A 72,089-nucleotide genomic window follows, 5' to 3' on the forward strand; every position below is an offset into this window, starting at 1 on the left:
TTAAAAAGAGGTTCATGACTGTGGCACGACACCAATGGCAAAGCCATAGCCATGGCTGTAGCTCGAACACTTTAATGTTGATATCTTCAAGCAAAGAAAAGCATAAAATAACAAGTCCTTGGATACCGCATCACCAGTTTGTAGTTTAGATCAATCTGGGGCACAATGCACAGCAATGGAAGGAAGTGAAATCCAATGAGTGAGACATGCAGTGATGTGTTTGCTGAGGAAAAGGGAGAGCTGCTCTTCTTCTGCTCTTGCCTGCTCTTCTAAATATTTTTTCCAAAGGATGGATTTTCTCTTTATCTAACTTGGCTTTTTTCCCTGCTGTGAAATGTTTTGGGTCAGATGATATTTTGCTGGGCTTTAGAAAACTGCTAAAAATTAATTAATCTGTAATTAAATTGATGGGGAAAAGACATACAGAAATGTTAATAGAATTATATCCTCAAAAGGAACAAAAATAAGGCAGTTTCCTTTAATTTCTCTCTTTTTTTACAGTTTGCAGCCTGACAGATTTCTGACCAAGCTTGAGTTTAGACAAAGTGCATGTGGCAAAAGTTGGAAGTGTTGTAATGCTGCCTACTGTGATTTGTATAAACATTTAGGATCCCCTGGAGAGGAATGTAATCCAGGGTTCCCTACTTACACAAAAATGCTCAGAACAATTTGATATTTGAAAGAAAAGAAACATTTTTAATTGGATTTGTGCTGACTATTTTTGAAATACAAAGAAGACACTTTATCCAGTAAGCTGCAGATTTTGTTTGCAGTCACAGGGAATCGGGAGGCCTCAAATTAGCTGCAGGACAGGCCTCACTGTTGTTCTGTGAGACCAACAAAATGCAGAGGTTTGAAAGAAAAATGCTAATGATAAGAAAAGACTATAAAATTCAAGCCTCATACTTCTTTAAGTTTATGTGAGTTAGGCTAAGCGGATCATGTGATTTCCTTGTGCATTCCTCAAATGACAAAAAAACTGAAGGGGAAAAATTGTTGCTTTGTCTTCCTTCTGACTAGAGACTTGCACCAGGATGGGGCAGTTGCTGGCGTGTTGCTCTGCATTGATCACCTCAGGAGGTGCTGCCAAAGGGTCACCTTGGCTTATTCCCCAAGACCTGCCACCTGACTCTGAACCCCTTCTGCCTTTGGGATGACCTTCCCCGCTCTTAGCTCACATTCCCCTGTAGCTAGGAGGAGAGGAGCATCTTGAGGCACTGCTCATGGCTTCGTGCCATGCTGTCTACCCTTCTCGTTTGTGTTGAAGGCCCAAAGAGGAGAGTGCTATGGTTTGATTAATTTCAAGCAGAATCAGCAGCAACAAAGAAAATTGCACTGCAAAGAGTATATCCAGATTTGCCACATCCCTTGTTTTTTGTATTAATAGAGGGATATTAGAAGCTTTTGGTAAAGGTATAAAGCCTGGCCTTATTTTGCTTTTCCTTCCCATCATTACATTTTTTCCTTCTTTGCACTGATGATTGCTGAGATTCATCTGTAATGTCAACAGGCCTAATGTTGTCAGGTGCTGCAATCTCCTTAACATCAATAGCAACTGAAAAGTCACCAAACCTAAGGTGAGAATAGGCTTCAGAAGAAGTAACCGAAGTAACTACAATTCTGTGCCTCTGTAGTTGCTTGTATTTATTACCTCCAAGTATTAAAAAAAATCTGAGTGTTAAGATGTATTCCTGTTGAAGGAAAACATATCAGATCAGGTTTATCTTGTGTATCTTTTGGCACTTAATGGACAACCCAAATAAGGAATATTGCCACTCAGGCCTCCTTTCATGTAACTAGTGAAAGAAATGGGTATCTTCACGGGGCAATTAAAACTGCAAGATCCGAGAGCTCCTCTGGAGGGAACTGTTGCTTCTTTGACTCACCTAACTTAGATGACAACTAACTTAGATGTCTCATCCAAGTACTTGTGGTTAGGAGGCATGAGTCTATCCTATATTCACTGTGATAAGTGGGACTTGGGACAGTACAATTTGTACATGTTAAGATCCCATAATTACTGTTCAAGGAAGGTGCACAGTTGCGTGGTTCCAGTACTAATTGGCAGAGCTGTAAGCATATTAAGTTGGGATTAATGTAGCTAACTAGGTAGGAATGATTCTTTTGGAGGGACTTGAATAAGGAGGGCTCCTAGAGAATGTGATTTAAGGTGGGACAAGAATAAATAGGATGGGAAAAAAGGACTAAGAGTAAGGGCTTGGAAGTAGGGACAAGCAAGTTAAGCTGAATACACCTAAGTAACAGGTAAATGCTCATGCTCCTATCACCTTGCATTAAGGACTCCAAAGAAAATTTCTTAAAGAGGAAGAAAATAACCTCTCTTGTCCATGGATGATGGTACCCTCCTTTCCAGGAGGGTGACAGTGACAACAAGGAGAAACTAAGATGGGGAGGAATACAAGGGGGGATGATTCTGCCAGACAGCTTTGAGGGGTCATCCTGGTCTCATTATGTAGATCTCATGCCTGAACTAGTTGTCCTGAGCTTCCTTTTCAGTCAAAGGAGAGCAACTGCTGCTTTTATGGTGCAGTTTAGTTGAGCATTTTAGATGTCTGCTTAAGAAGTATGATGACTCCTACCTTGCCCTTCTGCTGATAAGAAAGGAGTTGAGGGAAGTCAACTTAGACGGGAAGTTTATGATTATCTGATACTATTAAGTGATCTGTAAACCTGCATTCACCTTCTAACAGCTAACAAACTGTCAAACATCTATTCTTTCTGGACAAGTCTTACTATTGCACCTCTCCTCATTGGCTCTTCTATCACTTGGAGAAGGAAGTTATCATAATGTATTCCTCCTGCATTGTTTCTGCCCTGCTGTGTTGTCCTCCAACAGATACTGGGGTGGTTGGAGTTCCCCATGAGGACCAGGGCTTGTCAACATGAGGCTGCTCCTGTCTGTCTATGGAGGGCCTCATCTGCTTGTTCTTCCTGGTGAGGTGGCCTTGCAGCAGACACCTACCATGATGTCCTGTTAATCCTGACACATTAGCTCTCCTTTGGCTCCTCATCCACCCCCAGGTGGAGCTCCATGCACTCCAGATCGTCACTGACATAGAGGGCAACACCCCCTCCTTATCTCCCTGGCCTGCACTTCCTAAAGAACCTGTACCCTTCCATTCCAACATTCCAGCTGTAGGAGCCGTCCCACCACACCTCCTCAATGCCAGTATTTAAGAAAAGGCTAAACGAGATATTTTTGGTAAATTGCATTTCCTTGTTAGTCATCACTTCCTTTTTCATTCTGAGAAACTGCCCTCTTCAGACATGCTCATTTTATTTGGCAGAAGTGCAGATAACTCCAGATGTTGCTGATTCTTTTGCCTTAGGAAACTGCAGTTGCACCTGAGAGAAAATAGAAGCCAACCTGGAAGAAAAAGAAAAGAGATAAATAATAGCCTGGCTAGAGGAAAAGGAAAATCAGATTAATTTATATGCTCTGGATGATCCCTAATTGTTTCCTTTAAAGATGAATGAAAAGCCTTTTTATTCACAAAATGCTGAGTTCAGGGCCTTGTACCTCTCCTATTAGAGTTGAAAACATCACTGATAAAGAGTTGCATTTTCCAGCTTCCCTTAAGGGTCTACTATTGGAGTGGAAAACAAAGCACCAAATGTAGCAATTGACAGGTAAGTACAAATTATAATAAGCTTTGTTACTGAGGAGCAATATCCTTGGCTGATATAAGTAGGTGTCATCTTCTGACTTCAGCAGAGAGGTGCTTTTTTACCTGAGCTGAAGATGTGGCTCTTGGATTCTTAGCTATGGACTACTGTAATTTTAAATTCTGAAATATAATGTGTTACCTACCATGGCTTTCACAATTTTGAAGCTTGGTGGAGCATATTCTTGCTGTTCTAATCTACTAAGGATAAGCCTGAGAAAACACTGAGCATTGAGTTTTTTCATTCTTTGGGATATGTTTCTTTGCTTACGCTCTCTGTTATGTCAACAGAGGGTGACGAGGTTAATGACATACAGACCTATTCTCCTCCAGAGCAGCAGTTCATCTCTAGTTCACACTGCTAGCTACTGAAAGTCATTTCACCTAATGAAAAAAAAGATCTCATCCAGTTCATGGCAGGTAAGAATTCACAAGCCTAAGACCACTGAGATGGAGCTTTATCCATCACTAAGCAGAGTGAGCAGTCACGGGGCCTGAATCTCATGCCAAAATGCTTCTCCATGACACCTCTGCAAAGCTCAGCAGACTTTTCTGTACAGGGCTGGAAGACACTGAGATTTCCAGGCTATTATCTTTCACAGGAATAACATTCAGTCAAGGAAAAACAGTGAAAGTACTTTCAAATAAATAAGCAAAGGAGTGGTATTCTTTGGAAACCAGTCCAGTGTCATTCCTGATAGAAAACAGCAGCTGTGATGAAGAGTAGACACCTCAGTCACAGGGTGATGTGAAGCATGCTGATGCAAACTGGAAACGAAGCCACAGAACCGCAGCTGAAGGCTGAATCACTGGTGTATCTAATTAGGCACATCAGTTAAGATATGCAAACTTCCAACTGCCTGAGAAGGGCTGAGATTGCTAATATCAATCTGTTGTTGTCCTCACTGCTAAGAAGAGGTGATGGTTGATAAGATTAAATATTTTTGTATTAGAGGGGTCAATAGGTTTCCGGTTGCTTATCGGGGGTAAAGTGGGGCAGGCAGCTAAGTGATGTTACATCATTTTCTGATTTGACTCTCTGAATAATGTCAAGGTAAAGAAATAAATTGCTCATATTTAAAGTGTTGGTGAATAACAGCATCCCCTTGGTTTTCTAATGCAGTATCATTTGAATTGTATATGTTATTGAATCAAACAAAATATGTATTTATGCATTAGGTTTCTTCAAGATTCCTGGTATGTTTTTTAACAAGATGCAGGAAAAATAAACTGAAATGCCGATCTTTTATTCCTAGGTTGTTTGTGACAGAGTGTCAGCAATGCCCTGTGCTGAACATGATTCATGTAAGGCGCAGGCAGCGGATACTGAGTTTGAAAGGGGCCTAATCAACAATTGTAGGAATAAAGAAGTATCTTAACTCAAAAAAGTTGATGCACGAATGAACGTGACTCTCTGTGCACTGAGTTACTGTTTAGGGGCACTTGTACTGTAGCAACCACACTGAATCAGTTCGGTGCCATTCACAAGCTAATTAAGTTGTAGAATCTCACCATATGTGTATGTGTGTGTCTAAATATCTGTAGAGAAATTATTGATTTATTTTCTACTTAGCTTAAATTTTTCCTGTTCCAGTGTACTCAGCTCATCCCCAAAGTCACTGTATTGAGGTTAACAATGGAGTATCAATGAGGTATATTCGTCCTCTACTAAATTTTCAGGATAAAGCTTTCTAGGACAAGAGCACACACAGCTGACAGGAGAGCTGTCTGATCCAGGCAGGGGATTGATGGGGACGTGGAGGAAGGTCTGCTCCTCTGACCAGGGGGACAGCACAAGTCCAAGCTGGGCAGCGTGCGATAGAGCAGGGCAGCAATGCAGAAATGCTAAATAAGGTGTCTGTCCTGCCTCTAGACTTTTAGGGACGATCTGACGGAGCATGGTGGGAGCTGCCCAAGGCTGGTATGGCTTGTAAAGGTAATGGAGAGCAGTGGGGAGACAGGAATGGTGCAGGGGAGGTCAGAGGACTATGGCAGCTGATGTCATTGATGGCTGATTGGACAAGGAGTCTTTGTGTGCCATTTCTTTTAGGAATTTTATACTTGAAGATGAGGCATAAGGGGAAACTGAAGAAGGAGCCTGATCAAATTGCTCTCACTGTGAAGACTACTCTGTGGCTCTGTAATCTAAGTGGTGTTGAGTAGCCTCTTTGTTGTGTTGAGAATTAGGGTGCGTCTCCATGTTATGGATCCTTCATTGCTGGGTCCAAAGTATCCTCTCCCACCCCTTTCTGCCCCCACTCAAGGAGCTGCTGCCTCTGCTGCCATGCCTGTTCCACTGATGATGCGTCCAGGACTGGTGAAAATGAGGTGGCTAAGAAAAACTAAATTGTAGCAGGAACTCCATTGAAAAGTAGGTGGATAAGAGGAAGAAAGTGCTTCTTTAGAAGCAGCTAACTGGTGCAAAGGATAGGGGTAAGCAACCCGTCTTGGGAATAGAAGGTGGCAGGGATGTGCAGGGACGGTGGGAGCAGGGATGAAAACTTCTTAACCAATGCTGCTGCCAAAGGATTGGAAACATCATAATCCACTCTTAATAAGTAACGTGCTAACGTGCTAATATCTAATGTTGCTAAAAAACAGGTGTGCATGTGGACACTGGTTGTGTTTGTAGAGCGAGAGCCCTATCCTGTCCAATAAATCAGCTCCTTACAGCTGAGCTGCTCTTTCTGTTCTCTGTGAGGGAGCCCAGATGCCCAGCCAACCCAAATGCCTAACTCATAGATGGCTAAAGTGAGCTCAGATGAGCTCTACCCTTACCCTTCAAATAGTTTAAGTATTATTCAGTTTTACACGTAAGTCCATTAATGAGTTTGATTATAAACAGATTCTGTAAGCACCTAATGTTGGACCTACTTTAAGGATGGAAAAAACCTCTTGTCTGTAGGTTACATTGTTAAAGAAATATGATCATCTTACATTTTGTGTCATTATTTGCCAAATATAATTTCTTGCCAATGCTGAAAAATCATGTTCTGCTGGAGAAAATTCCTTAAAGACTTGCCATCTCTCAACATCGCTTCCTTCCTCTATTGTTTCTAGGAGGAATAAAACTCCAGAGTGCTTTAAGCAAAAACAACCACTGCTTCTCTTTGTCATTTGAGCATGGCTTAACCTCTTCTCTAAGGACAGTCTGCCTTCACCCTCCAGTTGGGGATAAACTGAAGACATGATATTGGAAATCTGGAAGACCTTGCCCAAAGAGTCACTTTATCTAATCTGGCATCATAATTGCTACAGAGACTTTGTCATAATTTTATGTTTCCTGAATATAATAACCATATGCAATGAATGTGCTACATGGTGTAATGCATACAGTAAAACCACGGCAGAATTAAGGTTATTTAGATATCCATTTGAATATATTTTGAAACTATTTATTTGGTTTAGCATACTTGGTTTGGAGATAATTAAACCACCATGTAAGAGACATTGTAAAAGATAAATAAAGACACTGTAAAAGATAAATATGTATTTAGTCATACAGCTATCTTGCTAGAGTTTTTGTCTGATAATTTTTACAGTACTGTAATACCATAACTCAGCATTAAGGTATGTAATATATTATTATTACCTGGCCATTGATCAGATGAACTGTTGGCTGCTTCTCCAAGACAGCTGAAGCTTGTCTTGGTTTCCAAGCAAAATCAATGCAATAAGTCCCCAACTGGCCAGAAGAGCTGTGTTTGATTTATCGTAATTACAATAAGATTGTAGGTTCATAACTAGGGGATTGCTTCTACTTTTCTTTATATCCTGTTTATAAACTAGATTAATTTAATTGCCATTTTCTTACCTGGAACAACTACAGATGACTTTATTGAACCCATAGTTGTTGCCTAGCTCTTTTAATAACCCAGCCACAGAGTTTGTGATCTCCTGCAGGTAGGGAGCAGAGCTATCTATTTAAAATAAGTCTGTATCATTTGTATGCCATCATGTGAAATGTTTTGGAAGGATTTGATGTCCAGAAAGTGCAGATGACTCTCTAGAGAGGTGTGCCGCTTACTGGGGACTCATATCAGGGATGTCACTGAGAGACTACCAAGCCTGGTACAGTCCACTGACTTATCTGCTGCTGTTGTTTCATGTGGGCACCAGTGATAAAGCCAAGAGCAGCCTGAGGAGTATCAGAGTAGCCAAGAGTAGCCTGAGGAGTACAGAGCCCTGGGAGCAGCAGTAAGGGGCTCTGGAGCACAGGTAGTTTTTTCACAAATCCTACTTGTCAGAAGGAAGGGGTTTGAAAAGGCCAGTTGAATCTGGTGGATCAACAAAAGTTTACAGGATGGGTGCCACAGCCAGGCCACTTAGACCAAGGGACTTGGTTTGAGAAAATTGGTCTACTGGGGGCTAATGGGAGAAGTAGAGGAGCATCTTCGGTTGTAGGCTTGCCAAGCTGATGAAAAGACTTCAAAGTTGCTGAGGGAGGAAAATCTCAATCCATCCCACTCCTACCAGTTTGATGCCAGTGCCAGCAATGTTTGTTGGCAACATGGACAGTAGGATTGAGTGCACCCTCAGCAAGTTTGCTGACAACACCAGGCTGTGTGGTGCAGTCAACATGCTGGAGGGAAGGGGTGCCATCCAGAGGGACCCTGACAGGCTTGAGAGGTGGACTTGTGCAAACCTCATGAAGTTCAACAGGGCCAAGTGCGAGGTCCTGCACATGGGCTGGGGTAATCCCAGGCACAAATACAGCCTGGGCAGAGAATGCATTGAGAGCAGCCCCTAGGAGAAGGGCTTAGGGGTGAGCTGGCAATGTGTAGAAGGCCAGCTGTATCCTGGGCTGCATCAAAAGGAATGTGATCAGCAGGTCGAGGGAGGTAATTCTCTTGGCCTACTTTGCTCTTGTGAGACCCCACCTGGAGTACTGCATCCAGTTCTGGGGGCCCCAACATAAGAAGTATGTCGACCTGTTAGAATGAGTCCAGAGGACAGCCACAAAAGTGATCAGAGGACTGGAGCACTTCTATGAAGGCAGGCTGAGAGCATTGGAGTTTTCAGCCTGGAGAAAAGAAAGGCTCCAGGGAGACCTTATTGGGGCATTCCAGTACTTAAAGAGGGCCTACAAGAAAGCTGGAGAGGGACTGTTTAGAAGGGTACGTAGTGATAGTACAAGGAGCTATGGCTTTAAACTGAATGAGGGTAGATTTCGATTAGCTATAAGGAAGAAATTTTCACCATGAGGGTGGTGAGGAACTGGAACAGGCTGCCTAGAGAAGCTGTTGATGCCCTATTCCTGGGAGTGTTCAAGACCAGGTTGGATGGGGTTTTGAGCAACCTGGTTGAGTGGAAGGTGTTCCTGCTCATGGCAGCAGTGTTGGAACTAGATGATCTGTATGGTTCCTTCCAACCCAAACCGTTCTATGATTCTGTGATCACCGGCTTTTTGATGAGCAGGCTTGTCAAAGTGTCCCAAGGTGAATGTTTAAATCTCATATGTTATGTTTGAAAACAAAAATCAGTCTGAGATTACTGAGATTAATATTTCTGTGATTCTTTTTTTTTTTTTTTCCCTTACATTGTGCAGAATAAAAGGCAGAAACTAACCAGTTCGCATATGCCCTTTTTGTAGTTTGAAACTTCTGGGTTTTTTTCCTTTCCCACCCTAGCATCAGCATAAGCTGTGCTATGCAGGTTCCCCCTCTTTCTTTCCCATTAGTCGCTCTATTAAATATGTTAATTGTAGTGTCCCAGATTACTGGGAGCTCCTTAAATCAAAGCCATGAGTCTTGGTAGCAAGGCGCTTAGCTATGAGCTTTGCTGATGATAACTGCATCATATGAGTATTCATACAGAACTGATTGAGCCCCTGAGGCCAGATGCTAGAGCTGTTTTGTGCTGTTCTGGCACCATAAAGCAAACTTCGACAGAGTTTACAGGTCTGCTTGAAACCCATTTCCAAATGAGGAAATCCTGCCATAATGGCTTTGATGCTGTCTAGAGGCTGGCCTCTTGCAAAACCCAGCCTTCACTGGTAGGAGGGAAATGAGGCTGAAAGATGCAGCCCAAATGATCTGGCCAGGAGAGTCAATCCCACTGTTCATTCACTGAGCTGAGGGGAGCTTGGATGGTTTCAGTGGCCAGTATTGTTTGTAAAGTCACAGACTTGGAGAGGCCTATGAGATGTTCTCATAATGTAACAACAACAATAACTAAACATAAAGAAATTATTATTACTACACAGTCAGAATCAACATCTCATGGTGCTTGGTACTGTACAAGCATATTGTGTCTGAAGAAACTTTCACTGGCAGCTTTAAAATTTCCCTCACTGTACATCTCCAATCCAGCTTTTGGCCTTTCCCAAGGTACATTTGCTGAGATGGGCTGGTACATGCTATGCCTTAAAGCAGTTACAAAGGAGCTTTATCTTTACTGCCTGTCATTTCAAGCTGGGAGAATTCAGTATCTATCTCACTGCCTTTGCCATATGCAGTTGGGTTTTCTCCTTCCCCTCTGTAATTCTTCTGGGGACACTGCATAATAAAAGTCTCAACTTAATCAAGAAAAATTCAACATGTGGCATTGCAAGAGAGTATTGGGATACAAAAGCAGAAAGCAAACAAACAAGCAGACCCTTGTGATGTCAGACTAATAACACATTTGCTGCTGTGCTCTCTGGCTTTCTGGTGTGTGTACTGTTTCTCCTGTACAACATTATTCTGGGCTTTGTTTCCTTTGGATGTTCAGCCCGAGAGGGTTCACTACTATCAGGGGGGCTGCTGGGACACCAGCAGGTGTCTGAACAATTGGAATGAAGATTCTTTTAGAAAGAAGCAGTTTATGGAAAAGAAAACCCTGTTCTTAAGTTAAAAACGTGGGAAAAACCAAATTTTCCAAGGCCATTAGCAGCATCAAACCTTTCTTTCTCTTACTTAGAGATAAAATTAAGACACACATGAAGGAGCAGTTGTTCCAAATTGGAGCAGGCTCAGTATAACGCATGATGTGGAGAGCCGTGTTCTGTGAGCCTACGGGAAGTGGAGGCTGTTCATGGCGTAGGGACCAGTATTCGACTCCTGAGCTGGCACCACAAAACAAGGCTGTGATTTGTCACACCTGGCAGCACTAGTGTGTGGAAAGCCAGCATGGTACTGGTGGCAATCCCTGCCCCCATTCCAGGCACAGTTTCTAAACCCCTGTTTCCTACACTCTTTTAAACAGCAAAGATTGACAGTTACATCAGAAACCCACTGGTTGGGCACAGATGGATGTGGGTGTCTTTTGCTGCTTGGGCACCCGATAATACTGAGTAGTCCAAAAGGACATTGATGCTGCAGGCCAATGTAGCAACCAGGGACAGATGCCCTGGCTGGTGGGGATCTCTCCCTTCAGAGTTGTTGAGCATCTCCAGCACCTTCTCCTGGGTCCAGGCTGCCTTGCTCTGCTGCAGCTGCTGTGCTTGCCTTCGCGGCTGGATTTACCTGGCCATGCAGAGTGAGGAGGACTCTTTCCACTTGGTGTAAAATGGTTATGGAGCTGGATGTGGGATGGTGGATGTGAGGGCTGTCTGTGGCCCAAGTTGTCTCACCAGCTCCCTCGAAGGCTTCTGGAAGGCTGGGCTGAGAGTGCTGAGCTTGCAGATGTGGAAGTGGGCTAAAACAGTCAAGGAGCAGCTGCTTGTAGGGACTTTTGCTGCTGGGCCCAGAGGAAATACCTGGACCCTTTTAAGGCATCCCTATAAATTATGTAGCAGGTCAGGCAGGAGTGTGCAGCTGTCTCTTGGGAGACCAACTGTGCTGGAAATGGGTGCTTGTGCCTCAGCCCTGAGAAAGGGCAGCCTGTCCTGTGCAGCAGGAAGTAAGGTGGAAGTGTGGTGAGAGGGCTCAGACCAGGCTTGGGAGGTGTCCTTAGGCTGATGGGGGGAGTGGACTGTAGTGTTAGCATCCCAGGGACCTTGCAGAGGCGTAAGAGCTGCGCCCAGCATTTCTGCAAGGTTCCTTGGGTGCTGACTCTTTGCACTTCAACCCCAGGGACAAATTCAGTCTCTCTTAAATGTGATTTCTCCTTCAAGGCCATCTCAGAGGTCTGCACAATGTGTAAAATACCAGGATTCCCACCCCTATAAAAAGAGAGGTAACAGGATGAGAAATGGTTAAAAAAAAATCCATGTGGAGGGGTAGCAAGAAGGCTGGATCCTTGCATTTGCAATGGGATGGGGAGAAAAAAAGGGCTTAGTGGTTGAGCGTGTAAGAGCCCCATAGCTTCTCAGATCATTTTGGCATTCAGCATGTTTATGAATAATGAAATAAACTTGTGTGACATGAGGGAATAAGCTGTAAAGTGTCACAAAGCACCAGAAACAAAATCCGTCCAAAATGCTTCTTTTCTTCTTGAAGAAAACCTAAAACAACTTTTCTGATTACCTGACAGTCCATTTAATCCCCAGGAAACATTCCTTTGTTACAGTTTCAAGGAGAATTACTTGAAATAATCCTTTGTACAAAGTGCTTGGTTCTATTTTAGTTTTAAATCATGTCCCTTTTCTTTTTTTCTTTTTTTTTTTTTTTTTTTTTTTTTTTAAGGGGAGAAGAAAAAAGACATCTAATCAATGCCTACGGAAGAGCTGAGGGCAAATCTGAGGCTTTCTGGTACTGGGGTTGTCTTTGTGAGGAGAACCTTGCTAAAGAGACCAGTCTTCAGGGGCTGAACAAGAAATAATAATAATAAAAAAACCCTGAAACGCCAATTGTTGTAATTATGCAGTGCAGATTTGGCCATCACTTTGTCCCAGTGATGAGGAATGGTCCTTACCGGGTCTGTGTCACACACGGGTGCCTTCAGCAGGGCTTTGTGCTGCTAGTGACCCAGATTCAGGAGGAGACTTGGGGTATCCAGCACAGAGATCTTCAAGGCTTTTGAGTGACACATGGTCAAGGAGGAGAACTGGGCTTGTCTGTGGCTGCTGCCATCTGCCTGCCCTCCAGCAAAGGTCATTTTCCAGGAAAGAGCCACCTTGCTCCTTGGACAAATGTATTGGTGTGATGAGGGAGGAAAGTAAAAGGCAAAAATGTTATAAATAGCACATATTTTGTTCTTCATATTCTGGATGGCATGAGTTAGTAATTTTAACAACAGGAAAGTGACATAACCTAGAGGATATTGGGGTCTCTGAGTCTGGCGTTTGAGTGCTCTCATCTTGTCTTGTCTCTCCCATTGACTTCTGGGATTAATTTTCTCTACTGTAATACTGGCATAAATCCTATTCACCTCATAGAAATGTGTCAAAAATTACTGTATCCCTATTCACAGACATCTGAGGGCATTTTGCATGTACAGCCTGAAGGATGCTTTCAGGTGAGGTTTCTTGGTGAAAGCCAAGGGATGTGTTTTGGGGAAAGGAGAGTCTGACCCTTCATCCAGGGTGGGCTGGGAAGGTGATGGCATTTTTTCTCTCACAAGGTCTTGTCCCTGAGTGGTCACGCTGTTGGACATGGAGAGAAACTGTGTACTACTGTCTGGGGACAAGGTCTGTCTTTCCTCACATTGCCTGTGACTCTGCTTGTGGCTGATCTGTGAAACTTCGTGCTACAAGGTAGTACAGACACCAAGTGTACTTCAGGAAAAGCCAGACCTGTTTCCTTGATGAAAGCTTTCAGAATGGGACAAAAAAAAATCTCCTCCAAACCGACAAATGCCTTTGTCCTCCAAGGAAAGGGGATCAGCACAAGCTGATCTAGATCAGGAACTTGATCTTAGCCTGAAGTGGTTGTGCAGTGATTTCCTGTGGGGTTCTCACACCCAGGTCTGCAGCATCAGGTCCCAGGCACATCTGAGAGAAGATACTACAGTGTGAGAGTCTGGGGAAGGCTGCTGAAAAGAAAAAATCCTCTCCCACTCACACTGTAGGGAAGAATTAATAACTACTGCCTAGGCCACAGGTTATCCCTTTTTTTCATTCTCTCTTTATTTTTTTTTTTTTTTTTTAATTCCACCTTTGCTTTCAGAAAATTTGCTGCTTATTTTTCCTCCTGGAGAAAGCAGTTCCTTTTGATCTATAAATAGCTCTAAAAGTCAAAGCAATGGGGCAACCTTAAAAATATATTATGGAGACGTCAGTAGTGACTCTGTTGCTAAGGTTGTGTCAAGGTTTGAACTTAAAGCTGGACTAATATTCCTTCTTTTACACTCCAGTAGATACGATGGCCGGATTTGGCACAGGAAGCCTTCAGGGGATGATTGCCTTTGCTGTGTGTTGCTTTAGGGAAACTTTGAACCTGCACCCTTCTGAGATCAGCTTACACACCAACATGTGTGTGTTGGGTACTATTTGCTCACTTTCGTGCATACGGAGTGGGCTGTATGAGAGATTCCCCTTCCGCAAGAATGACCTACTGAGGAACCACTTGACCATGTAGCTGGTTCCCTCCACCAGCGCTGCGGGGCATTCCCTATCGCCAGTTGTGCCAGCTGGGCCCAGTAGAGGAGAAGAGAGAGGGTGGCAGTGGGCTGGGGCAGGGCAAGGGCATGGTGGGGGCCGTAGGGTGGAGTGGGGGACTTGAGGCAACTCTCTGGAGCAGAGTGTCCAAAGAAAGAGGGAGGGAGAAGGAGAAAGCAGGAATGCTTGTGAGGGGCTGGTGTCTTCTGTCCTGATGTAGGGAGATGGACGGGGTATGGGAACTGGATGATGTGGGAGATGCAGGGCTTGGCAAAAATCAAGAGTGGTTGTGTAAGCTGCAAACTTTCTGAAATGCCTTCTTTAAAAAAAAAAAAGGTTCCTGGGAGAGGGAACAGCGGTAAGCACAATGTTATTCTTTAAACAAATATCTTTAGAAATAACATCCTATTTGGTTCAAACAGAGCAGGAAAAGAACAACTGAAAAGGTAGTTAATGTGGAATGCACTAAATGCTCATGTGAAGTTGCCAGCACATTATCCTTGTATCTTTAACCAGGGAGGACTTCACTTGCAGAAATGGCTCTTGACAAAGTTAAGTGGCCCTATATATTGTTTGGGAAATTGCCCTTATTTTATGCGCTTCTTGTTCCAGTAATGGAACCCATGAGCAGAGGATAATTGCAGCAGTCTCATCTGTCAAATAATATTAGAAGTCAACAGCTATAATCTCAGCCACTTGCTTTACACAGCTTTTCTCTGTATTTTCTGTTAAAATTGTCAGTTGTTACATGTAAGTGTCCCCATTCCCTGTGGCTGATAAAAGTGAAAAGATTTAAGTAAATCAGGAGGAGTGCAGAGACAGGGCTTGGGCAATGGCTCTCAGTGCTAGCACAGTAAACCGTGTGACAACAGCACACTGGATATGAAAAATTACAGTCTGAGTGTAGTGTGACTTGTTACTATTATTGGCAGAGCAGTGTGGCACTGAATGGTTTGGCTTTGCAGGGATTCAGAAAAGCTACTGCTTGGTTTTAGCTTGTCTGGATTTGTGCTTTATGAGCCTGGATTTTAGTTTTGGGAGGTGAATGGGTGCCTGAAAACCATCTTGTCATCTGTGGGTCAAATCAAAACCATTAGAAAATGAATTTGTTGGGATGGTCATTCAGCTGTGACACTGAAAACTCATGGCACAGTTTCCCCAAAGCTCCCTTTACCTCATCATCTTTATTCTCCTCTTATCTCCACAATGCTAGGGAAAGAAATATAGTTACTGTTATTGTGATACAGACTTCCCATACCACCACCTCCTGGTGAGGTTCTACCTTTGTTCCTGTGTTGTAGGAAGAAGAAGAAATGCATGGAGGAGGAAGACATTTCCATTTCTGTGTCTCTGCTCCTCACAAAAGGGCACAATCACCATTTGTTGTGGTTTTGTGAGTATTTCACAGCTCTGTTAGGAGCTGGATTGAGACTGACAATGTATTTTTTATGGCCATTCAATAATTATAAATTTGTTGAAACTGGATCATGAATAGACAAAACCAAATTCATCCTCCTGGCTGAAGGAAAGGGGCTTTATTTGTCATTACCACCTCTCTGCACATCAGGCAGGGTGGCTGCTTCCACGAATAGCCTGAGATGTGTTTGGCAGCTTCTCCTGTGTGCCAAAGGCAACTCCTCCTGGTTTTACTTAGTGTCATAGGTTGCACACACTGCTACTGAAATACTGTGAGAAATATTTTCAAAGGTAGTTTTGAGGGTCATTGTATAGACGTTAAACTCCAGCTCTCCATAAAGAAATTTCTTCCACCCCCAGACTGCCTCGTGTGAGTTTACCTTACTCCTTCTAGGACTATCAGCTTCTAAAACGGCCAGAGCCATTGTACTCTGAATTTGCACCCTCCTGCGTTTCACAATAACTTCCCTGTGTTGACAAGCCCTTAGTGGTCAGAGCTTTCTCTTATGTTGCTTTCTTATTGATTGCATCCTGAGGCTATCAGAAATCCTTGATGTAAAGCCATATGATAAGTCCCATGTAAAGCTCTGGGTACAAAGCTGAGGTGTGTCATTGCCTGTGCTGTGTGACTGAGTCATTGTTGCTCAGGAGCTCTGATAGTGTCAGCTACCTCCTTCTGCTGAATGTTATCCCTCTGAGGTAGTGATAGGGTGAAACCATCAACCAGCTCAGATCTTCCTTCGGTGCTTATTTCGGTATGTCTGTAGCAAGCTTTCCAGTTTCTTCAGTGCAATATTTGTATGTACACGGCAATACAGGTCATGATTAATGGGCTCCGCAGTCTCCTTTTTTTTAATGTCAGAATAATAAAATATCTGGCTCGTCAGATTGTTTGCCCTGATTGTTCTGCTAAATGCATTTAGCACCAGAGGTAGAGCGAGCATATATGTATATGAATACCATTCTGGCAATTATTGTCAGAAGTGACAGCTGATTGCAGGTATTGGAATGATGCAACTTGTTCAAACTTAATGTTATCTATTATGAACTCTACTTCGTGATGATAATAGCTGGAAGGCATTGATTTTGTTTTCTGTTACTTATCTCAAGCCCATACATTTTACTTGCGCTATTGACTTTTCTGATCATTTCATGCATCATCTCTTCAGAAGATGTGTAAATCAATGTTGACTGTGCAATGTATGTTGTTTATTAAGCTGCCGCATAGGTTTACACCTTGAAGAGAATCATCAAATGCAGTCCACATCACATGTCTTGAATAATCGTTGAGCAGGCCTGGCAAGAGAGGGCAGCCTTGGAGCATGCTGGCACTGGTGTGGAAGAGTTCAGTTAATTATTTATCTGGGCCAGAGTATTTGCATGCCTATATGAATTTTTTATGAAGTTAATTAGCTTTTCAAGATGTTGAATTGGTTCGGTGCTGCAATGATTGCAGCCTGACACACTGGGCGAGTGGCTCAGAGAGAGAGACGCTTGAGTCACAGACAGGAAAAGAGGCGGTGGGGAATGCAAATGGACGGGCTGCATTTGAACACTTTCAACAGGTGGCCCTTAACACCAAAAAACCTATTGTGTTTGCGGTCAGCAATTTGAACACGTAATACAGGAAGGGGCTCAGGTTGCACCTACGTCTCAGACAACAGATTTAGACATCTAGGCTGAAATAAAACTCCGCCCACATAAAACCCAAGAGAGCAGAATGAAGAGGGACTGGGGAAATTAAAACCCATCCCATGAGATGGCCCAGGCTGCACAGCTGCTGCACAGGCTATTCACTCAGAGCTGCTCATTCAGACCGTGGATGGAAAAACACAGTCATCGCCTCTCTGCACCAGCTGGGGCCACTGTAAAGTCCTAAAAACAGGCTGTGTGTGTCGGTACTCAGGGCTGGGAATTCAGCTCTGCAGCTGCACTGGGAAGTCAATCCCAATCAAACGTCAGGACGCAAACCCACGCCAGGAACCAGCAAGAACCAAGATTGCAGAGGCTGGTGCTATTGCGTGGCATCCAATGGCTTTTTCTTTTATTGCTCAGAGCAAGGCGGGGTGGCCTGGTAGGAACTAAGGCCTTCCCTGGGATTGCTTCTGTTGGGGCCAGAGGCTGTTTCAGGATGAAGTATAATCCTTATGCTATAGGTCTTCTTGTCTACCACTATTGCAAGGCTTTGTGCCAGCCTTTAAGCAGGAATACAGGCACCTAAAGCAGCCTGTTCCTCCATGCACCTTGCAAATGGGGCCTGGCTGATAAGGAGCTTTCTATGGAACACCTGCTCCAAGAGGTAAACTCCCGGCCAAAAACTTTCTTCTGCTCACTGTTCTCCACTATTCCCATTCCCAAGTGTTTGTCAGTGAATGTACAAGATTTAGAAAGGTTTGCATTCTTTTCCTACAGGTCTCTTTGCGTTGAAACATTGAAACATTGCGGTGTCATCCACAGCAATGAAATGCACAATGTGACAAAAATAACAATATAATACAAGACTGATAGCGTTGTGAACGAACAGTTACTATATAAAAGACGTAGCCATGTCTGATCTTTTCACACATATGGTGATTTATTCAGAGAACAAATATTTTAGAATTTGGAAAGAGCTCCAGCTTTGAATAATATCTCAAATCCAACTAAAGAGAAAAGAATGTCAAATAGGCCATATAAATCCCGTTGAACTAATGTTTTCTTAATCTATATTGAAAAAATCTGAGAATAGAAGGGTTTTTCTTTTTTTAAAGTGACTCAGAGTTAGTTATTGAGCTCATTTGGAGAAATGACGTTTTCATAGGTCTAGAAATTACAAAATATAATTGATATCCATGAAGATTAAATGATATTTGGAGCCAAGTATTGTTCATACTTAAATAATAATTTGGCCTCCACATAATTAAAAATAATTTTCATCTCCATCTGATTTTATTGTGGGCTACATGGGTCATTCTCTGTTGAACACAATGAGGAAGATAGAGTCTCACTGGAAACTGGGGGAATAGACCAGAAGGAGATAGGCAGATGAATGAGAAAGATTGTGTTGTTTTGGATGTGTTTGTGAACATAATTTCTCGCTGAAATCCTCATGGAAGTGGTTTTGGGCCAAGAACTCAGTCAGGGGTACTATGGTCCATCTAATCTGCACAGCCCCCTCTACTTGCATTCAGTACTTCATCGGTGCTTTTTGAATTACATTTGTGTTCTTTGTATACTCAATTATGAGCATTGTTGTTCCTCATTTTTCACTTTGAATGATTTTCCCTTGGAAATCTTCTTAATGAAAACCAAACAGAAGCCCCTAGCATGTGCTTCATGAAGTAACTCTGTTCTTGCCAACCAGTGAAGGCCTCCATGCAGTATTTGCTTCCAACATATAGTTTCATGCCTCTCACACTTCCATATCTAGAGGTGGAGCTTTATTTAGCCACAGGGGTTCTTAGAAAAGTCTTGGATGGAGAGTGTTTTTTACTTACTGTCCGTTCTTTCTCACGCTGCAGACTTAGGTGCATCCTGGACTGTGGTCAGATGCTGGTATTGCTTCGTATCAAAACATCCTGCTCAAAATACTTTATGGACTGGGTATTATTTAAACTAATATGTGAATATACGTATATGTATATGCATACACAGGGTAATTGGACAGTTCTTGGGAGGCACTGGACACCAGGGACGCTTGGTCTCATGCAACCTTCTCTCCCCTGCAGAATTTCCTGGGGATCAGTTTGTGGTGATGGTAACGTTTGATCCTTTGACTGTGATTTTTTGTCCATAGGTGCTTAGGATTCTTCCTGAAGGATTCAAGAAAAATTATGCAAAATATGTTTAATTTTACTTTTAAAGGGAAAAAAGATGACAGGAATGACTACCAGTTAACTAAAAGAGGGAGCTCCTCAACCATTCTAATTATGTTTATTTAAAGCTCTTTCGGTGAAATTTTGACCAGGAGTCTGTGAGAGCTGCCACTGAAATCTGTATAACCAGGATTTGACCTCTAATGTCATACTCATTTCGCGATCTCATAGGTTATGTGTCATATCTGCCAGGTCTGTGTGGATGTCTCAGATATCCGAGACTTCGAGCAGCATAAAAATCCTAGTGAGGTTCTGTATCTCTTTTCTGTCCTGCAACAACATCAAAATCTCTAAGCCCAAAAAAAATCATTGATTACAGTTGATTACTAGAGACAAAGGACAATGTCCTTAATATCCTTAAAATAAGTAGGACATGAGCTGAACTAGTTATTTTTCTGTAAGTTCATATATCCCTATTCTCTTTGTTAAATAGATATATTTTAAGAAATGGTATCCTAGTTACAAAACCCTATCTCCAAAACATAGAAGACCTCAAGCTGTCTCCCACCTTCTCCATTTCTTCCTTGAATGCAATCCCTAATGGGAAGAAGGGCACTCAGCTTACTGTTTCTCATAACCAGCTTATATTTTTGCTAAACACACACAACCTACAGCAATGGGGCTTTCATTCTTTGTTAGTCCTCATGCAAATGTTTTAACATCACCAAATGTACTGTAGGCAGCAGGATAATGCTTCTGGCTCTAAGGCACATGGAAAGGCAGGTGTATTGGGGATTCAGGCTGGAAGGTAACTACTTTCCTTACAGTTTGAAGTGGCCTGAGATGCTCTGGGTACCTGAGGCCTTCACAGAGAGCAGCCACCACATGACCTGTAGGAGATCTCTGCCCTTCTGGACTCCCAGCTGGAGCACTCATACTGCCAGGCATCCCAAATGGCACCAAGTGCCTATCCTTGAGTAACTCAGTCCAGCCCATGGCATGTCTGTAGCACCGTTCACACACACACTGAAATGTAGGTATGTTAATCTTGAGCTCTCAGATAAAAAGTTAATTAATGGAATACATCCAGGTCTCTATGTGGTAGCAGACACCATGTTCCTCACCTCGTCCACACTCACACTAATTACCCATGATCTGGGTTTCCTCTTGTTTCAATTCCTCCCGTTTTCCAGGCAGCGAGCACAGTCCGCAGGTGGTCTGAATTGCATTAGCTCCGAGTTTCGTATTGTTGGTACCTAAGGCTAATTCCATGAAGACATAGGCTAGGACGGCACACTGGGACTCACGTGACCTATGAGCTGAGCTAATGGGTTATTTGCCAGTATTCATTTATTTATATTTATGTTTATTTGCATTTTAGAATCTTGTTGTCTGGAAGGGAAGTTGAAGAATCTTTAATCTCTGTGGGTTTCAGTTTAGTAATAACAGGTATTCCATACAAAGCAGAATGTCTTTCAGGTTTTTTTTCCACTTTTTCATTGTTAGTATGGATTAACTACTGTTAGCAAACAGGGCTTTCTCCCTCCTGTGGCTTCTGGTTTTCAGTGTCTTTTGTGATGCTCCAGGTGTCCTGAATACCTTTACAGGGCTGGGAGCTGTGGCATGTCTCTCAGAAGCCTTACGGTCTTTTGGACTGGCAGCTGGAGACCAAATGTGATGTTGTGGAGAAAAGAAGGCTGAGAGGCAATCTTATTTATGCTGTGTGTCAAGAGGGTGGGAACAGACTGTTCAGTGGTGTCAAACGATAGGATGAAGGGCAATGGGCACAAACTGAAACACAGGAGGTTCCATCTAAATATGAGGAGAAACTTCTTCACAGTGAGGGTGCCAGAGCACTGGAACAGGCTGCCCAGAGAGGTTGTGGAGCCTCCTTCTCTGGAGACATTCAAAACCCGCCTGGGCACACTTCTGTGCAATCTGTTCTGGGTGAACCTGCTTCAGCAGGTGGGTTGGACTAGATGATCTCCAGAGGTTCCTTCCAACCCCAACCATTCTGTGATTCTGCGGTTCTGTGAAACTTCGCATTTTACTAGCTTGGATGAGGTCTTCTCTGAAAACTACAAAAATACCAAGCTACCCATACCCCTGACAAAATTGGGCTGGGTAGCTGTGAATCACCATGTTTCCATTTCCACGTGGGAGCAAATCTTCTGGTCTGGGAGGCAAAGTCGTATTATACACAGATCATTGCAAAGTAATAGAGATTTTAATGTCGCTCCCTATCAGGATGCATGCTCACTACTTACCAGAAAACAGCAGGTATTTGACATTTGACAGGTCAAAAAAATGTGTGACAATCTACAAGGAAAAAATTTCCCTTGATTACGTATTTTCTGACTGCTAAATCTGTGAGATTATTCTGTTAATCTATATCGAGGTGCAGATTTGAGGAATTCTGTTTTTTCCCGTGCATTTTTTTCTGTCATGTGGTCTAAATTGATATTGTGTAGTGTTGCTCTGGCTCATTCATTTGTTAGATGACCTGTCATGAATAGGTAATACTTCTATACTTCAAAGCAGCAAAACATTTTGACCTTCTGTACATCTTTAGTGACATGCATACATACATGATTGGTGGTGTGGGGCTGTGAAGTGTTGGGCAAGCATACACATCAGAGCAACCTCACCTGCTCCAGCGGAGAAGACCACCTGGAAGATTCCTGCCCCGGGAGGAGGAGGCAGACCAAGCCAAAGCAGACAGGACTGAGAATGTGAGGGAAACAAACCAGGCAAAGAAGTAACAGGAGGAAGAAGGAATTTTGTTTCCTAGTGTTTGCTTTCTGAATGGTACTAAACCTATTTTGACTTCCTGTCAAAACATCTTCTGATCTGCAGCTAGGTCTTTTGGGGGGAAAAGATGCTGGCATTTGTACTGGGTGATCACATTCAATTGAAGTGGAAGCAGGCAGGACACTGGTGTTGTTTTACCAGGCAGTGTGTGTGGGTGAGGGCGGGGGGAATTATGTTCCACTCTACTTGCCATCTGCTAAGCGCAACATTCTGCAATGCAGCTCCGCACAGGGATGTTTATGCCACAGGATGCAATACATATGTAATAGTCTGGTACACATGTGCCGTCGTTTCAGATTCTTCTAAACAGACTTAATCCTCAGTCCCATAAATACTTCAGCATGTGCACAGGTCTACTCATATAAATTGCATTACTACAGAAGAAAGTGTGGGTTTTTGACTCTAAATAAATATTAGTTTGGAGGATCAAGGTTTCTCAAACTATTGCTTTTATCAAAAATTAAAATCTGGAGAAATTGTGTTAGATAAATGACTTTTTTTTTTTTTTTTTTTTTTTTTTTTGTTCAAGCATTTGGATTTGTATATTTTAATGGTTATTCATTATTCCAAGATATCTATTCAAAGTTATTGCCACTTAAAAACATGGTGAGAGAGATCCAGCTGCAACATATTTAAACTATTTCCCTGCTAATACCTGAAGGATCAGTGCAAGCATCATACCTACTTCTCAGCACTCTGAGACACATCATTCCAGTTGTTACCTCATTTTCTGTTGCTGGAGAAGCTCCTTTGCAGAGCATTACTCACTCGTTAGCACAGCTCCACGGGCGATGCTGGTCACGTTGTGAGGTTACACGGCAGCGCCCCAGGGGCCGCATATTCCTCTACTGGTGCCTCCATCCCTCCATGTGCAGCCGCACCGGTTGTGTGTCGTAGCACGGCTCATTTTGCAGGACACGGGGCTCACTGCACCGAGCCCTGATTGTCAGCGTCAGAGGCCTTCTTGTGATGCAAATGGCCCGGTGTGCCTTCGCGTGCTGCTGGGACGTGGCGGTGTTGCCTCCTGCTGCACATCACCAGCTGATTGCAGCTGACCTGGGTGCTGTGGGAATCCCAGGGGTCACAATCTTTTCTCTGTGTAACGAAGCTCAGAATTTACTCTGGGATTTGTTGTGTGTCGCTGAGTAGCCATGTCAAATTGTGCATATTGTAGGAAGCTGTCATTGGCATGTATAAAGGCCCATTTTTTAATTTTTTTTTAAGCTTCGGAAAGGTTATTTTAATTTTTTAATGAAAGATGAGACAATGTCCTTTTTGTCAGTCATCCCGATACCCCTTTCCCCTAACACCATCCTGAGGAGGGCACACTTGCCACCTGCTCTGCAGCCCATCCCAGTGTCTTCCAGTGCGTCCAGCAAGGTTGATAACTGCATGTGCGCTTCTACTGAAGTTACCAGCAATGGTATACCTAACAGTGATGACACAAGTTGTGTACACATAAGCAGGCATGTCACAAGAAGAGCGAGAGGCCATGAATGCATTGCAAAGAGCAAGTTTTATTTTAGTTACCTCTCTACTGGGGGATCTCCAAAGAAGCACCTAAGCTCCCAGGCAGAGGTGACACAGACAGGGATGCAGGCACTGGTCAGTTCAGCCCTGCTGGAAGATTGTCGGGCCTGCTGAGCTTGCCTGTATTTCAAAGCTTCAGGCAGGCGCAGCCTCCCGCTCTTTCTCACAACAAAGCAGGAATCTCAGACATAGTGATAAGGTGCCTTAGAGTTTCTCACAGGACTATGTTATCTAACACAGAGGTTCTACTTATCAAGCACACAAGGTCAGTAAAACAATTAGTGTGATGCATGTGCTTTTTCTACAGACAGGTGCAAGACACTTGAGCGTATTTACATTTAACTAATCTCACCAAATCTTCTGCTATATTCCCATACACAAGTTATCACTGATGGGTTCATTTACTTAAATAGCTCACAATTCCATTATGAGCATTTTCTATGGACTTGGACGTCACAGCACTGACCGTGCTACATTCACACTTCAAAGTCCTGAGATATTTTTCTTCTCAAAGTTGTCCCCAATTTGGATTTGCAAAGTAGATAATAGTCTTTTCACCTGCCTCATGTTTGCAGGTTGTTGTTTTTAACTTGAGATGATACATCTCTAAAAAGCGAAATTGCTTCGCAAGGAAGTGAAAAAGCTTGTTTCTACATTCAGTCTTGCAGAGGATTTTGGCCATCTACACATTTCCTATTCTGATCAGCAGGAAGAGTTGTCCAGCAAATTTACCCCTCTTAGGAGCTATTGGCCAGGAAAATGACCTTTCTTTCCTGCAATCTATAAATTACCTCTTAATGCCATTTGCAATAACCATTAAAGAACAGAAGCAGTTATAGGAGAGATGTATAGGAAGGAAGGTAGTTCGGAAGACGAGCCATCAGTAGTCACTGGCCACAGTGCAATCTAAATCCTTTTTGTGTCAGTGGGAAATGAAATCTTTCTGCATAGGAAATAAAAGGAAAGGTAAGTTATGATTGAAAAATTAAAGATTTGTTTAATTAGCTTTAGTTATCTTTAGTGATCACCGGAAATAGAAAGGCGATGAGAGCAGGGGACATGAAAACTGCTAATTCTTCAAATGCAAGTGAGGAGCTGTGATAAAACCCAACTTTGTGGTAAGCATTTAAAGGGCCCTTTAATTAGCTTTTCTGGAAAGTCCACTGATGATATGCTGGAATAATGATCCCATATGTTCGAAAATGTCTTGTCATTAGCCAGCATGGTGGCTGAACATACTAATGCATTTGCCTTTTAGACATTTGAAGAGCGGCTGCTGCTGCTGCTGCTGCTGCTGCTGCTGCTGGGGAGGTCAGCCCTTTGTTTCACTAAATAACATGGTGGCTTTCAGGACTGAATAATTTTCTTAGTCACACTGAACATCAGTTCCCAGCAAAGAGAGGAGCATGATAGTGTTTGGAGCGGAAAGGGCAGGGGGTTCAAGAGGGATGGGTTTTGTTTTGTTCTTTTTTGTTTTCTGTCCTGGCCCTGGTCCACCACAATGTGCAAGGATCTGGAGCAAATTAGCGGAACAATTGTGGACTGGCAGCCAACCGTCAATAAATTATTGATAGCGTGAAATACATTTTTATTAACATAGTTACTAAACACCTTCGATTTTCAGAGAGCTGCTCAGGTGTATTCTAAATTGAAAGTCCTCAGCACATCTTTTTGTAACGGTGATAAACCAGTATGCTATCTAACAAAGATGGAGACTGGGACTCTGAGACTGTGACTTGCTGAGGACAAGAAATCTCCTAGCTGATATCTCAGCTGTGAAGTTACTGACTTTCAGTCATTAAATCTGTCTGCTAGAAGACTCGAATAATCTTCTCTGAAGTTTTTGATGCGAATTTACTGAGTTCAGCTCAAGTCAAAGGAAAGACTTCTCATTGACTTCATCAGGATTGTATTAAGCTCAAGTTAAAAATAAGAAGCAGGGTAGACCTAAGCTAAGAAAAATTAACAGGAGAGGCATTTCTGCAGATGGGATTTCAGACAGATAGGTTTGAAGGCAGAGAAACATAGGAAGACTGTTCCAGTTGATGGCCCTAGAAAAAAGACCTTGTGTCAGTAACGATGAGACCACATGAAAAGACAAATAAATGAGTTTTGGATCAACAGAAGACATGGAGGGAGGAACAACACAATTAATTCCCACATTTTCAAATCAACCAGCAGACCTGATTTTCAGAAGGCAAGAAAAAATTTAAAACAAGGTATTGAAAAGACTCTCTGGTTTAATATCCCAGAAATAAGCATCACAAATCAGATTTAACCTATGTCCATGTTTTTTTTTTTTTTTTTTTTTTCCTTCTTACAATTTCCCTTCTAAAATCTGGACAACAGAAAAGATACAGAATCAATAAACATATGATATTGTCTTTTTATTGCTATCTGTTGCAGTGTTTGATGGCATTATAGGAAAAAAGAAAGGTGTTTCTTAGTATAAAGATCCATCTGGATCCTCACAAGTCTATGGGACCAGATGGGATCCATCCTAGGGTGATGAGGGAGCTAGCAGAAGAACTTACTAAGCCGCTCTCCATCATCTTCCAACAGTCCTGGCTCACTGGGGAGGTCCCATATGATTGGAAATTGGCCAATGTTACCCCAGTCCACAAAAAGGGCTGCAGAGCTGACCCTGGCAACTACAGGCCTGTCAGCCTGACCTCGGTGCCTGGCAGGGTTATGGAGCAGATCATCCTGAATGGAATCACACAGCACCTTCAGGATGGACAAGCGATCAGACCCAGCCAGCATGGGTTTAGGAGGGGCAGGTCCTGTCTGACCAACCTGATCTCCTTTTATGACCAGGTGATTCACCTGGTGGATGAGGGGAAAGCTGTGGATGTGGTCTATCTGGACTTCAGCAAGGCCTTTGACACTGTCTCCCATAATATACTCTTGCAAAAGCTGGTAGCCCATGGCTTGGACAAGTGTACTCTACGCTGGGTTAAGAACTGACTGGAGGGCCGGGCCCAGAGAGTGCTGGTGAATGGGGCTGCACCCAGCTGGCGGCCAGTCACTAGTGGTGTTCCCCAGGGATCAGTGTTGGGTCCAGTCCTCTTTAACATCTTTATTGATGATTTAGATGAGGGGATTGAGACCATCATCAGCAAATTTGCTGATGACACCAAGCTGGGAGGGAGTGTCGACCTGCTGGAAGGCAGGAGGGCTCTGCAGAGGGATCTGGATAGACTGGAAAAATGGGCTGATTCCAATGGGATGAAGTTCAATAAGGCCAAATGCCGGGTGCTGCACTTTGGTCACAACAACCCCCTGCAGCGCTACAGGCTGGGCGCAGAGTGGCTGGAGAGCAGTCAGACAGAAAGGGACCTGGGGGTACTAATTGACAGGAAGCTCAACATGAGCCAACAGTGTGCCCAGGTGGCCAAGAAGGCCAACGGTATCCTGTCCTGTATCAAAAACAGCGTGGTCAGCAGGACAAGGGAAGTGATCCTTCCCCTGTACTCTGCATTGGTGAGGCCACACCTGGAGTATTGTGTTCAGTTCTGGGCCCCTCAGTTCAGGAAAGACATTGAAGTGCTGGAGCGGGTCCAGAGAAGAGCAACACGACTGGTGAAGGGACTTGAACATAAGACCTATGAGGAGAGGCTGAGGGAGCTGGGGTTGTTTAGTCTAGAGAAGAGGAGGCTTAGAGGTGACCTCATCACTCTCTATAACTACCTGAAGGGAAGTTATAGCCAGGTGGGGATTGGTCTCTTCTCCCAGGCAGTTAGCAATAGGACAAGGGGGCATGGGCTTAAACTCTACCAGGGGAAATTTAGGCTGGATATTAGAAAGAAATTCTTTACAGAGAGAGTGATCAGGCATTGGAATGGCCTGCCCAGGGAGGTAGTGGACTCGCCGTCTCTGGAGGTTTTTAAACTGAGATTGGACATGGCACTTAGTGCCATGATCTAGTAAACGGACTAGAGTTGGACCAAAGGTTGGACTCGATGATCTCTGAGGTCTTTTCCAACCCAGTCGATTCTGTGATTCTGTGATTCTGTGTGAAGTCTAACACATTCTTCCTTTTAAACGTATTTCCAAGCTAAGGCAGTGTGATTAGCTATTCTCTTTGTCCCATGACTCCCTGGAACAAAGACTCTGGGCTACAAGGGACATTTTCCTCCACTTACAGCAGAAGAACCCATGTCAAGTTAATTTTTTGATTTCCATAGTCATGTGTGGATTGTGACAGTGTGGGAGCTGGAGTTAATTTTAACTGAATTGTGGCCTAGAAAATATAGTTTCTTAATAAGCCTGAAATATACATCAGATCAGAATTTCCATTTCCAAAATTTGGAATGAGTTACTCATCTGTGAAGCTGACAACAGCTTCCATGTTTAAGTGCTAAACAGCTTTTATTGAGCCAACTTTTAGAAGGTGCTAATATCTAGATCCACATGTCTTCCATGTTTGCAATGGTGGATACTCAAAAAAAAGCATAAATTGGCTCAAAATGAGTTGATATAACAAAAAAGTTCACATTCTTCCTGTGTCACTGCTGCCTGAAACAGCTATAGAGGCAATTTAGAGGCAATTTATTCAGAATAAATTATTGCCAGCCTTAGCTAAAATAACTTGCTCTGTGAAGCTTTCTCATGTACATAACCAAAGGGAGCTGTCTGGTTACATCTGTTTTTGCACGTCTTTCAGATATATCACATACAAAATCCAACATTTGGGGATATTGTGTCACCAGTGACACTCTCTAGGGAACTGTGGGTTCGTAAACCAATGAACAGATGACATCCATACATATATGTAGTTTTTTCATCTGTGACAGATGCAATATTGATAATATTCTTCATTGTAATATTTAATGACAATCTTAATTTAATAATAGATGGCAGTAAAATTTAATGCAAAAAGTTATTAATACTTATATATGGGAGGTTGAAAAATGTTCTTAATTTTACTTAACTGTTTAAGGACACCTTGACAATAAAGCAAAAAGTGAAATTGCTTGTGAAAAAAATAAGAATATGGATTGGTCAGCTGATTGTAATGTGGCATTATGCATATTTGGACATATGAGTTAGGGGCAGATGAAGGAAATCCAACATGTCTTGTTTGAACTTCCTTTGCTTTTAACTTACTTGTCAGTTGACTGGTTTTCTTTGAGGCACAAAAGCACTTATCTGCTTCACTCTCCCACCTCAGAAGCATGTCCACTCCTTAAATAACTCTCCACGTCTGTTGTTGCTCCTCTAGTGTCTCCTGACTTGGCAACACCACTGTGACAGCTCCTGCTGCTTCTCTGATGGCTATGGAGGATGATGCACCCAGGTTTGCTTGTGCAGGAAGAGGAGAGGATACATGAGACTGGGGATCTCTAAGCCCTCCATAGAGGGCAATAATAAGCTTTATGTCACTCTCTGTTTTCCTTTTATTTTTCCTGGAGGTGGCTTGGGTAGAAAACTGTCTGAGCTATGTAGAAGGGCCAGGGATAGAAAGAACTATGTTTTTTCACTTTTCAGGTAGCCAACGGTGCCTTTGCACACCTTTCTGTCTAGTTTTGCAACAGAACGAACTGGGGTGTTTTCCTTTGTGTTGCCCATATCCTTGTGCAGTGCTTAACCCAGTGTCAACCCTGCAGACTGCTGCAGACTGCCTCTGGGATGGGGCACCTTGCAGAGCATGGTCTGCAAGGATGCGTGGGTTATCTTGAGAAATAAGTTTCTGTCTTCTTTCTTTCTGATAATCTATCACATATCTCTGACAGAGGTAGAAGAATTTGTACCAGTAATCAAGTCTTCACTCTTTTGGAAACATCTGGCTTTTCAGATGCGGCCTTCTGCTGAGCCCACAAGTGTTTGAGTTGGGGAACACAACTGAGGCATTCCTGGGGCATGCTGATGTAAGTACCTGCTGAATAGGGTCTGGGGATTTTCAAGGTTTATTTGCAAGACAGACCACAGTGGAGTAGATTGTGGCAGGCGAGGTGTAGACTTTCAAAATTTTAGGTCGCATAGTCCAAAAATGACACCTTGTGTTTCTGTACTGTGCTTTACTGCATGAAAGATGATCTCGGGCTCATCCTCAGCAGATGTATGCTCTGCTAGTGCTCGCTTTTGTGAAGAGATTGTTACTCAATGAATTTTCTATGTTTCATCAGAGCAGAGCTGTGGGAAACATCACATGAAAGTAATAGAGCATACAAAAGATATTAAAAAGGTGAAAAATATACTTGTGGGAATTGTCTCATAATTTTATTATCCAAACCTCAAGAATTTGCCAAACTGGGCTGGAAATCTCAGAAGACTGGCTAGCTCACAAAATTTCCTCTGCTTTCCTAAGGAGAAAATAGGGCAAGTGCACATTTTAATTCTGAGCTCTTTGTTTCTTCTGTTTCTAGTCTGTAACTGAGCAAAGGAAGTGCAGAGGTATATGAAAATGAAACTGAAGAAGAAAAGGATCTGCTTTTCTAACCATCTTGGCACTTGGCCAAGTCTTTTAGGTGATGTAAATTGGGAAAGCTGTGTGGCAGGCTAAGGAGCTGCTTTAGTTTGCACCACATGAGAATCTGACACGTAGCATTTGACAGTTTTTTGGAATTTTCAGGAGAGACATTGTAAGGCTTTTATTTAAGTACTCAGGTGCAAATATAACCTGAGCTCTTCTTAGTTGTCTGAAAATATCTAGCTCTTTACAAGCACGCTCAGAGAATTAATGCACAAACTAGCCGGAGGCCCTCCCCTGTATCAACATTATAGCATCACTTTTGCATAGTCGCACTTATCATAGTTGTTCGATGACTGCCCCCATAGCCCCCTTTTTAAGCTAAATTCAGCTATAACCAACTAATTAAGCAACTTTGAGATGTATTTCAGAACCTATTGACTAAAAAGTTATATTATTTCAAAGCTGAAAGTGTTGCCCTAGGGGAATTAAGTCAGCGCTTTAAATTTTTTAGTAGCATAGCTTTCTGCTCAATAGGTTTTGAAATACATCTCAAACTCACTTAATTAATTATAGTGTATTTTAGCCCTGGAAAGCAGTTGGTTTTCCCTGGGCATGGACACTAACTAGGAAGACTTGCTGCACGCGTGCCACTCGCACACCAGGCTGAATATGCCGGGGCTGCCGCAGCTGCGGCGAGGCAGATGACAGTGGGTTGCAAGAAGCTGCCTGTCACTAGTGGGGACAGGGTGTAGGAGACTGAGATGCTTGTACAAGGGTTTACATGTGTCCTAGGTGTCTAAGGTGCCCTCCCAGCTCTCTCAGATATCTTGACTAGCTTACCATCAGCAACAATGGAAGTCAAGGCAGCGCCAATGAGAACCCATTGCCACAGTGGGCATTTAAGGTAATTTTAGGCTTCGTGGGTTATTCTGCTTGAAAAATGTGCAGGACCTCTGCAGGCCCTGTATAATCTCTAACAGCCCTGTACAGATGTCTCAAATACTCTAGGACAGCTCACAGAGCGAAACAGCTATGTTTAGGCAAGGCAACTTAATTTTTTGTCTGGCATGCCTGCACACACTTTTTTTTTTCCTTTTTTTTTTAATTTGGAGCTGAATCTTACGGGGCAAGCCTACACTGTGGTGTGCATAAGCATGCTGAGCTCCTTGGGCTATCCCAGTCTCAGCAGAGTGCTCGACCAGCCCCCCGGTCTGCATGGTGGGGAAGCAGAGAGACCCCTGCTGCTTCTGGTCTTGGAAATGTCCTCTCCTTCCAAGCAGGAGCAAAGGTTCTCTGCTAGGCTCCTGCTGGCTTCTCTTTGTGCTCATTGGGCTGAACCCACAGTGGTGTTCTCTTTCGTCTTTGCAGAGGAGAGCATTTGGACTAGAATTAATGAGCTGCGTGCTCAGTTACCTGTAGATGCTACTTGAAACTTACTGTTTTTACACTAGAAAGGTGAATTAATATAACTCATCTGTGTCCTTTGCCACATAAAATACTTAGAAAAATTGTCCAAAGACATCACATTGCCCTTCAAAATCAGGTATCACTCTCTCTTATTTTATTAGGACAGATAATTTCCTAATATTCACATTAGCCAGTTCTCTCACTGAAGACTGTTATTAGTCAATAATATGCTCATTTACTAATATCATAAATACAAAGTTAACCTATCTACTAGATTTGTGGGTACTATTTTTTTCTGAATCTTGTCTGCTGTATTTTTTTCTTCAGAGCTGTTTTGCTTTTTTGAAACCATGCAGAGACATATTTTGAGAAAGACTTTGACTAACACCTGTTTGACCTGCAGGTTGGAAATCTTTTCTACTGGTTCTGTGCTGCCAGACTGAAACAGTACAAAAATGCACACGGACTCAGATGATTATTTCTGAGTATTGACGTTAAGGTTTTTTGAGCAGAATTTTAAATTCACCTTCTGAACCTAGGGCTAAAGCAGGGACATAATTGATCTGAAAACTTGCCAGAAACTATTGTCTTTTCTATCAGTGTTTCTGTTCTTTATTTTTCCCCAAAGTTCTTTATTACTTTTCTGAGTGCTTTTGAAGCAAATCTGTGTTTGAGATTGTCCAGGTCCTGTGCATCTACTGTGATACAAGGAATGATTCAAGTAAAACAAAAAATATTCTAACCTTGCTTTCCAATTCAGACAAAGCCTGCTGTAAATAATCCCAGAGAGTTTCAATGCTCAACAGTTTTTGAGCTTTTCAGAATCTGTGCAAAGTCATAGTGAGAGAGGAAGGCAATGCCCTCCTCCCGCATTAATAAGGAAAATGACCCTAAAGAAAGTTATTATTTCAGTTACCCAAAACTAAACAAATGCCAGTCTAATAAGTGTAACTGGAACAAAGGCAATGCTAACAAAAATTATATAGTAATATACAAATCTTAGTACTGAAAGCCTTAATTGGTCATGAGGATGAAGTCAGAAAAAAACTCATTCCCTCTTTTATAAAGACTTGATAGAGGAGTCGATAGGAAGCTACTGGTGAGTAAGATAGTGCCTACTCAAGAGCCAATGACACTGAGGGGACTTGTGTACCTGTACTAGGACATATTTAAATCAGAGCATGTCTGGAGTGTCGAAAGGCACAGGCAGCCTCTGATTGCCCCAAGTGCTGACTGGGATACTCACATGTGCTGCAGCATCGTTCTCAAGAAATCTGACTCCCGAGCAGAGCCGCCTGAATTACTTGCCAGGACTGGTTTTGTTTGATGAACTTAATTATTTTTTTCTGCTTACAGCTTGTCCACAAATGCCTTTGAGATTCGTTTAGATTTGTTAATATTTTTTGTGGGCATAAATGAACCATTAATGAAATAATTAGTTGCTATGATGAATTGATGGTATCTATTAATGGCATAGGAGTAGTCTCTGAACTCTCATGATACTGTCCCTGCTCCATAACTGGGCAGACTGCAGTTTATATGCAGTGATCTCCGCTCTATTCAGGATGTTCAGTAATATTCACTGTCACTTGGGAACAAAGTAATAATTTACAGTGCTACTAATGCTATAGATGCTTTTTCTAACCAATATTTATGAAGTTTTTGCTTTGCATTACTGATCCCACAGCTCTCGGAGTTGTGCCAGACTGTAGGGAGACCAGTGAAACAAGCTACTTGGCTTTATTTGGAAAAAAGGATTCTGTTTTTAAAAGCTGCTTCTGATTTCTTTATTTCTCATGAGATCAGCCCAAACTGCTTATGAGAAGATACTAGTTACCAAAGAAACACAGACAGTAAGGGTCGGGTTGGGTGTTCTGTGTAGCTCTAGGAAGAAGTAGTATTTATGGGTGGAAGTCTTTACTATTTTAAAACATCTGTAACGTGCACGGGCCTAGTATGTCTTTGTTGTCTTTGGCCAGAGGCTGGCAGTCACAGAGTATTATGAAGGACTGAATGAACTTTTCTAAGTTAAAATGCAATGAACATTGACATTTTGCTATTTTTTTTCCCCGAAAAGCTGTTTTCAGCAAGAAAGGAGTGCTTTTGTTTTGTTTTGTTTTCAAAAAGCAAGAATTGATAATATTTCATTTTACCAGATTCCTGCCCCCCCTCCCCACTTTTCTTTCAGGTTTGCTTAGGAAAAATTATTTCCATAAATTTTTAATTCCTTTCATAATTTTCCCTGAACAAACAACAATACCCTTTTCTTACTTATGCTAATAAGTGGAACTCAGTTGTAATGAGGAAAAGCAATATTTGTGTTGCAGCAGAGCAAAATTTTAATCTTTTAAAATGATCTATAAAGTCCAGTAAAATCAAATGGGCTTCCTTTTATTAATGAATGCTTTCAAATGAGCAGATCAGTTATCATGCGTGAATAGTTTTGTTGGGCTGTTTTGACTTACAATTTATTCTTCCTGGTCTATGCAGTGTATTAACATATTTATCTTTTGGTTGCTGAAATGATGTCCAGGAAGTCAAGCTGGATTTTGTAAACAAGACTGGGAGGGTTTTTTTAATTTTATCAAATAGTGTGCTGGGCACAATAATGTGTTCAGACTGGCTAGATCTTGTCTCAGTTCCTTGGAAGCAGTACAGCGGGAAGCTGGGCTATCATCACAATCTTTCCCCTCTGCCTGTTTCTTTCCAGGAATGGAAGTGAGTGGAATTACAACTATCCCACCACAAACAAACCACTTGCCCTGAGTCAAGGCAAACGTACCCAGTATCTGGCATCAACATAACACAAGGGTATCTCTTGCCATTGTTTTAGCTTGTTGAGATGTTGGTGGATTTTTTTGGGTTCGTCGTAATAACTAAACCACTGTGGTAAAATACAAATGTGGGAAACCTTATGTCAGCTTGTTGTGGGATCTCCAGTCTGTTCTTTCCAGTTCACCAGATTCTCCTGCACCCTGCCCCTTTCGTACTTGTCAAGCAGAGCTCCCATGAGGAGCAGCACCATGTTGTTGACAGCCTCTGGCAGATGGAAAATTGCTGCCTGGTGCAGGGGGATGGCTCTGGCAGGGTAGTCCTGTGGGGGCAATGCCTCTGCTGCAGGTGGCCCTAGGGATGTTGACCATCATGGTCTACCCCTCGTGGGGGTTGGGGAGCCATCAGTGCTGGACAGGGGCTGCTGCCAGCCCCGAGACTCTGCCAGGGCACCAGTGGCTCCTCTGGTCTCAGGGCTTTTTCCCCACCACATCTCCAGGTCTAGATCATAAACAGAATGAGTGTTTGAGTACTTATACACTTAAAGACATTGTTTTTAACCTACCACAAGTCCTATATAAGTAAACCTAAAGAGATATCTTTTACCTTTATACATCTGAATGACATGTCAAGTTTTCCTTTTGGTTTTATTTTCCAGACAAAGGGAAAGTGTGCACAAATGTTATGAATTAGTACTAAATGGCTAAAGTAGATATATTTGGGAGCTGGAAACCTTTTTGGATTAATTACAGAACACAATATTTCAGTCCCTTGTAACCTGTTCAAATCCAGCCTGTATCAGTGGTAACAAAGAGACTGGGATGGTGACCTGCCAGTGTTACCGAATGTAAAATTAGCAGGCTATTCCTTGTCCCTGTTCCTCCCAATGGACAGATGTTCATACAAACAATCTCATCATCCTCAATGGCTCCCACTGACACCCTCAGCCAAGGCACTGTCAGCCAGGAGGGACAGAGACTCTCCTCATCTCCTCTTTCCCTCTCAGGCTGATCTGTCCCCTGTAGCCTCATGGCTGAGTCTCAGGTAAGGTGAAGCTGTTCCTCGGTGGGCTGCAGCCCCAGAAATGACTTTGCAGAGTGTCAAAAAAGGCCACATTGGATGTTAAATGCATATAAAGGCCCCAGTCAGCACGATGCTTAAGTGTATGCCTGGTTTTAACTAAAGTTGTTCAGCAGATATCAAATTAAGTTCACTCTGCAGTACTGTGCTGCTTTCAAACTGGAACAGTTTTAAGTAGTAGACATCTCAGTTATATGCAGAAGGTTGTGTTTCTTTTTTTTTTTTTTTTTCTTTTGGAAAAGGAGTAAGTAAATACCTTATTTGTTTGGAAAGATAATACTCTGGTTAGGTAATCTGTTGTTTTGGAGGATCTTGCTTTTATTAGGGAAAACAGCGTCTGTATCTCTCCAGCTTAGCTGTTTGCAGGATACTTATCTCTGCAGTGTCCAAGAGCCAAGCATGATCATTAAGACTTGTGCGGAATGCTAACATCTTTAAATCCTAAATGAGAACCACATTATGGGGTAAGTTCAATTTCATGTCATAGTGGGAAAACTAGAGGCTTGCTGAAGATGAGCTGGGTATTGAATCCAAGCTGTATTAACTTTGCTGGGATTTTTTTTTTCCCCTTTTAACTTTCTGTTTATTAGACACTTTAGCTAGGTTATTAGACACTTGATAGGTTATAAAGCTTGAGGAGGGGGAAAAACGATATAATAAACCAAGCAGCATCAATAGAGTGGAGAGCAAAAACCACCTGCCACTCCACGAGCTGCTGCTGATGAAGGGTACAAAAAGAAATGATTGACACCGGCATACAAACACACGCCCTGACTAGACACAGCAATATAGCTCAATAGCAAAGTTATAGCCTGTGACGAGATGAAAGAATACAGGCTTTAAAAGTAAAACACTTTGTGAACATAAACTCCCCGTCTCTTGCAGCGAGTCCCCGAGGAGCAACAGCGTGCCCTGTGCCCCTCCTGCACTCCTGCTTGCCGCAGATCCAGCCCAGCAGGCTGCAGGCAGGTTCAGACAAGGTCAGAGTGTCTGGCTGCTTGGCAGGAGCTGGCCTTTCTACAAACTTAATAAATGGAGTCCAGGTGCAGAAGATATTATTTGCAACTATGTCCTCCATCGTGCCTGTAATGTTTTCCATTGCCTGGGCCGTAGCTCCCAGGTTGTATTAGTCTCCTGCTGATCGGAAAGGGGTCTGACAATGAACAGTTGCCAAGAGAAGGAACTTAATCGAATTAGAATGCATAAAAATTAACACATTTCCTAAAAACATACCGAGAATCCAGCATTGCATGCAGCTGCCTAGAGCAGAGGTCTTGAGCACCCTGCACATAGGCTGGAGTTTTACTTCTTTGTGGGCCATATGGCATGCGAAGCTTGAAAATATGCTTACTTTAGAAATAAAAAGCTGCTCATCCACCTGGTTACAAAGCCAATCTTTAAAAGCAAGATAAGCACAACAGATGAAGAGTTCTCTTCCTTATGTGAAATGAGAGCTCTGGGAAAAATTAATTTCTTCCCACTTTTTCCTCCTTTGCACTACAGTGCACAAGGGTGTTCACTCTGAAGCCTAATGGTGATACAAATCTCTGTCAAATTTACCAGTTTTTATCAAAAGAACTAGGAAACAAGAAAGCAATATAAGACTGAAAGAGACCTCCTAAATCAACAAATGCATTTCTCTACTGTCACCAGTAATGACCTATCTATGATATGACTGGTTAAGCCTAGTTTGATCATGAGTTGAGAAATAAATGAAGCTGCTGAAGGAAAAAGTGGGACTTGCTGATGGGAAGGAAATTCAGAAACAAGAAAGTTAGGACTGGAAAAAAGAAGCAAAGAAGGAAAAGGGAAAGGAGAAGGAAAATAATAACAAAATAGAGGAACAGTGGGAGAAAGAAAGAGGGTACCAGAAAAATGGGAACAAATGGCCAAAATACCTAAGGGGCATACTTTCTTGCAGGTGGTAATCAGTATAACTTAAAGAACTGCTGGTGACAGCTATGAGCCTTGTTATTGCATCTGAGACACATGCCAGTTCTGATTGTAGTATAGCTTCTTCCATAATGTTGTCGCTATTGTATAAGAAATATCACTTCTAGAATACACTTAAGGTAGTGCAGGGTCATAAATTTCTGCTTCACACTTAAATTAATCTGCCTATCAATGTAAGTATTTGTAGTCACAGTACATATGAATTTTCTTATGATAGTGTTTGCTTCTGGGAACACGCGACTTGGGGAATTACAAAAAAGTGCTGTTTTATCTTGAGTTAAACAGAAAGCAATTCTTAACTGTACATTCGGAGACACAAATAGTGTATTTGCACAATTAATCACATGCAAGTTGTGTCTAGTTATGGAACACAAGTCTGTATGTGCCATTATTTCTTTTCCTGACTGGATGAATTGTGCAGCTAGTCAATGTGGGTCAAATTCTGAGTTATAATAAGCTATGTAACTTCATCTCTGTGTTGCCCAGTCAAAGACACAAAAACCTACCATGGGATTTAGACGTCTGGCCCACTCTGTATTCAATTGAGACTTTTGCAAGATACAATTTAGTTGGATTTTTGAACAATTTTCAGCTTAATATCAAACTTTATTATTGGCTCACTCATATGGCAAATACATGGGAAGTTGTGAGTGACTTCAGATGAAATAAGTTATCCTATTAAATTAGTCATCCAGAAGTGTTATGAAAACAATTTATTTCTTGAATATTTGCTTTCAACTAGCCAATCAATGCTCTAGCTTTCTATGGATTTGGGGCAATTTTTTGCAGAGCCTGGCCACAGCACCTAAGTCACCAATAGCGTTATCATATGCAGAGCGGCTGGTAGGCTGGTCCCAGCAAGCTGCTTTCCTGTGCAAATTGCTCAGGACTTGAAACTGTCTCCTGTCACTGCCCCTCATTTCATGTTAACCTTAACTGATGCCCAGAAGGACCTAACTGCAGGGCACTGGAAACAAATGTACCAGAAATCCATCCTCTCGCAGTTTTACCACCAGGCATTAGATATATCAGAGATCATTCTATTTAATTTATGAGGTGTGAGAATCAAATAACCTATATAAAAATTTATGTTGTGTCTCAAGATGTCCAATCAAGATTGAAATATGTCTGGTTAACTTCCAAATAAATTGACTCCTCCAGAGTTTTCTCTGAATTTTTCTCCCAGGCTAGAGTATGATTGAGTTTTATAGGTTTAACATTGTGAAGTAGCACCTTAGAGAGAGTAGACTTGAGATATTTGCCCATACCATAGGCGTATGCTATTGTTTCAGCACCAGTGAGGGGGACTCACTTTAGGGGGTTTATGACTCTGCTTTGTGTGTAATTACTGATTAAATTGGTACCGTAGCAATATTTAAAGAGAATCAAGCCTGATCTACTGACGGATAAAGCCATTGTTGCAGGAAAAATCTGCGAATGAACCCATGCTTTTCAGCCAGCAGAAATTCAGTTGTCATCTTCAGGTTAATTGGGATGGGAGAAAAGGAGATGTAATGACACTTTTGAGTCACATTCTCCCAGAGAGGTGAGCATGGGATGCTGACACTTGTGGATCACCCACTAAGTCAGAGACCCTTCTCCTCAAAAACATAAGCAAAACACCCATGAACGCAAATGGCCTGGCAATGAGCACCCTCCTCCAGTGTACCTCTCGCAGGGAGCCCTGAAAGCTGCTGGGCCACATGCCTGGGAATTGGTGGCCTGGTGGGATCCGTGGGACATTCCTTGTGGCTGGGGTCAGTGCATCAGGCTGCACCGGGCTCTTGTTCTTGCCTGCAGCACTAGTGGCAGAACTGGACATGGCACAGCTTTGTCCAGCCATATACACCAAATGGAAATGAACAGTCCTTCTGGACGTGGGAGTAGGTTCTCACTTTGGTGCCTCTTCTTTTGTTACTGATATATCGCCATGCCTTGAAATGTATATGGTAGCTCTGTTTATGAGTGGAAAGCTGTTTTTTTTCCTTGATGTGCATATAATGCAGTTGAGAGAAAGACAATGTGGAGGAAAGTAGATCCAACACAAGTGATGCTTTGATAGCAATGGGAAGGAGAGTTGTGTTGGCAAGGGGACAGCTTCAGCAAAGCGTTGGTCATGCATACCCTGACTGGGAGGTTAGAGGCCATGTGAAGATTAAGCAGGGGTCTGTTACAAATTCTTCAGTATTGTTGAGCTTAAAGCTGGTTTTTTAAAGCGCTCTTCATCCTCCCCTAGCAGTCACTTGGGGTAATGTTAATCACACCTTACTAGTTGGCCAAGAAATTTATGCAAAGACTGTACTATCTCTTGATTGCTTTTTCTTCTGGAAATCACAAAAGCAAGACTGGACAATTGGCAGAAGAACTGCCAAGTTTTACACTGAAATATTTCCTTTACTCTTAGGTAAATCTGTGGCAGAAGATGTGTTTTACACTGCTGAGAAGGGGAGCGGCTTTGCCTTACGTTTGATGTTGTGTACTGTTTCGGGTTTTGGCTTCCTGATTTTAATGAATTTTGTAGGTTGTGCAAAACAGCCTATGCATAAAGAACAGAAACATCTAAATCTCTGTTCTTTTTGTGAAAATTTACAGCTGGTGATGATTACACTTCCTCAGGGCTGCTAAATCCTGTGGGTGCTCTTGAAAATTATAACAGATTCAACTGACTGTGTAGTAAATTTGACTTATGATTGCACCTATGTTTTCCTTTAGTTTGTTCTAATTCCTGCCCCTCCACTTTGCTCCTTTCATCAGGTCTTGTTTAACTTCGTATTGCCCTTGATTTTTTTCTGGAATAATCTAGCTCTCTTGGCATCAGTCTTCATTAGAAAGGAAAAAAAATACCTAGCACGTCTTACCTAACAACCCCTTTTTTTCCCAGTAAAGGTGAGGCAGGTGGTTTTCTTTTCAGGTCTGCCAATTCTTGTTCTTTCTTCTGATATTGCTTGCCAATGTGGAGATGGCTTTGTGTTGTGAATTCCTCTTTCACAGTTCTGCTCAGAACTGGGTTATGACCACCTTGTTGTACCTAGGTCACCACACAACTATCCATTCAGAATGATTTCCAGTGAAAACTAGCGATGTTTGTTGCTTTGAAGTGTTGGTAACAGCTCTTGTTGAGTTCTTCCAGTGTGTATATGTGTGAGATAGCAAAGGGGAAGAAAACAGATGGAAGAGATGTAGTAGTAGTGGGGAATGTCTGAGTCCACAGCACATGGGTAAGGGAAATGCTGGGAGAAATAATTAGTGCTGTAATCTGATTTGCTAATAATCCATTTATAAAACAGTTATGGTATATACTTGTAGGAATGTGACAGATCATAACGACAAATGATATTACTTCCTCCCCTTCCACTCTGTATTAAGGAACCTAATTACTTGATGGCTCAAGACTTTGTGGGTGACTCATGCTAAAAAGAGTCAGATGCTTACAGCACATAATGGGGCTCTTGAAAAGCTTTCATAATGGTGGTGGGCTTGTGCAACCTCCCTCCCATACATCCCTCTTTGCCAAAGAGTTATTAGGTAATTTAAAATAATTAAAAAGGAAATAATTAAAAGATTTTACACACACAGAAATAGCACTTGCAGCTAATTATGTAAGTCTATCACTTCTAACACTGGAACACTATTACCATTATCAGAGAATTGTGTTTGAATTGTGACGGATAATCCTCTAGTCCCATGTTACCCTCTTGCAAGTGAGAGCTGGTTGTCTCAGTTTTTATGGAAGGAAGGTGTATGGAGCCTGTGCTCTAGCCACGGCTCTGCTGTTTCTGGTCCGCTTTGTTCCCTACAGATTTTGACCTAATTAAAACGTATCAGGGAATGAAAACTCCTTCATCTAATCTAAATGTGTTTGCACAGGGTGTTAGGTTAAATGTGTGGGAGTTCCTACATGTTTGCAGCACCTTGTAGGCTTAGAATGTTAGAGTAACTTCTTGACAGGGGGACTGCAGGCGTGGGTCGTGTTAAATGAAGTGAAGGACAAAATTATCTTATGGTCTTGCTATCAGTAGCATGGACATTGCCTCCATAAATATGGTGATGGGGATATGAGCTAATAATTTATTTCATCAATCAGCAACATAGAGCTACCTTTCATGTGGATAATGGCAGCTGTTTAACGGTGCAAAAAAAATTACATTGTAGTTATATAGCAAGAAGCTAATATTAATATCTTACCCAAATAAAGCCTCTGACACTTTAGGCACTCAGAATCTAATTATTCAGAGTGAAATTAGGGGAAAAAAAGTAAGGCAAACATCTTTCCACCTTTGAAAAATGCCTGTAATATGTCACTGCTGCCTAATCAGAATACCCCTAATGTTGAACAGTCAATAATAGCTTAACGCTAGTTGAAAGGATATGGCCAAATTGTGAAACAGGAGCAGAAATGAACAGTGGTCATTGGATATTTGGATATCTTTACTTTTTTTTTTTTTTTTTTTCCCTACTGGACAGCTGTTAATTATACTACTATTTGTTCCATCTTGCAGGAAGAAGATACTAAGTAGGCATTGGTCACCAGAGGATACTTCTGATTCAAACAAATGCATCTTTCCATGCATTTTTTCCTGTCTATGTCCCCAAAACTGTGAATGAAACATGGTGCTCAGGAGAAGAAATTTTAGGCTGTGACTTTCAAAAAGGTCTTTTTATTTTGGCTGTCTCCAGATCTGATTGCCCCCCAAAATACCCTTTTGGAAGCAGTCTGCCCAGCTGAATTTCAGCAGTCTGCCCCACTTGGCAAAGGATGGACCCAGCTTGGTGTGCGTCTCAGCTCTCGGTTGTCAAGGTCACTGCCCCAGGGGTATTTGCAAGGGTTTAGGGTCCTGAAAGAATTGGTCACCGTAGAAAACTCATATAGCCACTCTAAATTGGCCACTGTAGAAGTTTGTATCTCTCTGTCCCTTGACTGTAGATGAAACACAGGGAAAGGAAACCAGCTTTTTTGAGTGCCTGACTAATTTGCAACATTGGTTGTAATATGGGGTAACAGCATTTACCTGACACATGAAATGCTTTGTGAATTATGTGACAGATAGTGCTTTCTAAAAACTGAGCATTATTGTGATCATGCAGTACTTCAGGAATGGTGTAAGGAGAGACAGTATTAAATACCATCATTAATGATCTAAAAAAAAAAAAAAAGTGAGGAGAGCATGATTACAAAATTCAGAGGATATTGAATTAGGAGGACTATAGAGAAAATGAGATAATAAAAAGAGACCTAAAGAGATTATAAAGGTAGGCAGGGGTTTTTATATAAACGGAGATTCATCCCAGAGAACTGCAGGATAATAAATCTGAGGGAAAATAATCTGAAACACATATCTCCAAGAGGAAGAAGAAACCTGGGAAGCAGTAATTCTGAAAGAAGTAAGATGATAATGGATAGCCAACCAAGCCTGAATTTGCAATATCATAAAGCTGCAAAATGTCCATTGTAATTTTAAGTTGCAAATGCCAAACTATCATGTCACAAGACTGATAATCTTTTTTTGCAAACTGCTTATTATGACTGAATGCAGTTTTTGAATCAGAGCAGTGAGTTTTGATCCATTTAGTCACTGCATACGGTCCTCACTACAACCAAAATCCACTTTATGTGTTTCAAGATGTTTGCCTAAGACTGGTGAGATGCTGTTTTGTTCATGCTACTGGACATGTCATATAGACCCACCATGGTCTTCAGTCACCATCCACTCAGTTGTCTGAAGCAATGTTGATAGCAACCATCACACAATTTCTTTTTGCTTTTCCTTTTGATGGAATGGTTTGTATGTGTGGATGGAGCCCAAAGGGGAAGGAAAGGGAAGACCTTTGTGTAATGTTTTACTGAAATGTGCAAAGAGCAGTTACTGGCAAAGGGTAGGTTGAAAATCTGCCCTTCACTTGGAATGGGCAGTGGGGAACAAGTGGTGTGATTCATGGTGGTTTAAATTAAAAAGTTTCAGCCTGCAATTGAAATGGGCTCAGAGCACACAGGCAGGCTATTACCACACCTCGTCTGAGCAGTGAAAACTCATAAATTTGCAGCAGCTGATGACTTTTGGGTTGCCTTCATCATACCCTCAGTTCCTCGGCCCTGGACCAGCAGTTCTCTGTGCTATTTCCATTGAGCTACGGCAGAGAAGTCAGCAAACTTGTTCCTGTAAAGTAATGTGATCCCTTACATATCCTGAGCTGAGACTACTGGGCATTTTGCAGATGAATAATGACATAATGAACCTGCTGCAACAGGTACTGAGGAGCCAGCACAGTAAGCAGAGGACATTTTTGATACGTTCCCAGTAATGGATATTGCTGAGGAACTGTGTTGCTGCATTGGGTTCCCGTTGTATATTTTTAACCACTGAAATTTTCAGACCCAGGTAGATTATGTTTACAATCTCCCTATTAAATCATCATAAACTTTTAATGCTGGGAATATGACCTGTTCACAAAACCAAATGCAAATAGCAAAGGTTTGGAGTGGTTATTGAAATTGCTGTCAGTGTGAATCATACTGTCTTACTGAAGAAATAAGCTGCTGGATTTAATAAGGCAGAAGTTGTGAAAATGAATATCTCCTCCAAATAAAGCAAAACTAACATTTTACTGTCTTCTGACAGTTGAAATTTATGGTGGCAGCTAAGATATGAATGAAAGTTAAATAGTCCTATTAATTTGATTACTTGTTTCCAGAGCCATCAGACATGTGGAACGTAATATCATGTGGGAAGTGGTGTAAGATTTACACTCGCCTGGGAGAAATCACTGTTCTGTCTCTCAGATTTGATAGGTGTCAGAGGGCCTTTTGAAAATGAATAATAAGAGGACTGAATAATAAGAAAGAGGCTTAGCCATTTAAAACTTTTAAACATTTGGATGAATTTTTAAGCTAATTAGAACAAAAGTTTAAGTGGAAGTTTTGACATATACCTGGAATATGGCAGAAGTGCTCAGCTGAATGTGTGAATTATCTCACACTCACTGGCATTTGCGATAGGTATTTTTAAGGTGCAAAAGATTTTAGGGCCATTCAAATCAGAGGAAATTTGATTTGAGTTTGTGCCTGTATACTTTAATGCTTTCCCAGTACAAGAAAACCCAACCAGGTCAAGACCCTACTGTCCAAGCCTTCTTATGGACCCAAGACATTTTGCATATGCAAGAACCCTCATAACTGATGTCCTTTCAATTTATTTTACATTAAATGTAATAAGCAATTAAATGTAATAAAGTCCTCTTGGCCCGGTCAGTGCAATGGGCCCCAACTACTGTAGTGATGGTCACAAAACTATGCTGATGAAGGGCCCATTTTTTGCCTCACTAATGCCAATGGCAGAACTCCTTGTTGACTTCAGCGGGAGTGATGTTAAACCATAAAGGAAGTTTAAAAAGAAATAACTGTCCAGAACTGGTGAATGGACACTTGTTGAGTTTCATAGAGTCATTTTGGTTTGAAAAGACCTTTAAGATCACCGAGTGCAACCTAACACTGCCAAGTTCACCTCTAAACCATGTTCCTGAGAGCCTTGTCTACACATCTTTTAAACACCTCCAGGGACGGTGACTCAACCACTTCCATGAGCAGCCTATTCCAATGACTGACAACCCTTTTGGGGAAGATATTTTTCCTAATATCCAAGCTAAAATTCCCCTGATGCAACTTGAGGCCACTTTGTCTTATTCTAACACTTGCTACTCAGAAGAGACCAACACCCTCCATGCTACAACCTCCTGTCAGGTAGTTGTAGACAGCGATCAGGTCTCCCCTCAGCCTTCTGTTCTCCAGATTAAACAACCCCATTTCCCTCAGCTGCTCCTCATCAGACTCATGCTCCAGCCCCCTCACCAGCTTTGTTGCCCTTCTCTGTACTCTCTCCAGCACCTCAGTGTCTTTCCTGATGTGACAAATCCAAAACTGAACACAGTTTTGTCTTCTTCTGTTTCGGGGAGCCCTTTCCCTGACCAGTCCATGGAAGTCATGTCTTGCAACGAGTTGCTCCAGGGCACTGTGGTGTGAGAGCTGCATGTGAAGCAGAGTGATGCAAGCCAAAGCCTTTGTCAGAGCCCACATTTCCCATGAAACACCAGCAGTTGCTGCTCAGCTTGACACAGAACAGGGCTGGATTAATCTCTTATTCTTCATTTGAAAGTCTCTGTATTAAAAGACTAAGGTTTAGGATTTTACATCCATTTAACACCTGGCTAAGAATTGAGGGTATGTGTTCAGATATTAATGTGACTAAAAAGATATATGCTTGGGTTAAGGTTATTTCAAAAAAAGAAGCGCTGTCATTAATAATTTTTGGTCAGGAGCTCTGCCCGTCATCAGGAGATAAATCAGCTTGCAGCAGCTGTGACAGCTCTTTAAGTCTGAAGACCGAACAGCTTAATTGGGGAAATGATCAATTCTGAGATGCATAGTCAAGATGACATCCTTGGTGCAGTAAATTCTTTCAGGAATGAACATGAATAAAATGAATATATTTATGGAACAGTGATGTAATTCAGAATCTTGGCTGTTAGGGAGCCTATGCATCTTCATACCTTCTCTGCCCTGTAGCAATTTTCCAAGGCTCCAACCTCAGATAACGGTGAATGGTCTGAAAACTGCCCTAGGTGAATGCAGATTTTATAAGAATGAAGAATCTTTCCAAACACTATGAATGAATAAAAAGTCTACATTTCCCAGTGAGTATTATGAGCTGACTGTACTTGTTTTTTCTACATATAGAGTAAACATAAGTCCTCAAAAACTGATACCCTTGAGTTGTTGCAAAATATTGCCACTTTACAGTGGGAATTATGTGCGCTGTCCCCATCTGTAGAAATGTAGATATTATAGGCAGATACAGGTGTTTCTGTACTTCATGTGTCTGAGCAGCATTTGAAAATCCCAGAGCTTAGTCTTTGCACCTTTTTTATCCAGCTGAGGTCACTTTGAAAAATAAATATGGATTCACCATTTGGGACCTACTAGCCGTCTCTCCCTCCCTGCTCATCTTTGCACCAAGGGGAGCATCCTGCGGCATGTGCTACTGCCACCTGTAAGTACCTTGCACAACAAGGTAAATTTGCTGGGCCAGTCACGTCTAGGTAGAACTGTGTGAACAATGAAAACAGTTTCATAACATGATTTATTTAAAGGGTGTGTGGAATTCCTCACTGCAAAATTTGGACAAACATCTCAGGATTCCTTAGAGATGAGTCACCAGGACTTCTCTATGGTTAGGAGCCTCTTCCCAGTGGTCGTGGGACTGGGGAGAGTGGTGAGGGCAATGCAAGAGAGATGGTGGCTGGCAGTAGATGAGGCAAGTCCCGAGGTGGGTGATGTTTGTGGCGGAAGGACCCTGCCTGTGCAGAAACGGCATGATAAAGAGACTTGCATGTGGTACTGAGGAGGTTGAAAAAGAAAAATATTTGCATGGAGTACTGGACTGATGCCTCTGTCCTGATGTACTGGGGGCCTCACTGGGATTTGTGCAGTTTTTACCATGCCCAGCTATGGCAGCCAGGGAGTTTCAAAGGGGTGTGATTTGTTACACAGAGCAACTAATGATCTGGCGAGTTTTCTGCTGGACACTACATTACATTATTCAGACTCCAGTAGCACTGGCTGCTGGCTGGAATTTACTTCACAAGGAAGGATGGTTCCTATCTGCTTATGTATATCACTGTAATTTCAAATCCTGCACGCACCAAGTGCTTTTTTCCCCTGTCGAGAGTTGCCAGGCATGAGACACACCAGTAGCCCTGGGGGTGCTGTGCCTCACTGCCTGGTCCCTGAGACAGGGCTCATGCAAGAAGGGAACCAGAGCAGGGGCAGGACACTGGGGAACTGCTGCTGCCCAGGGAGGCTGTGGGTGGGCTGGAGGTGGTTGCCCACCGTTTGGTGGTGGTGCTGCTTCTGGTGCTTTGCAAGCTGTTGGTGTTCCTTTTGGTTGTGGAGAGTGCTGGGTACCAACCACAGAAATGGGGTCTGGAGCCTGCTGGGGGTGTACTAAGCAATTTTGGTTTCAAAATAGGTTATTTTCATTCTTGCAATTTGCCATGTGCCTGCACGTTTCCAGGGATGACCAAATGCTACAGCAGCCATTCCTAAGTTTGGATCAGTGACTTTATGCAGAAGAAATGGCTTCAGGTTACATGAAGAGCATCCCTTCATACACAGGTTCTTGACTAACCTTGCAGGTTCCCACTGAGCTGTTAGAGTGAATAAAGCAAGAGGCCACATGAAAAGCACTTTCATATTGACATAAACTAGAGAAGACCAAGTGCTCTTACTGTGTGTTTCGTCAAAATAATTTTCATGCTGAAGTTTAAGCCACATAGCATAAATATGTCCAGCTAGCAGGCAGTGATCATGAAGCACATACTGGAGTGGGTGACTCAGGCCATCAAAAGAAAAGCTTTAACCATGAACTGTGTGAACTCTAAGGAAAATCTCCAGCTGAGCTAATATAATGTATTGGAACTGACTTGGATACCTTCCCATCTGTGGTGCACTCTAATGAAATCTATCCTCTCCCTCTCTGAATGTACGTGTGTGTGAGTGTGTACATAACAGATATAGGGCAGTGAACTCCCTAGGATTAGCTAATGAAAATAGCACTGTAAAATGAATTGAGCAAATCGATACAGCTGGAATTTTGAGCACTGTGACGAATGCACCAACGTGAAACTCCCCCCTCCCATTGCAGCCAATATTTTATGTGCAAGTATGTGTTACAAACTTCTAAAATGAGACTGCTATTTATTTGTAAACTAAAATTGACTCAGGGCAGATGCGTGTGCTTAGGGAAGCAAAGGAGGAGGAGCTCTTCAAGTAGTAGAAGATGGGACAGCCCTTGGGAGCTCCAGGTCATGCTTGCCATTAGAAGGAAGCCCAAAGAGACCTTCCTGAGCAATGCTATTGTGAGGAACTAGGTTCAAATGTATGAAATAACACAGGGGTTGAAGGAGATTAGGAATTTTTTCTGGGATCCTTATTGCCTTTCTGACCCCTCTGAGGCTTCCAGCCCAGTTGTAAGAGCACTGGGGCAGTAAAGTTACCTGCAAAAAGAAAAGGCTGTGGATGGGTAGAAGAAAAGAGCCTGAGTGCCTTAACATAGTCTCACCTTCTGAAGCTTCATAAACACATTTCCCCATTCCCTCCAATGCTGCAGGAACCCTCCCCTAGGGGAATGCAAAGGAAGTTTAAACTTGCTCCAATTCAGGAGGAATTTTTCATCTTTCATGCAGGATAAGTGAAACATAATTTGAAATGTGAATGTCATAATTAAGTCTAATTATTTTACCATACTTTTGCCTTCATTAGACATTGTGTTTGTAATAATTGCTGTAATCAACCATATGGTTAGTATTAACTCCTTAACTACATGGGGGCAGATGATCGCTGCAGGAGGAATAGATGACTTCCACGTCTGGAGGTGTCACGCTGAGTCCTGTCACCCAGAGAGCAGCGGGGGGTTGGCTCTTCTTCACCTCTCACAAATGAGCAGGAGAGCAAGGTTTCAGACGCTTTACATAGCTGAGCAAGTTCAGAGGACATGTAAGCCCCAAACCTGTGCTTTGGGTGTATCTGGCTGTTACCACTCAAGATGCATCTGTGTGGGTGCTCCTCTTTCCCAGGGAGCAAGGATGGGGAGCAAGGTGAGTTGGGGCAGCATCACTGGGCAGCTCCTTCTGGCCCAAAGCTGGGCACTTTTGGCAGGCAGACTGTCACAGTTTAACACAAGTATGAAGTGAGCCTGTAGAAAAACTTCTCCTCTGTGCATTAGTGTTTATGGTTATCCTCAGCACCAGCTGCAACCTTATGCCATCAACTATAATTTCAAGGAGCCACTAGCATCTGTGTGTGTAAAAATGGTATTTACCAACTAATTCTCTTTTTCCTGGCTTGCTAATAATTCTGTCATCTTGTTCCTAATGATTCCATTCTCAAATTATTTTTTACAGTTATATTATATAAAAAAATCCAGATCAAGGATACTGTAATTGCTGAGGATTGTAGGATATATGTTAATTTTTCTTTTGTAGTATGCCAGGCTGCCAGAATCAGTTAATCAAGTGTTTTATCTTTCTGTATAACATTTGCAATGTACAATACTTACTGAGTAAAATCTCACCCGACCTATTATTAGGTGCCTTGTATTTTCACTGATCTCACCATAAATGGACTTTGATTGGCTATAGGGCAAACTGTAGGGCAAAATTGATTCTTACTGCTATTTTCTACCCAAATGTTTAACCCATAAGTTGATTTCTTCATTCAGTTTCCTTTATTCTGTTTCCAAGAAAGCAAACAAAGAGATATATTCACTCATAGAGCCAACAGTCATGATGACCAGAGCTAATCCATGACCTCTTCAGAAGCTGCTTTAGTGGAGATGCAGCAGGTTTGTTCAAAAGCTTTCTCAGCTTCATGGTGGATTTGGTGGTCAAAGCCAGAAGAAGAGGAAATGCAAAGTAACCCCAGTTCCAATTGACCTTACTTGAAGCTTGTGCTGATGAACACCTGTCATACACATTTGGCTGGCACTAATAAGGAATTATTTTAAGCTTTGCATGTCAAACCTGGACTTCAGACATATACTAGAGGTGGGGTGATGGGCCCATTGTCACAATTGGGGATCTTTGTCTCCCTTGTGATTTCTTTCCTTCTGTTAAACAACATCATCCTCCTGATGCAGGCAGGGGAAGGTTTCAAAATCCCTGGTGGTGAAAACTGCCTCCTGCTTGCATCTTGTCCCCACAATCTGAGACTGCCCTGAGCTGCGGGAGGTGACAATGCATGCACCTGTCAAAGGATGATCCTTTTGTGCCAATGGAAAGGGATTGAAGGGGGGAATTCAGCTTACGACAAAGATGAGCTGGGATGTTAACTTTACAAGAGATTAACAATTTGTTCCCTTGGACCCTTGGAGGTCCTGTTCCTTTCCGAGTTTGGGGAGGCAGGGGAGACAGCACATCTACATGCATCCTTTCTTTCAGTTAATGGCAGTGACACCAGCATTTGGGGCAGAGAAATTAATTACTTAAATAAGCTTTGACAGACCTTCTGCAGAATTGAAATTGGTGATTTCCAAGAAATTTTTGCCCTGGATTTATGCTAGATTTTCCTTCTGGATAATTCCTTGAGAAAATGGAAGGTGAAGAGAGATTTTTGGTGTCTTCTATAAACAGGCCACTTCCCAACCACTTCCCAAATCCCTTCTTTGTGATTTATTGTGATTTATAAGGAGAGTAAGTGGGACCTGTATCCACTGTGGGAAAGAAAATGGAGGAACTTGTTTTGTAGTGGATATAACATAGTGGATATATTATTGCTCCTAATTGCAAAGGTAGTGAGTGGGATGGGGACACCTTTTCATGGGAACACAAATGGGGAAGGTGCTTTTTTCAACTGTGTCGAGATAAAACCTCAAGCACAGTCAATCTGAAAGGCAGCAGAAAATCCGTGGCTGAATGCTCACAGGGCTTGGGCAGCCTTTGGAGCAGGCTTGTCTCTTACAAAACATGCAAAGCCCTACCAAGCACGGAATAACCACTTCATCATTTTAAATGAGGGCTATAAAAAATTACAGTCAGCACATAATAGGTGTTTTGCACCCATGCTAAGTACTGCCAAGAAAATAGTTACCTAAATAAATCAATAAAGTATCATTCCCTCCCAAGGTCTTCCTGTCCCAGTCTCTGAACCTCTCATTTTGGAGGAATACTGAAACCTGTTCATGATTTATTTTGATGAAAGTAAGTATCTCTGCATTATCAGGCAGTAAAAATGTTGTTTACTACTACTCCAAGAGTGTTGAAAAATCCCTCTGAATACACACTTGCATTGTAGCTGCCATAAAAATGTCTACCAGTTATTGGAGCTCCCAAATTGATTTTTTTTTCTTTCCAGAAAACAAAGAGTTCAGCCTGAGACCTGGAAATTGCTTCATAAGAGAACCATCTGTGTAGAGAGAGATGAACTGAGGTATCCTGTCACATACACTGTTCAAGTTTGGTATAAAACATTTCTATTCATGTTCTGTTAGCAAATAAGCCTGGGCTGAGGTAGCAGCACCTGTTTTGGGTTCATTTCCTATAAATCAGTCTAGATGTTTAGTACGTTCCTTGTTATTGGAGCATTTGAAAACCAGTAATACACCTGAAAACCAATTTGCTGGCATAAATGTTCCAACATAGTGGTGAATTTTCGGCTTACACTGGCAGTTATTGGCAGAAAGCAAATTTTGAATTGGCCCTTGTCAAGGTTGATACAATTCACAGTCATACTGTTCCAATCAAGCTATGAAAATGCAGTGTGCAGGCTATGCCGTTGCAAGAGCCAGAATTCTGAATTTTTAAGACATGCAACAAAATCTTTGCACAGGCACTGCATATATAAAATGATTTGTGAAAAACTTCAAAGAGCAGAGACATTGAAAAAAATCTTCATCTGTTTGCAAAATATGTGATTGGGAGAAAAGCTGACTCAGCTCCTGGCTGCAAAAGGCTTGCCCTGCTCGGAGTGCTATTATACCAAGCAGCTGGCACTGCAATGCTACATCGGGGAAAATGCCTTGCACTCTGGGGGGTTGCCCCAGAAACAAACCAGACTGATATCTCCTGCTCTGCTCTTGAGCTCAAAGCTCTTTGGGTGAGTAAGAAGGCAAAGAGGAGGAATGCTGACCTGCTTGACATAGGGGAGTGGCAGACAGGTGTCTCATCCCTGTCTTATCTCCTGGCAGCGATGAGCTCCTGAGGGGAGACACCAAATGACCAGGCTTTGTGGACAACCTGGCACCTTAATAGATTTCCAGGGGCTGCAGGAGTCGTTCTGTTGGGGGCCTGAGCATTTAAGATGAGATTCAGCTTTGTCTTAGTCATCTAAAAGTTACATGTCTATTTGAAGCTACTTATTTAGGCTTCCTGTAGACAGCAACTTTGTAAGACTTGACTTGAAGCTGTGACTTTATCTGGATGGGTTTTCTCAAGACCCCAATCAAGAAATGTGTTTTTGTGGGGATATGGAGAAGACTGGACTTCTGCAAGTCTGAAATAATGAATATTTTTGCCTGCATGGGAAAGGGGACAAACTTGCAGCACTTGTTGGAGCTATGATGAATGAAGGACTGAAAAAGTCAGTCTCATCATTGGAAGGAGACAAGCACTGTTTCTGTGTGCCTTCTAGCTGTCCGTAGGAAGGGTCAGGTCTTAGCATCAGATGCTGGGAGTGGCAGGTAATGGGGGCAGTTCAAAAGATCCATGGCAGCTCTTTTGTCCTTGTCTGGGTGGTCCCACTACTAAGGAGAGGAGAGTAAAGGGGAGGTGGAAGAGCCAGGAAAGGGCAGATTTGCCATAGGAGTTGAAGTGTCTGATATATAAAGAGTGAGTGTCACGAGAATGGAGCCAGGCTCTTCTCGGTGACAACCAATGATAAGACAAGGGGCAATGAGTATAAACTGGAACACAGGAGGTTCCATTTAAATTTGAGAAGAAACTTCTTCACAGTGAGGGTAACAGAACACTGGAACAGGCTGCCCAGGGAGGTTGTGGAGTCTGCTTCTCTGGAGACACTCAAAACCCACCTGGACACATTCCTGTGTAATCTCATCTAGGTGTTCCTGCTCCAGCAGGGGGATTGGACTAGATGATCTTTTGAGGTCCCTTCCAATCCCTAACATTCTGTGATTCTGTGATATACGGCCTTTCACTCATACAGCTGGTGATTCTCTTTTTCAGACCTGGCACAACACTGACTCTGCCATTATCCTCCTTCTCCATTAGCAATATTCCTGCATTGCCTGAGCATAGTCTCTTTTTTAGTAAACTGAAATACTGGTTTGGGGGCAAATGTTAGTTGGGGTTTTTATGTTCTATGTACCTTGTGTAACTCCGAAGTCCCCCTTTTTTGCTAAACTTACATATAAACCCAGTATTTTTGGTTAAGTTCTTAATTTTTACATCCTGAATAAACCTTTCTTGTTGATGTATGCCTTTATGTTTCTATGTACAAATCTATCAAGACCATCAAGAAATGGTTTCCCAAACAGAATTTATTGCAAAGCTGATTATGTATTAATATATACAAATGACAAATCTAAAATACAATGTCAAAAAGCAAGAAAATGCAATCAAGAATTTATTATTCTCCCATTACTATTCAGCTGGGAAAATAGCTGCTCTGCTTTACCAGAATAACTTCCCCCTCCCAAACCTCACACCCAACCCAGGTTTTTTAAGTAAGTGCCACAGAATGATTTGTAATAAAATACTTTAATATATAATAATTTCAGAACTTCACTGTAATTTATCCATTTCTTTTCTCACTTCTGTACTCCAGAAAGGCTTATTATAAAAATTTATTGTCACACATATACATTGTGTATGTGCGTGTGTGTCCCTAAACTTACTGGTCCATTTTACAGATGCAATAAGCATCTTCTGCATTTCACAATCTTGCATCTTGTTCTATTTTGTACCTGTTTTTCTGACATTGTAGGTAAGACTTCTTCTAGAAAATATTTACACAAGTGCTTCTCCCCAGGAATTGCCTTATCCCAAGCCCAAATTTAACTTAACTTTTTTTTTTTTTTAAATAAAAAAATCAGTTATTTGAATAAAATGCATATAAGAAAAAAATGCAATGCTTTGCTTTTTGCCTTGAAAAGTGATGTTATGACAATGTCTTATCTACTGTATAGTCCCATTCCCATTTTATACCTCAGGGAATAACTGTTCATCAGACCTTTTTCAGATGAAGGACTCATCGTGCTGACCATTTTTACCCCTCATGTTGTGAGATGTTAGGAGGTATGGGAAAATAATTATGTCTTGCACTATCTTTGGTTAGCAACATCACCACATGTTATATTGGAGCCATTATATTTGCTTGCCAGATATTGCTAATTATGGATGTATTTTGGATCAGGCAACTCCTATGTGCCTACATAGCAAATGATGAAACACCTCTCATTTGCAGTGGAAAAGTCTTTACTTTTGGGAAGTCCATGGCAGCCGTATTCCTATTTTTGTCACCAGAAGCTGGTTCACTGCCATATTGTCTAAGGGAATATGATTGTTCTGGGCAAGAGGAACTATGGGAGCAAAATGTGATACACACATGCACACAGGTGCACACACACACATAGACACAAACAAACACACAGATCATATAGCATACATCACATACTACACATATTCCTATATATAGTACTATCTATTGGTAAGATGTGTGTGTATTTGTGCACATACACTTATGACCAAACTCTGTGAAGCACCCTGGGCATAATACAGAAATGATCTCCCTGAGTTTCACACAGAAGCAATCACTCTACAAGCACATACAAGAAGTCATTATAATAGTTATGCTATTTATGGAGAAATGTGTAGCTAAAATGTAGGAAAATTATTGTTCTCCATATTCTCACTTTTTTATTGAAGAAACAAATCACACAGTAAATTACATCTGATTTGCATGAAATGCTGCATGCACCTAGAGCTCAGCATGAACCTGGAAAAGACATTGTTTTAATTCCATAGCCTTTATAGTGGTGTTTTTCTTCTTCTTCTCTTTTTTTTTTTTTTTTTAATATGAATTTCTGAGCTATAATTCTTATTTGGCTTCTCTTGTATTTGATAGGCCCTCCTGGGTATAATTTAACATCCACAAATTGCCATGATGGGTGAAGAAAGAGTAATGCCCACTGCCCAAGAGGATGTGGAAGAGAAGCAGGAGGGAGTGCGTGCCTGTCCCATGGCAATGATGAATACTGCCCATGCTGGGAGCTGCTGCCACGCTGTGGAGATGCTCAGAGGGAAGAGAGGCTCCTGGGGATCTTGAAACAACTTGGTTGCATCAGGTGTTTGCCTCCGGCCAAGCCAACGTGCTCAAGCTTTTGGGCTCTCCTTGTCCTCCAGTTTTTCCCCCTTCATCTCTCAGGATTTCACCAGTGAGCCAAAGAGCACTTATTTTCCCATCACAGGTCCCCTGGGGGGTGTGGAGTCCGCAGAGCTGCCTCTTCATGCGCATTGGCTGGAGGACACATCTGGACCAGGTTCATAGAAGGGCAATGTGGCTGGTGTGGTGGTGCACTGACGCTCTTTGACTCCACAGACTAAACAGAGTCCTTGCATATTCATCCTGAGGAAATTTGTTGAAAGCATAGTCTGAGAGCTGTCAACAAAACCTGAGGAAGACTGAGTGAAAATTTGCCATCTAATGGAAAATTAAATTTTTGATAAAGTACTCCTTCATTTTTTGCAATCAATGTGTACTTCCCTTAGACATCCCAGTGTTTCCTCTAAGAAGCGTATGCTTGAATACAGAAACATTTTTGGTGGAGGTATTCTGCCCTGTTCATGCAGTCATAAGTGAACAGGGTGGTTTAGCTGTGCTTTCTCCTCTCTTCTGGGACAGGCCCTTTTCCTTAAGTCATGCAATAGGGGATGGCCCTGTGTCACTGGCATCCAAGGTGGGAAGATGTGGTATGTTAGAAATATATATGTGTGCATGTGCAAACATTGACACAAACTCTTTTGCAGAGCTGTTGCATTGTGTTCAACTTCTCTTTAGAGCCAGAGGATTCAGTGAGGGGCTGCAAGGGTGTGCAACAAGGGGGTGTGAGGTATCAGTATGAAAGTGAAACAGGAGGTGGTAGGGCAAGGGCAGGAGAGGGCAAAGGCAGAAGCCAGTAGGGCAGTAAAAACCCTTTAGCCTCTTCTATCGTCTTGATCTCCTTCCTCTCTGTTAAGTCCACATCTGACAGTGCTTCCTGGGAAGTACAACTCACTTGATTTTTATTTTCTTCTCTTGGCTAAGCTTTGATTCACCATTCATTCTCTCAAAAAAAGCCCAATACCTCAGGAATCTCCTACCATGTGAGGCGCAATCTGATGAGAGAACTTAAGTTATAGAAGAGAAGGGGAGCATGCAGTATTAGGCCTGTGCTCCAAATTAAAGTATTTTGGGTTTGAGTGACTGTTCTCCACAGTTAATTGTTGCTAAAAGATCCCAGTTTTCTAGACAATGGGTTCTTCAGAAAAACTGTTTGAAGAAGCACAGCAAAAAAACGAGAGTGGACAGAAGAATTTCAGCTAAGCTGGTTAAATAAGCAGTGATATGAAAGGCAAATTGGGAGAATGTAAGTACAAGAGAAGGAGGGTTTTATTTTCTAATTCAGCAAAGTACTTAAATGAAAGTCTCAAATGATATCCTAGATGAGAGTCTTGGTAAGGTATTTAAGACATACAGTTGTAGGATAAAACCAAATAAATAAACAGCTTCTCAAAGAGTCTTTCTCTTGGGGTTTTCAAAATAGGACTGCTTTTGTCATAATCCTTACAAAAACACAAAAGCAGCTTGTGTAAGTTAATAATTATGCTTCAGGTCTCTGGGTTTTTTTTTGGGGGGGGCTGGTGCATGGAGAGCCCAAGTTTCCCTGACTTAGCACATGAGCACTTTCTGATCTGATCTCTGTTTGGCAGTGGGCTCCAGCCCTTGTGTGGCTGTCAGCAAAGTTTGTGTCCTTCAGCCCTCCTGATGGTGACAGGCCACTGCAGTGCCTGGGCTGTAGCTGTTTCTCTGTGTGACATTGTGCCAGGAGGCTAAATCTGTCCCATGCCCAGTCTTGGTGTTGAAATGGAAGTACAGTGGGCAGTGCCTCACAGTCAGCGATATTTTAAACAAATAACACCTTTTTCTTTTATATGGATTTTTTCTGAGGGAACTTACATACTTGGTTTGCACGTGGAAGTGTTAAGATAATTTTTGTGTGTATGTGAGCACACGTGTAAGAGAGAGAGAAAGCTCCCCATCTAACCTTAGAAATTTTTAACCAGGTATTCTATACTTCCTTCTTTAATGTTGCTGAAAGTGTACTGTGTCTTGCTAGAAAAACTATTCAGTATGCTTAAGGACTTAGAAAATAATCTCAAAGTCTATCCTTCAAGGGTGTGATCTATTGCTTGCTTTTACCTGCAGGCATAGAAATAAATACCTATTACCTGTGGATATTTATACCCTCTGAATTCCTGCAAAGAGCCAGTCCTAATTTCAGCAGCTCTGCTGGGGTGAAGCTGATGCCTCTAACTATCCCTTGCATCTGCTGAAAAGTACTACAAGCAACCACTTCAGGGTTGTAACTATGATCATGCAATTATTGTCACCTGTCTGCAGAAAAAAAGTGCCAAAACAAGCATATTGAGAACAGTAATGTGATCTGGAAAGTCTAGAGATTGCTGCAATAACCTAGTTTTGAACATATTATGTGATTTTTTTCACATGGATAATATTAATACCCAGACACATTTTTCATTATCACTCTCTAGCATTTCTAGAGAGTGATGCCAGAGTTACTATGTATATATCATCCCTTGCTCTTGCATATGATAACTGTCATCAATACTGTATTTGTGGAAATATCAGAAATTCATAAATATCAATTAATTAATAGCTATGATAACATCCATGTTCAGGTGCATACTGGCTCAGGAGTGGTGAATCACTCAGATCTCTCCTCTCTGGATACTCTTTGAGTGGCATGTCCAGAGGGTGGTTTAACAAGGCTACTACAGCAGCCCCTTCTCCATATGTCTGTCCTGTTCTAGCAGAAAGAAAGGCTGCGGGAACAAGGTGCTTTGCCCTGCTTTGCAGCTTGGTGGGAAGGAACCTGAGGAGGTGACTAAAGCCAGACCTACACAGGACTCTCATGAGAGTGAAGGTAAAGTATGACATTCATAAAGGTGTTCATTTTATGATGCTCGTATTATGATGTTCATAAAGAGTGTTTGTGCATCTTTGCTGTTCTGTATCAGTTTGTCCATGGTCTGGAGGGAATTTTGAGGCTATAAGCTGAAATGGGGCATAAAACTGATCTAGGTTAAATATATTCCCTTACCCACCTTGCATTTTTTTTTTTGCAAACTTGGTTAAGCTCATAATCCCAGGTCACCATGTGCTCCCTCACACTGTCAATGTGATTTAGGGGACAAGGATCTGTGAGTGTAGATAGGAGTGCAGAAGGAGCATTGGCTCCTGACCGCTCCTGAAGGAAACCACCATGGATCAGATTCGTCCCTCTTGCACTTGTTGAAGTCTAGACCAAGTGTATTGCAGTTGGCAAAGGCTGGCCTAGCAGACAGCTGAAATGATCTCATGTCAGAAGTTGCAGGATTTGACAGGAATTTTCAGACCCAATGCAGGGACTGTTTAACAACCTAAAAGCAGATGGAGGCATTTGCTGGGCGCTGTGACTCTTTGAGCCCTGCCTGGACTGACTGTTGCCAGAAGAGACTGGAGTAAGCACAGTGGCACTTGTTGGGATTTGTTTGTGGGAAGAAAATCTGGCATTATTCAGCACATGCTGGGAGGACATGCTGGGGATCAAAGTGTCTTGTGAGCAGGTAGTTTGTGTGGAGGTGGGCAAGACTGCTTGAAGGAAAAGGGGCCCAAGATAGCTGGATTGCATTCAGAGATTGCTTCTTTCACGCTCAGGATCAGAGCATCCCCACATGTAGGAAGTCAAGGAAGGGAGCCAGGAGGCCTGCATGGTTGAATAGGGATCAGTTTGGTATGCTCAAGCAGAAGAGGAGAGTTTACAGGTCATGGAAGCAGGGGCTGGCCACTTGGGAAGAATATAAGGCTGCTGTTAGAGGATGTAGGAAGGCAGCTAGGATAGCCAAGGCCTCCTTAGAACTACTGCTGGCGAGAGGGGTCAAGGACAGCAAAAAGAACTTTTTCGAATACATAGCAGATAAAACTAATATCAGAGGCAATGTAGGCCCACTGATGAATGGGGTGGGTGCCCTGGTGGCAGAAGACACAGAGAAGGCAGAATTACTGAATGCCTTCTTTGTCTACTCTGCTGGAGGCTGTCCTGGGGAGCCCTGTACCCCTGAGACCCCGAATGAAGCCAGGTCAGTGGAGGAGTTTGCTTTAGTTGATGAGGACTGGGTTAGGGAGCAATTAAATAGTCTGGACATCCATAAATTCATGGGTCCAGATGGGATGCTGAGGAAGCTGGCTGAAGTCATTGCTAGACAGCTCTCCATCATCTTTGCCAAGTCTTGGGAAACGGGAGAGGTGCCTGAGGATTGGAGGAAAGCAAATGTCACTCCAGTCTTCAAAAAGAGCAAGAAGGAGGACCCGGGTAATTATAGACTGGTCAGCCTCACCTCTGTCCCTGGGAAAGTAATGGAACAGCTTATCCTTGGTGCCATCTCAAGGCATATCAAGGATAAGAGGGTTATTAGGGGCAGTCAGCATGGCTTTACCAAGGGTAGGTCATGCTTGACCAACCTCATAGCCTTTTTATGAGAATGTAACAAGGTGGATGGATGATGGCAGAGCGGTGGATGTGGTCTACCTTGACTTCAGCAAAGCCTTTGACACAGTCTCCCACAGCATCCTCACAGCTAAGTTGAGGAGGTGTGGTCTAGACAATGGAGTAGTGAGGTGGGTTGCAAACTGGCTTAAGGAGAGAAGCCAGAGAGTGGTAGTCAATGGTGCGGAGTCTAGTTGGAGGCCAGTATCTAGTGGAGTGCCTCAGGGGTCAGTACTGGGGCCAATATTATTCAATATATTCATTAATGATTTGGACGAGGGAATAGAGTGTACTATCAGCAAGTTTGCTGATGACACTAAGCTGGGAGGAGTGGCTGACATGCCAGAAGGCTGTGCTGCCATCCAGCGGGACCTGGACAGGCTGGAGAGTTGGGCGGGGAATAACCTAATGAAATTTAACAAGGGAAAGTGTAGAGTCCTGCATGTGGGCAGGAACAACCCCAGGTTCCAGTATAGGTTGGGAAATTACATATTAGAGAGCAGTGTAGGGGAAAGGGACCTGGGTGTCCTGGTGGACAACAGGATGACCATGAGCCAGAACTGTGCCCTTGTGGTCAGGAAGGCCAGTGGCATCCTGGTGTGTATTAGAAGGGGGGTGGTTAGTAGGTCGAGAGAGGTTCTCCTTCCCCTCTACTCCACTCTGGCGAGACCACATCTAGAATATTGTGTCCAGTTCTGGGCCCCTCAGTTCAAGAAGGACAGGGAACTGCTCGAGAGGGTCCAGCGTAGGGCAACAAAGATGATTAAGGGAGTGGAGCACCTCCCTTATGAAGAAAGGCTGAGGGAGCTGGGTCTCTTTAGTTTGGAGAAGAGGAGACTGAGGGGTGACCTTATTAATGTTTATAAATATATAAAGGGTGAGTGCCATGAGGACGGAACCAGGCTCTTCTTGGTGGCAAACAATGATAGGACAAGGGGTAATGGGATCAAGCTGGAACACAAGAGGTTCCACTTAAATTTGAGAAGAAACTTCTTCTCAGTGAGGGTGACAGAGCACTGGAACAGGCTGCCCAGGGGGGTTGTGGAGTCTCCTTTGCTGGAGACATTCAAAACCCGCCTGGACATGTTCCTGTGTCACCTCACCTAGGCGTTCCTGCTCCAGCAGGGGGATTGGACTAGATGATCTTTTCAGGTCCCTTCCAATCCCAAACATACTGTGATACTGTGAGATAAAGGAGCTCGCATTTAAAACAAGATATAAATGGGAGAGAGTTTGCTTTGCTTCTGATGGTGAGTTAAGGGGGATGGCATTTTCTGACTATTGCTTGCTAACCACAAACCACAAGGAAATGAAATTGAGCAATAAAAGACTTCTGTGTGCACCGTATACTTGTCAGGTTAGTGTGTGATGTAGATTGAGGAGCAGCTGAATTCAGATTCTTGTCACAGAAACATTTTTAAAGAGTGACTCAACGAATGTCAGTGCCCCATCTAGTCATCGTCTGTTGCAGATAAAAACTCCCAAACAAAACAGCTAAGACTAGCAACATACTATTTATTAAAAATAAATGAATTGGATTTTTAAAGTAAAATTTGGTATTGTATCTTTTACAAACCTATTCCTTGAGTGGGCTGTAGGCCATACTAGAACCCTGTTCAGCTTTTACTTTCTATGTGTTTAGGACACTGACTGCTAACAAGGGATAGATATAGGTGCTTCTCAAATTGTGACTAATAAATCTCACAGATATAAAAATATGTATTTATACCTAACAGGCTTCACAGACATACATATACCTTCACCATGGTGTTGCTTGGATTCTACATAGCAATATAGTTTAGGAGAGTTTATAATAAAATCACAGAATCATAGAATATTTTGGGTTGGAAAGGACCTTCAGAAGTCACCTAGTGCAACCCCCCTGCAATGATCAGGGACATCTTCAACTAGACCAGGTTTCTCGGAGCCCCATCCAGCCTGGCCTGGAATGTCTCCAGGGGTGCGGCGTCTACCACCTCTCTGGGCAACTTGTGCCAGTGTTTCGCCACCTTAATTGTAAAAAGTTTCTTCCTCATGTCTAGCCTAAATCTCCACTCCTTTAGTTTTTATGTCACTATTTGAGGAAGTATCATAGGACTGTAAGTTGTACACGCCACAAAGCAGACTGAAATGTTTTTTGTGTAGTGGCAAGAGAGATTTCCTGCTGGTAGGTGAGTGTAGGAGATAGAAACACAAGAGCAAGGTTGACACTGGTGATACACACACTTTCATTCTTCTCGCTCAGTTAATCAGATCCTGCTGGCTTTTCCAAGGGTGCTGAAGGTTTCCATGGGCCATCCCTTGAAGTGGCCTCTTTTACTGTGGGTTCCCAGGCCCCCCCACAAATGGGGAAAGAGGGAAAATCCCTGCTTGACTTGACAAAAGGGAGCACCAGAAGGGAAAGTCCATCTTCCTCTTGCTCTGGCCTTCATTCTCTCCTGTTTTTCTCCTCTCTTTTGAATGACGCAAAACTACCTCCTGCCCCATGCAAGGAGGGGATTGCTACACATTGCTGCAACCACCCGTCACTCCCAGTAGTGCTGTTTACTTGACACATACATATACAATATAGCTGTAAGGATTGCAGCTTTGCTTGGCTTGCAGCATTACTCATCAGCAAAGAGAAAAACCTGCCACATATCCTATAATGTGCAAATCTACTCCTCGTTTTTGTATAAACAATTCTCACATTATTGCATTCTCTCACATGATTGTCTGAAGTGCTTAAGTAATATGAAATTACCATCAATATAGCTGTCACAGGTGAAAAAAGCCTACAATGTGTTTATGATTCTGTTCAAGCTAGTCATTGATTTCTGGACCTACTGTAGCCCTTCAGGGCATATCTCAAAGCCAAATGATATGTGTCCTTGAGAGCTGGCTTTTGCAGCTATATTTCTGAATGAGGTGGAAGAAGTGCCTTTGCATGACCTTACTCACACTGAGGGTAATGTGTATATCCCCTGCAAACAGGTGATTCTGATATACAGGGAGTTTGGGTATCTGAAGATCATATAAATAGGCTGGATATCAGGGGCTGGCTTAGATACTAGTATGTGATGAACTGGGGCATGCTCTACCCTCCCCCAGTTTGCCAGAACACTTATTTCTCCGAAGTTATTTCCCTCTACGCAGAGGGGCTCTGTAGAGTTGCAGAGACATACATTTTGGAAAAATGGTAGTGTATTGGCATCACTGTTTGCTCTTGGACTTGGAGACATAAAGTTAGGCTGCCAGGTGGTGTCAGTAATACCTGACTCTGGGCTCAGTCTGAGGAAATTACAAAGTGTTCCTCACTAACAGGAGAATTATTATTTTCCCCAACCTTTTGGTGTGGAACTGGAGCTGCAAGATGTCAATTGGCAAGCCAAAGTCACTCAACCCCACCCTGGAAAATAATCTTGGATCATAGGTCAGCTCCCCAGCTCTTGGGCAAAACTGCACCTCTCTTTATTTGGGGGTCTGAATACAACACTGAGCTCTTGCTTTATGAATGCTGGGACTTATCATGTCCTTCCAGTGCCAGCAAATGTTACCCAAGACTGGAACAATGTCAAATTTGTTGACTAGTCTTGTTCTGGGTGAAACTCCCAATCATGTTTCTGTTTCAATAACCTTCCAACTTGGACAAGCTTCTTCCAGTGGAAGCATTTTCCAGAAGATATAACTTCTTTTCCTACCTGGACTAGTAGGGAGAATGCCAAAGGATGCTTCTTTCACCCACCCCTAGATGTCCTGTCTGTGGATGAGGTTTTATGGATTGCAAATAATGTCAGGAATTAAGAAGCGCGGATAGTATTCCCTGCTCTGTTGCTGACTGCAGTGCATCACTTTTCTTCTCTGATTCAACAGCCTCATTTGTAGAAGGGGACCAAATTATTCTGATCCAGTTCTGTAAAGTACTTTGAGATCCTTAGCTGTATTTTACATTTTACTATTTTTCTGCTGTTCCTAATCCCCTGACACTGAATTGGGGAAGGGAAGTGAAACAACCAAATAATACACGGATTTCTTTTCCTTGACAACACAAAGATACACACAATTTCAGTGGACATGTGGACTCCATCCTTTTGTTCAAAATGGAGAAAAGCAATTCTCTCAACGGGATTGATAGGAAAGATACAGCTCACACTCTGTCCTCAGTTACAGGCTTCATAGTGAAACTCTGGTTTAACACTTTTCTAGTGTGGAGAACACATATTATGATCAGAGCTGCCAAAAAAGAGGTAATGTGTACAGCATTAATATTAAAAAAAAAAACCCCAAACAAACAAAAAACCAAATCATGCCAGCTTCTTAGAATTATATACAAAGAAAATAAAAACTGGTTTTTGCTTTTGAATGTCCATTAGGTTTTGTGTTTTTTTTTCTCACTACCTTTAAAACATTTTGAAATGTTTTATCTGCTTGTTTTTCTTGCTCCTATGGATTAAAAGTGGAAAGGAAAAAGGAAGAGAGAAGCCCAAAAACTGGAAAAGTGAAAAATTGTTTTATGTGACAAATCCAAAAACCTGTAACATGAAAAATCTACAAGAAATAATTTATTTCTGGGGAGAGAGTAATTTTTCATGTTAAAAACTTTCAGATAAAACTTCAGCTTGCTCTAACGATGTCTAAAACACATAAAACCTTCCCCCGAGTCACAGCACAGCACACTCAGAGCCTTGCAGTATCATTTCTGCAGGATAACTAGCATTCTGCATAACAGAAGCCAGTGTGGTGAGGTCAGGTTTCAAAGTGGGAAGCAAGGGTAGGCCCCTGAAACTTTGTGTGTGGGTTAGCTGTAACCAGCCTAGCAAGCTATATGGTTCTGTTATTCCATTAACCCTTTACTGATGAATGTATTTAGTTCGTTGCACAGGTAAAGGGATTGTTTCTGAACAGAATGCAATACTTGCCTCCCTTTCCTATTTCAATTGGTTTCAAAACAGATGCTATGTTGGTTGTTAGTGGTCAAGCAGACATATAATAAATGAATGGTGCTGTTCTCTGTGTGTGTATATGCATCTGTAGATTTCTGTGTTTATTTTAACATGATGTGGGGTTTTCTCCCCCTTTAACTCTTAAGAAATACATATCTTTTTAGACAGACTTGCTTTTACTGCAAAACAGAGGCTTGTTCTCAGTGTCTTTCTGTTGCTGTAATATTCTCATTCTCCTCCCCAGGACAAGGTTTGTGGTAATTGGTATCACCATTAGAAAACAAGGATGCTGTAATTTGTTAATTTGCTCTTCTGGCAGGAGATATTCAATTTCTCGTTCCACCGCAGATTTCTTGTGTGACCATGAGTAAGTGCTTTGGTCCAGACTCACACAAGTCTACTGAAGCAGCCAACACTTGTCAAGGTCTGTCTTCATCTCTCCGTTTCTCTTAGGCTAAACAGTATGTAAGCATTTAAAGGATTTTTATTAAAAAGCATGTGTTACAGGCAGCAAAGCCCTTGCATAATGCTGTATTGGGGAATCAGAAAAGCTGAAATTTGTCTCCCTGAGCTCTGATGTCAGGGTGCTGTTCTGTGTGAGCATTTTCATCTTTCTCAGTGTTTCCAGATGGTGAAACGGTGTGGAGTGCAGCTGGGAAAAGGGGTTAGTTTCCTGGTGTCACATTTGTTATGCATCCTCTTGGCCACTTCCTTACTGATCAGCAGGTTTGTTTTGGGCTGCAAAAGCTGGTTTCTAGTAGAGAAATTATGCTGATAATCATCACGCTTTCAAGAGATATATTCCTAGAAGAAACAATGACTGGGGAGGGGGTGTGGGGCATGTTACAAATGAACATCAATGGCTCCGTTAGAATTGCACAAAATTACCAGAAATTAGATCTCTAGTAACTGAAGAGAATCTTCTATACTGAGATAGCTATTAAAATAAAACAATCAGATATTATGGTGCATGAGAGCCTTTTTAATTGTTCATTTGGCTACTTCAAAATGACCATACAGTGAAATCTCTGTCTTTTTAAATAACATTGTTTTCCTTAAAATTGGTTTCCCTTTTCAGTGTTATCTTTCTGAGAGCACTGTGGTGATATTGTTGGGAATTATCTATCCCACACTGAGGGGAGCCTATCTGAAGCTAACACAGTCCTTGCAAAGTGCAAGGTAATTAACCATTCTCCTCCCCCTATTTATCTTGATTTTTGCTTCCATCTAGTTGTTTTTCACACTTGTAAAGTATAATTTGCATAGAGTTTTAGCACTTTCTTCCTACACAGCCCCTCATTCTCCCATCTTTCCCTCCATAACATTGCAGTGATCTGAGTGTGAATTATCTCAGAGTAAGGGTGGGTGAACCGTTCTGCCTGAGCACAGCAACACTGAAGACAGTGGAGCACAACATCAGGGATTGACACAATTCTTTCTTATAGACACGTTTTGTATGCTAATGAACCTCGGATGACAAGACCAGACTTTTTTTTGCTGCTAGTTCTGGCAATACCTATCTCTGATGGGAACCTAATTTCTACCCCCAAGGATCTTCAGGGTAAAGGAGTGAGCAAAGAGTGATGCTGAGTGCTGATGTGACTCTCCCTTTGGCTTCACTCCTATGTTTTGCCCACAGCCAGGAAAACAGAGCCTCCAGACCAAAGCACTTGGCACGTGGTATTTCCTTTCAAGTGCTTCTATGAGCCAGGCTCCTTTCACCACTGGATTCCTCACAGGAACTTCTCTTTAAAGCAGTCACTGCTTCCTTTGTAATTAACCCACAAGGCACATCAACCTAGCCAGGAAACATTGACCTAATAGGTCTAAGTGGCAATGGTCAATACCAAGCAGCCACCATGAAATGGTAGTGTTGAGACCAGTAAGAAGGGGCTCTGTTGCATTTTTTGTGCTTTACGCAATGTAAAATGAAGGAAACACAGAGGTACAAGTGAGATTCAGATAACTGTATTTACACACTCGGTATCACATGCAAGGCGTGACTTTGCTGAGCAGCTCTGCAGAAGGTCGAACACTCAGAGCAATTGTTCCCAGCTTGCTCTTAGCTCAAAATCTGTGGCTTTCCTTTCAGACCCAAAGAAGGGCTTATGAGAGCCATAGCTTGTCTGTTTTTCCCAACTAGGTCAGCTGTTTTAATTAGAGACTGTGTCTCCCTCCATGGCTTACTTCCCTAGGCTACTCGACTGTTTGAATAGATAATCCAAATTCCTAATAATTACAGCTACACTATTATATATTTTGCAGAGATAACTCTTTCAACTGAAAATTTAGAGCTGCCTGTTACATCCTCTCGTATTGGTCCCATGTCGCTAGATGTAGCCTGGCTTTTCTTTTCTTCCTTTCCTGTGCACCATGCACAGCTTTTCCTTGCACTGCCGAAGTGTTGGTCTGCAAAGGTGTGATTCTACACCAAATCAACTGGGCTAGTGGGACCACTGTGTGGATTCATGTATTCTTGTTTAAAACCAGGTTATAGAAGTTTGACTGGTGGCTCTACATTTACAGGTGCAAGTTAAGCTGATATTAGCCAGGTTTCAAGCGATTTAATAATGTTCACACCCCAAACTAGTTTAATTAAGTTGGATTTAGACCAGGGCATAAGAAGGGATACATCGGTTTGGTTATTAATCAAATGAGTAGGAGCCAACAGATCTCTCTCTCCTCATTTGAAGCTTTCCAATAGATTAGTGATGTGACCTTGGGCAGATCTTTTTTGTCTTGCTCTCCTCAGCCTGGATATAATCAATTTCTCAGAATAGATGCAACAATGAACTCACAGGCATCTGCGAAACTCAATTCCCTGCATGCGGAAAGGGTTTTGGCAGCTGTTAGGGAGTGCAGCTCCATGGGGAAGGAGCAGGGCTTGCCTGTGGCCTGATTCAGCTCCTCATAGAGCGATTGCTGCCAGGAGGCATAGGTGCTGCCATCCATTGCAGCAATGCCTTGCTCCAATGCCTAAGGATAACCTTGCTGGAGCGTGCACAGAAGTGCACTGGAGATGGCTGGGATGGTCCTAACCAGGAGTTTGCTCTTCACTTGCCACTGTAGATGGTAAGACCAACAAATGGATTAAGATTTTTTTTTTTTGGATGAGGGAAAAAGACCCTCTTCAGGAAAGTAACCTTTTCCCTGCTTTGTCTCTGTGTGTGGAAGAGCTGTAACAATATGTCTGGCACTTTTAGGAAGCAAAGGGTGGAGAAATCACCACTCTGCTAAATTACAGCAAGTGCCGCTCTCAGGCAAGCACAGGCAGGGCTGTTCCTGTGCTCCTGCCATGGGCACAGCTGGGCACAGCTGTCTGTCTCCTCTCTGCCCATGCCTCTGACAAGAGAGTACCTCCTGCTGAAGGACTGCTCCCACACACCACTCTAGATGGTAAATACAGTCTTGTTGACTTCTTGGTCAACACCATTTGGCCATCTGCTGTTGTTGACTGATCCAGCCTTGCTGCCTTCCCTCTTCCCAGTCAATCTACCATGGAAATTGTAAAAGTCCTCAGTAGCTCTCAGTTCATCTGTGTCCTGGTGTGGCCTTGCTGGGAACTTCTGCTTCACATTTCCATTTCTGCTTATTGTTATTCTGGTTTACGCTCTTTGGTTTGTTTCTCTCAGACAAACCATGGCTTTAAAAGGAAGAGAAGGAACTTACAGGCTCAAGGTAATTACCATGGTTTTGTTAGGGTCATATTTTGGTGCACACAAGTACTGTGTCATCAGTCTTGCTTTGCAAAGTCAGACGGAATCTAGGGAGAAGAATTGCAGTGCCTTCCATTATTTTTTTCCCCTCAGAACTGATAGTGAGAAGAGATTCACATTTCTTAAGTGTCTGCACTGATCCAGCATGAGCTTCTTGATCAGAACCCCTCGATAAATCAGATAGTCCAGCCTCATGCAGGGGTGCTCCAAAAGAGGTGGGAAGTGAGAAAACTAAGACACAAGTCTCTGCTTAGAGCTCACTTATGGGTTTATTTAATAGGTGGGAGTTTGCACACAATTAACTAAGTACGAGCAAAAGTCAGCGCCTGGTGTGAAGAGTGGGCTTTCAAAAATAAGTACTCAGCCTCATTTGAAGGGCAAACACTGGACACTCAACATGAACTTATGCAGGAGCTGACTTTCAAAGGGAAAAATGTCTGTCACATTTAAGTCTACACATATATTCTCTTCAATATTTGGGATTCTAAGCTCTTTGAAGGTAGTCTCTTCACTTCCCTACAAAGCACTTTTTTGTTCACCCTAGCAGTAATTTTCTCTCTTCCCTCTCCCCCTTCGCTCCCAATCCCCTTAATGTTACAAAAGAATTTGCTTCTGGGTTGAGATTTTACTTGCTGAGTTTCAGCCCCAAATTATATTTTACAGATGACTTTGAAATTCCCTGTAAGTGTGCTCTCATTATTGGATATCTTTGATACAACTTTAAATACAACTGTGCAGACATCGCTGCTATTAGTGCTAGGAAAATATAAAACTTACACAGAGAAAGCAATAGTCAGAGCCAAAAAGCCCTGTGATAGATGAAAGTAGGGGTATGTTTCAGATATGGAACCCCAACCTCATAAACATTGTGAAGCTCTCTGAATTAGTCACTTCACACAATATTCTTAGTGGAGTTTTAATCAGACCATGTTGTGCAAGGACTTGTCCTGAATGTATTTAGCCTGGGGAAATTACCCTACTCTGATGTGCCTTTTTTTTTTTTTGTCATTTCTCTCTCCTGAAGATCTGTATAGCAAAAGAAGATACCAAGCATGAGCAGGCCAATCAAAGCAGTATTGTGCTCAATAAGAGACAGTCTTGAAGCATGTTGACTACAAGCTACTGAAAACCACATACATTTTTCAACAGACTGGAGGACCAGTTTGCAGTTGGAGGGAAATACTGGCCATGCAAAGAGAATGTGGACATTGCAAGTGAGAGTAGAAACTTCCCATCACTAACGTTTCTTCCAAAAAGCCAATTCCTTTTTGCATTTTTGAGATGGCTCAAACACCTCTTCCCAGGGATCAAAGAGACCAGGCTAAACTCGCTCAGAGGTGGAATCTACTGCCCCAACAGTTACACCAAGATGGACAATGACCCATCATCCCTCACCCTTATGGGTGGCAGCCCCAACAGTTACACCAAGATGGACAATGACCCATCATCCCTCACCCTTATGGGTGGCAGCCCTACAAATTTGGAGATGTGCGCAGGTTTCCTGCATAGCTGGGGCAGAAAGATGCAACCTCCACATGCTCTGCCGCAACTCATGACAAACTCTGCTCTGCCCAGGGCTGTGGGGACTCTCCAGGGAGAGGTTCCTGATGTGGTGGATGAGTGGTCACAAGACCAAGAGAGAACCCCCAGAGCTTTTGTTTGCCACCCCAGTTTTGCTCCTGAATGGAAATGGGAGGTTTTTTCCTTTTTTTTTTTTTCTTCTTGTTTTTTCATGCTATAAAACATTCTTTGTACCGTATGTGAATGTGTATCATGTCCTTCACCATTTCAAAATATCCTCATGTAAGAAGTGCTTTGAGATCATGCTTCCAGCATGGAGAAGAAGAAAAGTAGCAAACTTTGAAATGTGTTTTTTTATAGGGTTTTATGAATAGAGATTTATGAGTGGCAAATACTTCCAGTAGGCTGGAAGTTTCTGTGGTGTGCACATGCAAAAGGAACCTGTCAAAAATTCAGAGTTCCTTTGCATGAATCTCTTCTTGGCTGATTTGCTCTGTCAACAGAGTATATCCTACTGAATCCTCAAGGAGCAGGAGGAAATAAGTGTTTCTGAAATCCTCCCGCTGTGCCATTTTGAAAAGTGGTATTCATGTAATGTGTACCCTGGATCTCTTATTGTCAAGCCATTGTTCTGAATTTTTCTGAAATCCTCACACTGTGTTATTTTGAGCAGAGGTATTCATGTACCACGGATTGCTCAGTGCTGAGCCATTGCTTTGCTGTGTCAGAGATGGCAGAGAGAAGCAGACAACAATATGGCTAGCACTGGTGGAGAAAATGCTATTAAAAGTCATCAGAAACAGGATTGAGGGGCCCTTACTGAGATATTGTTTGATCAGTTGGGATGGACATAGATTAATAGAGAGATGATCCTGTCCTAATAAGCTGATAATATTTTTATTTTAAGACAAGAGCGCAAGTAACCGACGAGAGGAAGCTGGAAGTATAATTTACGCAGGTTTCATGATAGTTTTGCAACAGTAACAAACACAAAGAAGCCAATGTGTGGAGTCAGCAGTATGGCACAGGGGGTGATGTGTTTGAGTGGATTAAGGGGTGTTCTCAATATAGACTACAGAGAGATCATACTGCATTGGTATGACCTGAACAGAAGAGCAGAAAAGTACATGGATGAGAACTGGAGTAGATTTGTTCCTCTTATTCATACTGTTTGTCTGAGGCCTGAGGAAAATGAAAATATTATAAAGGGAAAATATTTGCAGATAATGCAGAAATAGGCAGCACTGCCAGTACAAAGAGGCTATGTGTGTATATGTGAAGATGAATGACCTAGATAAAAATAAAATAATGAGGAGCTGGACAAAACAGAGGACCAGACTCTGAAAGATCACACTATGCAAAAATGCAGTTCAGGAAAATGTAGTTTGTGGATAACAGAAGAAATCTGAAGCAGAAGGATTAAAACAGTTGCACAAATATGCAGAGACCTTTGCAAACTTTTACATAAATAATGAATTTAAGTATCAAGAAATTACCTTCCTTTAGTACTGCAAAGACCATGCTTGTACTACCATCCTCATTTCTGATAATCTGATTTTAAAGAATTATTATAGCAATAGACAAAGATACAGCAAGATCAAGCAGAATAATGCAGGAATTGGAGGACACTAGTTGTCCCAAATAAACCAAAGAAATTAGGGCTGTACTGTGTGAGAAAGGAGACTGAGAGGTGAGATGATTTTGCTCCATTAAGTTCTTGAGGGAATAGGAAGAATGGTTGATGCCAGACAATTTGAATTTGTGTCAAATACAAGAAGCAGAGGGCACAAATTAAAGTTTTGCATTGTATGGAGAGAGTTCCCACAAGGAATTTAGTTTAGAATTCCTTTATGCAGGGAGCAGATTATATACAAGATGCTGAAAAGTGCACTCTGCTATACAAAAAGCCAAATGGGAACACAAATTCCTACTGCTATGTCCCCCAAAGCCACATCTTTGTGTGAAGAGTGCTTTAAAGACAGCACCATTCTTATAGAGAATACAGGAGAGGGCTATAAGAAAAAATAACCTATCTCATCTTCGTGAGAATACTCCAATTGTTTTTCCTGGATTATTGGTAGCATTTTTGGAGAGGCTGGATGTCTGAACCATTTCAAAATTTTCAGCTGTGAAGGAATTGTTTTCTGGAATAATCAGTGAAGTAGCTTTGAAATTACACAGGACTGGAGCTGAAATTATGAGACCCCTTTGGGATGTAGGCCTGAGAAGACTGAATTTCTACTTTGACAGAGTTTTTGCAAGTTTTAAAGGATTAATAATACTCTAACAGTGGAGACAAAAGGCACATGGAAAAGTCTGTAAGACACAAATGAAATGTGGCATTATTTGAATGAGTCTAA

At 42.2% G+C, this 72,089-nt stretch overlaps 1 long non-coding RNA gene across 1 annotated transcript; it reads left to right on the plus strand.

Moving 5' to 3' along the window:
• Positions 1 to 2,414: 2,414 nt before the first annotated feature.
• Positions 2,415 to 58,228, plus strand: LOC110362793 (uncharacterized). The gene is made up of 3 exons (XR_010471422.1): positions 2,415 to 3,651; positions 51,164 to 51,238; positions 54,890 to 58,228. It is a non-coding gene; the product is annotated as an uncharacterized LOC110362793 (long non-coding RNA).
• Positions 58,229 to 72,089: the final 13,861 nt, after the last annotated feature.

Source organism: Columba livia, chromosome 3, assembly GCF_036013475.1.
Source record: "Columba livia isolate bColLiv1 breed racing homer chromosome 3, bColLiv1.pat.W.v2, whole genome shotgun sequence".
Classification (NCBI taxonomy): Eukaryota; Metazoa; Chordata; class Aves; order Columbiformes; family Columbidae; genus Columba; species Columba livia.